Raw genomic sequence first — 72,089 nt, 5'->3', positions numbered from 1 at the left:
TAAAAGCTAGAGCCCTCCAGAAGAACAGTATAGATTTTACGATAACACAAAAAGGGCCACACCACCCACAAGTTTTTAGCGTGAGACTTTTTCGCGTCTCTGTTAAGTCAGGACCGCCCACCAGCCCATGTTAAAAGATAGAGCCCTCCAGAAGAACAGTATAGATCTTACGATAACGCTAAAAGGACCACACCAGCTGCAAATTTTAGCATGAGACTTTTTCGCGTCTCTGTTACGTTGCAAACTTTAAAAACATTGCCCCACCACGAAAAGTATAACGTCTCTCATTGGACAGAGAGAATTTTTGTAGGCGGAACTTAAGGTTAACACTGAGACCCTGATTGGTCAGATGAAAACACAGCCAGATAGTTTTTTTAAACCAACTTCGGTAAATTGTAGTAAGGAGAAGTTAGGAAGGAGTTGCTTCAGAGACGGCGAGCTGTATGGAGCTGCGCCGGCCGCCGCCCCCTGACGAACACCAACAAGGTAATAAATGCACGCGATGCCGCATAACAGCGCATAAAGCTTCACTCAGAACTGCAGAAGTCTCATCTGTTACAACCCCTTTTTGCGTAATACTAGTGTCGATCGTCAATTGAAGGTCATGGTGTTCACATTTGCCACTTGAAGTAAAAATCTGAAACTCGATGATTTTTCTGTTATATAGTTATTGAGAAGCCACATCAGCCACTATAATTTACGACAAGTTAGATAAGTAATTAAAGATAATTGAGGGTCACTGTAGACCATTTTGATAGTTTTCTCTCTTGTGAAACGTAATTGAAACCTAGATTATAGATGTGATATGGCATAGGTCATCCTTCGATCCATTGGAGAACTTGGAAACCCATTCAGGGAATATTCGTTCACATTTTTGTTGAACGCAGTTGGTTTTTATCATCCAGTATTAAAATATTTCCTTTTATCAATAGTACAATTTATAAACAATGTTTTGTCAGTAGAATAAAAATTCCAGTGGTAAACTTAACTGCTTTTTCGAGTGCAGTGGAGCTGACGCTGAAATCATTAAGTATTTGGTTATATCATCGCTAGTCTCACTGAACTCTTCTGAATTCTACATGTCATGTCTGGCGTCTCCTTACTAGCAACAGGTCCCAGGTTCAAACTAGTCAATTCCCTAAAAAACACGCTCAGAGTGTCGTTGCGCGAAAGTAGTAGGGAGACACGATATAGAACAAAAAGACTCCACGCAGAATGTTAGAAACGCACGTCCTCATATTGTTCAACTAACCCGTGAAACCATCGAAAATATGGCTGGGAAGTACTGCCTCATCCCACTTACAGTCCTGACTTAGCATCTAGTGATGTATTTATTTTTTTTTTTTGTTTTTTTTGTGCACTGAAGAAGGCATTACATGGAAAGAGGTTCCAAGACAACGAGGACGTGAAAAAGATTATGCGAAATTGGTTCAAACATCAAGATACGGAGTTCTTTGCAGCCAGAATAAAAAAGTGCATATAGGTTCAAGCGGATTATGTTGAAAAGCAGAATAAGTATTGTTTTGTAAAAATAAACGCTTTTTTCTCCAGACCAATTTGTCTCTTTAATTAATTAATTACCCTCGGACATTATCGGGTTAAACGTGTATACATCTACAACAGATAGTAAATATTAAACATGCGTTTTACAAACAGCCACCGCCAGGGTGGCCGAGTGGTTCTAAACGCTACAGTCTGGAACCGGGCGACCGCTACGGTCGCAGCTTCGAATCCTGCCTCGGGCATGGATGTGTGTGATGTCCTTATGTTAGTTAGGTTTAAGTAGTTCTAAGTTCTAGGGGACAGATGACCTCAGAAGTCCCGTAGTGCTCAGAGGCATTTGAACCATTTTTGAACAAAGAGCCACTTCTAAATACATATTTTTAGCACATCCAACCGTCAACCATTGTCGTACAAGATACTCTTCGAGAGCAGCAGGAGCATCATCATCGCAGAAACCCTAAACACACACCATATCTGCATCTCCTTCATCAATGTAAATGTGCGGCATTTTAGTCAGCGCGTGTATAGACACACTCTCGGTCTGTCGCACTAGTTCACTCGCAACACACCATGGACAACTTCCTGTTCAACGGGCCAGTTTAATGGCGAACAGACATCCCGAGCAAGGAGACTGAATGGAACGTTGGGCTGGAACAGAATGTCAAAGTGGTTGGGTGGCTGAGTCACGTAATTGCGAGCCACTATCCCAAAAACAAATGTACACGAAATGTGCTTCACCTCGGAGACCACTGGCAGCAGGGCATACGTCGTATGGAAGTTGTTTGCTTCAAATGAGCGTCCCCGTCGTACCCCTGAATACTGATCCTTCCTCCTGGACAACCTGTAGTGTGTTTCATGTGTTCTAGTGTGTTCATCCACCTCACACCGACGGACACAACATTTACTCAGCTGTGCTAAAAAGCACTTGCATTTTTTATTTATTTATTTATTTATTTATTTATTTTTTTTTTTTTTTTGGAACACGTGAACTACCGTGGAAGTATACCCAGACGTGTAGAGCGCCATAACGATGATGAAACCTATTCTGACATAATATGTGATGCCTGTGTGATGTAACAAGCGCTTTAACAAATGTAGTTCCACCGAATGAGTTGCTGCAGTGGTAAGATCTGCATTTTGTAATGGGACACCCTCCTTTGACATTACCTTTCCTTATAGAAATGCCAGGGATATTTTCGAATCTCGTATAGGTGAACATTATCTCGGCTGTTTCGCTGAAAGAATTCCATATGATTTTGTATACGATGTGTTGAATTTTACGCTAAAACGAATAAAAAGAAATTAATTTGCCACAACCAGTATTTACTAGCTCTGTTTGTATAGCTAAAATTATCCTTCTTTCAGAAATATTTGAAATTACGAAGTATCTGGCATACTTAAAATTCATGTTATTAAAAGCACAATCCAGCGCTAATTATTAAATTTATTTCGGGATTCATTTATTAAATAACGATATAACTTGGGAATGATTCTTCTTTTGTCAAGATAGTTTGTAAACTCTTTTGTAAACTCTGTGGAATATGTTAGTGCTGCAGAAAGAATTAATAATAGTGGGCATGTCTGTGATGGAAACGGACATGTTTTTAGTTTTGGCAGTAATAATGTAATTTTTGGTATTATGGAAATGGAGACTGTTAAGTCAGTGTGATATAGAAGAATGGGATAAAATATAAAAAAGTCATAGAAATAGGAAGCAGTTTATCAACTATTATGTCAACTGGAACACACATAGTTAAAATTGCAGCCTCAAGAATCTATCACTAGACGTTCTGCAGCCAACAATGAGAAAATGAAGATAAGTAAAAAAAATTTTGTGTATCTTATGCCTCTCGAAGCTTTTGAAACTAATGAAGAGACTGAAAATTACTGCTGATGTGTGGGAGTGTAAGATTACAACTTGCATTCGGACTATCGAGAATCAGGTTTCCCTAAATCTCTCAAGGCTCCTTTGAGAAGGACAAGACCTTACACTCTGTCTCTAACGACCTCATCGTTGATGGATCGCTTAGCCCTAATCTTGTTTCCCGCATTTTTCAGTTTTTGCTGTTTGTAGCATTATCCCTCTCCCCACAAGGTGGGGTGGTAAACCACCCGGCCGCCCTACCTACCTTAGTGTATATGCGTGACGTAGGTCAGGTGTTATCCCCAGCTAGTCCGGCAAGCTCACACTATTAGAGGGGTCACCTTCTCCATTGTACCTACTATCCGAGATTCCACAAAAACTTGTTATGGAGGTCACAGTAGCTTTGCGGATTTCCATCCAACCTTATTAATATTGTGGACTTTTTGTTCTATATTAGGGTATACTTAAATAGCTTACAAAGTTGCGTTCACCAGCTAAGATGCGGTTGTACAGGAGTTAAAAAATGAAAATGGGGATGGATTCTGATGACGAGGATGAAGACAATTTTGACGAATTTTTCTCACAGAAATCGATGGCGTTTTATGTGATGATGAGATCATCGACGATGAATTCGAACAGACGAGGGATTCCTTCAAGAAGAAGGACAGCTACCCGAAGAGAACCATGAATATGCTAGATATTTTACGCTAGGGAAAGTTTTAGGTACAATATGGACCAACACACCTCTAAGGACTAAATATGCCGAAACGCCTAAAAAATATAGTGTTACCTCTCGCCTCACCTGCGAGTATCACTAAAGCTATTTATGTAGTTTGTAAATGCAGTTATTAATATGTCGGGGAAATACACAACTCAGAAAATCGAACTGATTGCTGGACGATTGAATTCTGTCCAACGGTATACCGCACCTAGATGCGAACTTCAGATAAAAGCCCTTTGTGGTTGCCACAGATATCCAGGAGCGGATAGCAGAAGAATTTCCATTTGAATACCGAAGACGTAGTTTCACAAACTGACGGACCAACGATTTTTCGATTTACTGTGTCTGAAAACTGGTTTAAATATCTTACTTGTGCCCTTAGATTCTACAACAAGAACAGACGAAATCAAAAGAAACAGAACGACAAATTTGCGGCCTTTCGAGACTTCCGGGCTCTCTTTATCACTCACTATAAAGGCCATTACACTCCATCCGAATAACTGGTTGTAAATGAAATGTTACTTAGCTTTAGAGGCCGATGTCCTTTCAAAATGTTTATGCCAAAAAAAGACCCGGAAAACATGGCTTGAAAACTTGCAGCATATATGACGCAAAACATTTAATTTTTGGATGGAATTCTTTACGTTGCGAATGAACAAAAGAAAAAAGGCCCAGTAAGCCTTTCCATGCCAGTGAGATATATCCTACAACTTTGTGACTGTGAAAAACACAAACAGAAACATCGCGACAGACATATGTTTATGTTTAGTTTTACACACTGGAACGTGCTTCGTGCATGGTTTTTTCATTGTCGGGCTTTTATGCCTGAGTCTAAATTAATCTACAACTCTTTCGATCACTTTTTCTGTTTCTGGAGTGGCTATTGGTATATTTGGGGAGAGGGGGGGAGGGGTGGCAGCGAGTGGTCATAAACCGATGTCCAGTGTTGTCTTCTGCTGACGAGGAGCTATGCCTCTTTGTTGTGGTTGATACTACTGCCTGTACAGGATGCATCGTGCAAACCCTCATTCGACCGATTCTTGAATATTGTTCCCCAATATGTAAGACAGTATCCAGAGAAGATCGGACTGTGGCGAGAGAGCGTGGGGGGGAGGGGGGGGGACGCCACCTACCAAATGCCGGAGTGCTGGACTTGACTGCACCTACTTGCCTTCCGAGCTGACTGCACTACTGGTCATTAAAACTGCTACACCAAGAAGATGACGTGCTACAGACGGGAAATGCTGTGATATGCAAATGATTAGCTTTTCAGAGCATTCACACAAGGCTGGCGCCGGTGGCGACACCTACAACGTGCTGACACAAGGAACGTTTCCAACCGATTCCTCATATACAAACAGCGGTTGACCGGCGTTGCCTGGTGAAACGTTGTTGGGATGCCTCGTGTAAGGAGGAGAAATGCGTACCATCACGTTACCGACTTTGATAAAGGTCGGATTGTAGCCTGTTGCGATTGCGGTTTATCGTATCGCGACATTGTAGCTCGCGTTGGTCGAGATCCAATGACTGTTAGCAGAATATGGAATCGGTGGGTTCAGGAGGGTAATACGGAACGCCGTGGTGGATCCCAACGGCCTCGTATCACTAGCAGTCGAGATGACACGCATCTTATCCGCATGGCTGTAACGGAACGTGGAGCCACGTCTCGATCCCTGAGTCAACAGATGGGGACGTTTGCAAGACAACAACCATCTGCACGAACAGTTCGACGACGTTTGCAGCAGCACGGACTGTCAGCTCGGAGACCGTGGCTGCGGTTACCCTTAACGCTGCATCACATACACGAGCGCCTGCGATGGTGTACACAACGACGAAACAGGGTGCACGTATGGCAAAACGTCATTTTTTCGGATGCGTCCAGGTTTTGTTTACAGCATCATGATGGTCGTACCCGTGTTTGGCGACATCGCGGTGAACGCACATTGGAGCGTGTATTCGTCGTCGCCATAATGGCGTATCACCCGGCGTGATGGTATTGGGTGCCATTGGTTACACGTCTCGGTCACCTCTTGATCGCATTGACGGCACGTTGAACAGTGGACGTTACATTTCAGATTGTTACGACCCGTGGCTCTACCCCTCATTCGATCCCTGCGAAACCCTACATTTCAGCAGGATAATGCACGACCGCATGTTGCCTTTCTGGATACAGAAAATGTTCTACTGCTGCCCTGACTAGCACATTCTCCAGATCTCTCACCAATTGAAAACGTCTGGTCAATGGTGGCCAAGCAACTGTCTCGTCACAATACGCCAGTCACTACTCTTGATGAACTGTGGTATCGTGTTGATGCTGCATGGGCAGCTGTACCTGTACACACCATGCAAGCTCTGTTTGACTCAATGCCCAGGCGTATCAAGGCCGTTATTGCGGCCAGAGGTGGTTGTTCTGGGTATTGATGTCTCAGGATCTATGCACCCAAATTGCGTGAAAATGTAATAACATGTCAGTTCTAGTATAATATATTTGTCCAATGAATACCCGTTTATCATCTGCATTTCTTCTTGGTGTAGCAATTTTAATGGCCAGTGGTGTATTTGTCTCACCCTGTTTTACTAGTGTTGTTCCCACGGCTGTCCATTCTCTTTTTTCGTCATTTCACATCTACTATTGCTGACTTATTCTCCAACCAACTAGAATTAATTACCTGTTCCGTTACTGCCTTACCTGTGCATCGGTTTGGCGCGTGGTCAGACGTCTGGGAGGTGACGAGCCCTGGAGACCTTTCGTCTGCTCTCTGCCTGCCTCTCGTCAATCTATTTTTCATCCCAGACCCAAATACTGCTGCATTTTCTCACTTCAACACACCATCACAATCCTATCAACTTTCTGACCGATATTATTAGCTCCAGATGGACGAATGACCTCACTTTTAGTACCTGTCTACTCCCCTCCCTCCCCCCCCCCCCCCCCAACCGACCAACCAGATCAAGGGTGCCAACACACTTTCTTCGGGCAAGTTTGACGTTACTTTTACATAAGTCGATGACTCTCCATTCAAGATAACATGCTGCATCTTCCCTATCTTAAATCTTCAACTTAGTCCTAAATTTTATTTGATAGCCTACACAGTCGCATCTTTTTTTAATGAATATTGGCGCCGTACCGAGTCAAAAGCTTTTCAAAGTCAGTAAATACTGAATCCGCCTCAGTATCTTGATCCATGACTTTCAGGAAGACAAATGAGAAAAACGCAAGTTGGATTCGAATGATCCATGTTGTCTGAATCCACACTCGTCTGCAGGTAAGAGGACTGTCTCTAGTTAAGGTACTTCATTTCGCCGATCTCAGAGAATGTTCTGAGAATCTACAAGAGATAGTCGTCGATTATACTGGACATTAATCTTTTCATATTTTTGTGCCACAACCATGTAATAATGTTTGAATTATACTGAATTTGTCTCGAATGAAAAACATCCCACATTTGCAGTTGCATTTGCATATGATAGTCTCGTTTCTGAATCATGCATCAAATTATGATACGACAAACTTGGTTACATGAAATTGTTAATGTTCTTCCACTCTACGAGGTGCATTCAAGTTCTAAGGCCTCCGACGTTTTTTCTAATTAACTACTCACCCGAAATCTATGAAACTGGCGTTACTTCTCGACGTAATCGCCCTGCAGACGTACACATTTTTCACATCGCTGACGCCATGATCCCATGGCAGCGGCGAAGGCTTCTTTAGGAGTCTGTTTTGACCACTGGAAAATCGCTGAGGCAATAGCAGCACGGCTGGTGAATGTGCGGCCACGGAGAGTGTCTTTCATTGTTGGAAAAAGCCAAAAGTCACTAGGAGCCAGGTCAGGTGAGTAGGGAGCATGAGGAATCACTTCAAAGTTGTTATCACGAAGAAACTGTTGCGTAACGTTAGCTCGATGTGCAGGTGCGTTGTCTTGGTGAAACAGCACACGCGCAGCCCTTCCCGGGCGGTTTTGTTGCAGTGCAGGAAGGAATTTGTTCTTCAAAACATTTTCGTAGGATGCACCTGTTACCGTAGTGCCCTTTGGAACGCAATGGGTAAGGATTACGCCCTCGCTGTCCCAGAACATGGATACCATCATTTTTTCAGCACTGGCGGTTACCCGAAATTTTTTTGGTGGCGGTGAATCTGTGTGCTTCCATTGAGCTGACTGGCGCTTTGTTTCTGGATTGAAAAATGGCATCCACGTCTCATCCATTGTCACAACCGACGAAAAGAAAGTCCCATTCATGCTGCCGTTGCGCATCAACATTGCTCGGCAACATGCCACACGGGCAGCCATGTGGTCGTCCGCCAGCATTCGTGGCACCCACCAGGATGACACTTTTCGCATTTTCAGGTCGTCATGCAGGATTGTGTGCACAGAACCCACAGAAATGCCAACTCTGGAGGCGATCTGTTCAACAGTCATTCGGCGATCCCCCAAAACAATTCTCTCCACTTTCTCGATCATGTCGTCAGACCGGCTTGTGCGAGCCCGAGGTTGTTTCAGTTTGTTGTCACACGATGTTCTGCCTTCATTAAACTGTCGCACCCACGAACGCACTTTCGACACATCCATAACACCATCACCACATGTCTCCTTCAACTGTCGATGAATTTCAATTGGTTTCACACCACGCAAATTCAGGAAACGAATGATTGCACGCTGTTCAAGAAAGGAAAACGTCGCCATTTTAAGTATTTAAAACAGTTGTCATTCTCGCCGCTGGCGGTAAAATTCCATCTGCCGTACGGTGCTGCCATCTCTGGGACGTATTGACAATGAACGCGGCCTCATTGTAAAACAATGCGCATGTTTCTATCTCTTTCCAGTACGGAAAAAAAAATCGGAGGCCTTAGAACTTGAATGCACCTCGTATGATCGTATGCAACAGGATTTCATCTGTTGGACATTCGTATTATTAAGTGTATAGTCCTTCATTTTCACATGTAGGCTTGTTATTAATTTACTGCCGTATGTATTGACCAGTTACCTGATGTAGCTCACTGTGGTGAGCGCCACGTGTGGTGCGCGGGGTGCGACACACTTGAGGACCGTGCGCCCAGTAGTGGCGGAGGACATACGGTGCCATGTGTCATTTTACGTGTGTTCGAAACGGGCTTATGTCAGCTGAAGTTATTTTATTGGTCTTGACGCAGCCGCTGGGTTAAGACACTTTTTATTTATTAGTGTGTATGTAAGTAATACGAGGGTAACTCCAAAAGAAATACACACTATTTTTTTTAATCCATCTCTTATTCAACATGTTTGAAAGTTTTACAGTGTGTAGATACAATATTTTCATTTCTCCACGTAATTTCCATCCCTCTCAACTGCCTTACGCCATCTTGGATGGTTCAAATGGTTCAAATGGCTCTGAGCACTATGTGACTCAACTTCTGAGGTCATCAATCGTCTAGAACTTAGAACTAATTAAACCTAACTAACTTAAGGACATCACACACATCCATGCCCGAGGCAGGATTCGAACCTGCGACCGTAGCGGTCACGCGGTTCCAGACTGAAGCGCCTTTAACCGCACGGCCACACCGGCCGGCCGCCATCTTGGAACCAGACCCGCACAGTAAAATTCTGGACCAACCTGTTGGAGTCACTGTTTGGCAGCGTGCACAAGGAAGTCATCATCTTCAAATCTTGTTCCACGAAGAGAGTCTTTCAGTTTCCCAAAGAGATGAGAGTCACATGGAGCCAGGTCAGGACTGTAAGGCGGGTGTTTCAGTGTTGTCCATCCGAGTTTTGTGATCGCTTCCATGGGTTTTTGACTGACATGTGGCCGTGCATTGTCGTGCAACAGCAAAACATCCTGCTTTTGCCGATTTGGTCGAACACGACTCAGTCGAGCTTGAAGTTTCTTCAGTGTCGTCACATATGCATCAGAATTTATGGTGGTTCCACTTGGCATGATGTCCACAAGCAAGAGTCCTTCGGAATCGAAAAACACCGTAGCCATAACTTTTCCAGCAGAAGGTGTGGTTCTGAATTTTTTTTTTTGGGGGGGGGGGGGGATTTGCATGATGCCACTCCATTGATTGCCTCTTCGTCTCTGGTGAAAAATGATGGAGCCGTGTTTCATCACCTGTCACAATTCTTCCAAGAAATTCATCTCCACCTTTCTCGTACTGTTCCAAAAGTTCGCTGCATACCGTTTCTCTTGTTTCCTCGCTGCATACCGCTTTTCTTGTTTCTTTGTGAGCCACTGTCAACTTCCTGGGAACCCACCTGGCACAAACCTTTTTTAACGCCAGCACTTTCAGTATTCTGCAAACACTGCCTTCCCCTATCCCAACGTAGCGTGACAATTCGTTCACTGTGATGCGTCTGTCAGCAGTCACCAATTCGTTGACTCTCTGCACATTGTCTGGAGTGTGTGCAGTACGAGGCCTGTCGCTGCGAGGACAATCCTCAATATTGCCGTGCCCAGTTTCATCACGTAACCTGCTTGCCCACCGACTAACTGTACTGCGATCGACAGCAGCATCTCCATACGCCTTTTTCAACCTCTTGTGGATGTTTCCCACTGTCTCGTTTTCACAGCACAGGAATTCTATGACAGCACGTTGCTTCTGACGAACGTCAAGTGTAGCAGCCATCTTGAAGACATGCTGTGACGGCGCCATTCACCGGAGCAGGTTGAACTAAGTTTGAAAACAAGCGGGAAGGATGTATCTACACACAGCAAAACTTTCACACATGCAGAATGAAAACTGTATTTTTACAAAAATATTATGCATTTCTTTTGGACTGACCCTCGTATGTTACCACTTACGTAATCTTGAAGTTTATGTGTAGATTGTATCACTGGGCTAGATGTCATTTTGATCATTTCTTTGGACTTCTGAAGAAGGCTATATTGTTATAGCAGAAACCATGGTCAAGATTTAAAATAAACTTAATTCAGTGCAACTGTGGGCTGTTTTTCATTCTAGACAATTTCATAACGGTTGCTGTTGTCGCTGCCATGATGAAAATAATGATATATTGAATTTGTTTGTATGGACCTGTTCCTTTTATATTGCTGTCATGATTTCGGCCTTAAACCATTGTCAAGTACAACAATGTCAGGTGTAATTCGACTGTGATAAATGATGTCAGCTTGAGGCTATATTGTACTGGCGTGTAGATAAGCACAAAATCACCGACATGTATAGCAGACAGGTAGCAAACATGTTTTCCAGTCATAGAAGAAGTGAGACGCAGAATGAACACCAACGCAGTAGTTACATGTGCAGAGAATATAGTCTGAACATATGCTAGGAAAGTTACTGGTTGTTAGCAAACCAGTGGACATATTCTGAAAATATGTTGTTGTTGTTGTTGTCTTCAATCCTGAGACTGGTTTGATGCAGCTCTCCATGCTACTCTATCCTGTGCAAGCTTCTTTATCTTCCAGTATCTACTGCAAGCTACATCCTTCTGAATCTGCTTAGTGTATTCATCTCTTGGTCTCCCTCTACGATTTTTACCCACCACGCTGCCCTCCAATGCTAAATTTGTGATCCCTTGATGCCTCAGAATATGTCCTACCAACCGGCCCCTTCTTCTAGTCAAGTTGTGCCACAAACTCCTCTTCTCCCCAATTCTATTCAATACCTCCTCATTAGTTACGTGATCTACCCATCTAATCTTCAGCATTCTTCTGTAGCACCACTTTTCAAAAGCTTCTCTTCTCTTCTTGTCCAAACTACGTATTTATCGTCCACGTTTCATTTCCATACATGGCTACACTCCATACAAATTCTTTCAGAAATGACTTCCTAACACTTAAATCTATACTCGATGTTAACAAATTTCTCTTCTTCAGAAACGCTTTCCTTGCCATTGCCATTCTACACTTTATATCCTCTCCACTTCGACCATCATCAGTTATTTTGCTCCCCAAATAGCAAAACTCCTTTACTACTTTAAGTGTCGCATTTCCTAACCTAATTCCCTCAGTATCACCCGACTTAATTCGACTATATTCCATTATCTTTGTTTTGATTTTGTTGATGTTCATCTTATATCCTCCTTTCAAGACACTGTCCATTCCATTCAATTGTTCTTCCAAGTCCTTTGCTGTCTCTGACAGAGTTACAATGTCATCGGCGAACCTCAAAGTTTTTATTTCTTCTCCATGGATTTTTATACCTACTACGAATTTTTCTTTTGTTTCCTTTACTGCTTGCTCAATATACAGATTGAATGACATCGGGGCAGGCTACAACCCTGTCTCACTCCCTTCCCAACCGCTGCCTCCCTTTCATGCCCCTCAACTCTTATAACTGCCATCTGCTTTCTGTACAAATTGTAAATAGCCTTTCGTTCCCTGTATTTTACATCTGCCATCTTAAAAATTTGAAAGAGAGTATTCCAGTCAACATTGTCAAAAGCTTTCGTTAAGTCTGCAAATGCTAGAAACGTAGGTTTGCCTTTTCTTAATCTAGCTTCTAAAATAAGTCGTAGGGTCAGTATTGCCTCACGTGTCCCCATATTTCTACGGAATCCAAACTGATCTTCCCCAAGGTCGGCTTCTACCAGTTTTTCCATTCGTCTGTAAAGGATTCGCGTTAGTATTTTGCAGCATTGACTTATTAAACTGATAGTTCGGTGATTTTCACATCTGTCAACACCTGCTTTCTTTGGGATAGGAATTATTATATTCTTCTTAAAGTCTGAGGGTATTTCACCTGTCTCATACATCTTGCTCACCAGATGGTAGAGTTTTGTCAGGACTGGCTCTCCCAAGGCCGTCAGTAGTTCCAATGGAATGGTGTCTACTCCCGGGGCCTTGTTTTGACTCAGGTCTTTCAGTGCTCTTCACGCAGTATCGTATCTCTCATTTCATCTTCATCTACATCCTCTTCAATTTCCATAATATTGTCTGAAAATATACTAGAGAAATTATTGGCTGTTGTCAACCAATAACTTCTATAGTATATTTCCATACCACGTTCACTGTACATGAAACTACTGTACTGATGTTAATTCTGTAGCTGAACTGTTATATGGCTAAAAACATGTTTGCTACCCGTCTGCCATATGTGTCGGTGATGTTGCACTTATCCACAGCTGGGACACCCAGTTCTGTAGATCTTGACAATGACTTCATTTAATAAAATCTAATTATACCCAGCATTGCTGTACTTGATAATAGCTTAAGACCAAAATCGTGATAGTAATATAATGTAGAGACGTTTGTAGCCAAATGGGTTATTATGGATTGCCTCTCCCACCTGTCTTGTAGATGAGCGTGTCGTGTGCTTTCTTACAACAACGAGTCACAGTTTTTTGTTCAAGTGATGCGCCGTATACTGTGGTTAAAAGAGGAGGTACCTCAGCTGCAAATTCTGTATGGAATCACTGCTGTGTTACGCGTGGAACTAGGACGAGGAGTTTCTAGTAGCATCGATACCGAGTATTTCCTGTCTGTAGCACGGTAACGATTGCCAACTGCACTGCAGGCGGACTCGGCAACAACTCGCGCAGTTGGCACGCCTGAGCGCGCCGCCGCGGGGCTTCCCCGGCTCCCGAGCGCGCTTGCCCATTGTTACCTGCCACTGTCTCCGCCCGCGCGTCGCGCCATCTGGCCCGGGCACCGCACGCCGTGTGCCCTCGTCCCTCCAGCCGCCTGCTGTCCTTCTTAGCTGCTGCTACCACCCACGTTCCCTTCCCTTCCTCTCTCCCTCTCTCTCTCTCCTCTCCTCCTCCTCTCTTTACAGGCAGCGAACAATAGGCGGGGCGGTCCGCCTACAAATCAACAATATCTCGCAGATAAATCTGAGCGCGGAAGAAAAAGAAAACCCTGAAAGGCTGCTACAAGAGGGTGGGAGCGAGTTAGAGGGACGGAGGGGTGCCGCGGGGAAAGAAATGAAAGGAACTCCTTCGCTAATTTCCTCTCGAGACGGCGGCCGCGGCGGCGAAGCAAGCAGCAGCAGAGAGCGTGTTCTCTTTTTGGAGCGGCAGCCTGCGCGCCGCATTTGTCATCGTCGTGGTTTCTTTGGCCCTCCTCTCGGCAGACCACCGTGTGGTGTAGTGTGTTGTGGTGTGGTGTGCGGTGAGCTCGGGTCCTCCTTTTTTTTCCTGATGGCCGCACGCTGCCTTGTGGCCGCGTATAAATCTATTAGCCGGGCCCTCGCCTCGCCTCGCCTGGCCATGCAAACGAGTCACGTCAGGTAGCTACGTAGCTGTGGACGCGCACACTCGTGACATTACGACGCTCGTGCCGCGCGTGCCTGCGCGCTCACACACACACACACACACACACACACAAGGAGATGCCAAGAATAGAAGGCGCGGCGCCCTTGTCTGCGGCACAACCGCCGCTGCCTGCACTCTCGCTTAGTCCCCCCCAGTCCCCAGCTTCCTTCTCCTCCTCTTTTTCTCCTTTCAACAGTGGAACGCAGTTTATCCGACCCTCATTAATCCCGATCTCACCCTTTGAGTCGCAACAACATGAAAAACTATACTGTTCTCACACTTTTCAAAAAATTAACCGAAATCATCACAGTAAGCAAAGAAAACAAGAAAAAAGTGGCAACAGTAAACTATCAGTATGAAGGGTATAATCCAAAAACTTGCCAACTGCCAGAGAGCTGTTTAGTAGTCATATTAAAAAGATGTACCACAAGAGCCGTCATTTTAAATTCTAGAGTGAAATATAATGTATACTGAATAGAAGGACAATTGTAGATAGATTGTTATATTTGATTCATGATACGATGATACAAGTAGCATGAATTGTTAAAGACAGAAATATTAAACATAGCTAAGTGTCTATACCCTTTTACTCAAAAATCAGTTAAGTGCAAAAAGTAGCTTCCATTTTGGCACCAGTACACTTGAAACGTCTCTGTGAAGTCGTTTCATAAGACGCTTGTCGAATTCGGCACAACTTATTCACTTTACTGCCTGATTTTAGCTCAATTCATGAACTCTTCCAGAATGACTGAGCACCCAAATAAGGCCTATTGAATATTATATGTGTGTTTTAATGTGGGGTTTCGGTTTTGTTTTGTGGGAATCGTTGAATTGGACATCGTCTGCTGGGAGCAGACGATGTTGCTTCTCGTTCAAAGGAGAGCACAGGATGACCAACTTAGGTTTCCAATACCTGAACAGAGAGGTTTACCCATCTTAGTCGAAGGCTGTGTCGAAGGCTGTTTTTGTGTGTGAGGTTGGTGACGGAGGGCTACCCCTCTGGTAGCTTCCGCTCCACGAGGAGCTAGGTAATCTCTAAAGAGAAAGGGGCACTCTTCGGTGAACGCTTGGTGAGTACGGATCGTAGCTCTTAAAGGGGATTTCAGGTGTTAGGAAGCAGGTTGAGTTAGGACTTCGTTATGTTTCAGTGTTGAAATACTTAAGAACTTCAGCTTAACTGAAGCGTGTGAAGCGAGTTTGATTTTTAATCTTACATTTTGTGGAAGTTGCTTTTGTGTTTGTGTGTCGATTTTGTGCCACGTGTTTGGTAATAAATGACCCTTCTGTTCCACCACGGCACCAAAATAGGTTTTATTTTAATAGTTTGATTGCTTAATGAGCTATAATTTCTGCAAGAATATCTGTTCTTTTGTGAGCTTTCTACAAAGCAGCACAAGTTTGATTCGGAATGCACCACGTGCTCTAGTTCGGCCGTTTGCAAGCAGCAGACGCAGTTAGTATGTTGAGTAATTATCGCAGAATCTCGTGCATTGGTTAAACCTCTGTCCAGAATAGTGCGTGCGTAGAATCGTAATGCGAATCTCACTGAGATATTTTTATGGTATGAATGCAAAGGAGATGATAGTATATTTGTCTCCCACCTCCGTTTTTTTGTGTTTCTTCTTGCTGTAGTTAAATTGTGCTCTGTTACATTCTCTCGCAATTCTTACTTAAATATTTCTAGTCAGGCACCAGTTATGTGTAGTTAGGATGTGCAACCAAATACTTAGATACAATAAATAATCTACGTGAAAGATATATTCTATGGTATTGATCTTACCCACTTACTACCATTTCCAATCCGGAATTAATCAAGTTGCTTCACGCACGACATGGAGTGCTAATTATCTCGCTACTTAAAGAAAGTTGCATACTTATAATTAAATTATTGAAGTAATTAAACTAATAATGTTCCAGCTCCGTTTTTTTCTAAATGGTTAGGAAGGGCTTGGACTGGTGGCGACACTGAATTCCTGAATATTTTTATGTTTATTTTTGTGAGAGAAGCAACGAGAAATGCGAGATAAGCTCGATGAGAAACGTCGTAAACACGGTAATACGTTACACACTATTTCAAAGAAGTTCAAAGTACAAATCAGTCCACAAGAGTATTATACAAGAGCTCATAAAATGGCCTGTAATTTCATCCAAATATGGTATCATTGATAACAAGTCATTTTTTTTTAAATTTACTGAGTACTCTTTGCCCTTCAGTTCCGTTGCATATTACATTTCCGATGTCAGAAACCTCGACTACGGTTTCTTTTTTTTCTTTTTTTTTTAATATTAACGTTTTTTCAAGTTTTTGATTCTCTGAAAGCATATATTAGTTATATGAATTCAGGATTCCTTGCAGAGATTACCTTTGAGATCTGCAATTTTTTGTTGTTACCCCGAGAGTCGTCAGCAGAATGACTATTGATGATCTTTTTCTGATAAGTTAACGCCTTCAGATGTTTTACCTTATGTAGCAGATTTTACAGTATCATACAGGTCTTCATGTACATATACCCTGGGCAGCCTCTTCCTCATCTCGAAATCCCTATCGCATGGCAAATAGCTGTGGCCAGATACAAAGAACTCTTGTTCAGTGATGTCAGACTCCCACGTGACACAAGGTAAACAAAAAGGAGGATCAACGTCCCATTTTTATTAAAATCAGCTACTAGCAGAGGTTGAAAATACCGCTTCAGTTGTAAATTACTTTATTTTCACACGACTGGTTTCGGACTGTTATAAGCCCATCCTCAGATGTCGTACTGGAAATAGTAAAAGACGGGAGGTAATTTTCACACACCACAACACACACAAAAAACAGAAAACAAATTTTTTCCAAAAAGTTTTAAAAACTTTAAAAAAACATTTCGAAACCGCTGGTCAGGCTAGGTGCTATGAAACCTATGTCAATGCGCAAGTGGTACCAGACAGTACTACGGACCTAGTCAGACTGACTAGCAGAAACCAAGAATATTATGATACAATTTTTCCAGTGTTTCATTTTGTCGACAGCCTAATTTTGAACTTGTTTGATTTGCTGTGTAGGAAGTTAGGAGAGTTATATTTCAAAGGGACACTCAGTAATGACCTTACTTTACCGTAGGCGACTTTACCTTTCTATATTCTGTAACTTATACTTTTGTTTTAATGACTAGAAACACGTCATTGACAACGGTTCGTTGTGCTCACGATTGCCCCTGTTCCTAATGCCTTGATGTTTGGGTTGTTGGTTTAGTACGCGTACGCTGTGCAAGTACTCTAAAATTTAGCTACTTTACTCCGTATATCAGTTTTAATGACATATTTTGACTTGCTACTTTATGTCATAAGTTTATATATTTGTTCTGTTTTATATATGGATACCTACATGTACTTTTGGTTTCATGCGGCTGCAATGTTTAGCTTACATGTATCATAATTTATTAGGTTTATGTAGCCTTTGTATTTCGTAAATGTGCTTACGTCGGTCACCCGCGCCAAATGGGAATCTCTTGCCACACTCAACGGAATGTTTGCATCTTGATCGGTCACAGCAGTGTTTGTGTGAACAGCAAAGGGACATTGTGCTGCGTACTGCATGCTGCTCTTATTGCGTTTATTTTGTAAAAATGGCCCTATTTTGTACTATAATTGTGCAGTCTGCAGGTGTGTTCAAGCTAACATGCGATAGTCGGTGGAATTTTCTGCCACCTTTCTGTACCTTCTTGATGATATATGCAAGTCTGTATCACTTTCAGGTCATTTTATCTGCTACTCGTGCAGGACAGAACCATGCCCTTCCTCCGTTTGTTACTAATTGACTGGTTCTGTTGTTTTTATAGACAGTCTGATGATGCCCCAAAACAGTGAAATGCGTCATTGACATTAAAGAATTTCGCAACCAAGACTGTTTTTATTTTTCACTATCGTTACTTTGGACGTATTGTAAACTATTCTTCCACTTCTTATATAGTTAATGCACCACTGCCCGTTTTTGTAGTTAACTGTGCACGTTAACATCTGTCGTCATACAGGCAGACGAAAATGCTGTCGTGGATGCAATAACGCCAAACAGTGTCTTCTTGTGTAAAACTAGAACCTAGTCTGCAGTGAAAGTAAATCTGGATAGCTCCACGCGTTCTGTAAGCGATACTGTATTTTCGTGTGTACCTAACTATAGACATTTTCGTGTAAAATAGCATTACTGAGAAATAATTAATTTTTCGACAGCGCTTGAAACTGATTTTATACGCACCACTTTGTGACAAAGGTTACGCTCTGGTTTCAAATACGAGTTCTTCCTCCATGCCGTGAAGGTCTAAGGGCTACCTATTGGCCACCGTGTCACCCTCTGCATTCCGGCGTCGTGCGGACGCATGTGGTCAACACACGAGTCACCCGGCCGTTTTGCAGACGGAGGAGCGGCTAATACCAGGTCAAGTGGCTCTTCAGTTGGCTTCACGGCGCTGAGTGCCCACCGCACCAGTCCTCCCGCCGAGTAGCAAATCCTTGACAGTGCCGGCAGTCGAACCACTGTGTCTTTCGTGCTGAATAACATCTTTCCCTCCGTGGGATGTTCGAGTCCTCCCTGGGCATGTGTGTGTGTGTGTGTGTGTGTGTTGTCTTTAGCGTAAGTTAGTTTAAGTTAGATTAAGTAGTGTGTAAGGCTAGGGACCGACGACCTCAACAGTTTGGTCCCATAGCCAACGCCATGGCGCAGTGATTAGCACTAGACTCACATTCGGGAAGACGACGGTTCGAACCCGCGTCCGTCCATCCTGATTTAGGTTTACCGTGACTTTGCTAAATTGCTTCAGGCAGATGCTGCGATGGTTCATTTGAAAGGCCACGGCCGAATTCCTCTCCCATCCCTCCCTGATCCGATGTGACCCATGATCTCGTTTTTTTGGTTCCCCCGCCCCCCCCCCCCCCCCCACTAAATCAACCAACCAACCAAAAACCAATAATACCTTCGCCATGTTATTATCATCGTAAAATGCGGTACATCGTTGCGAGACGCTAAGTTTTTGTTCATTACAGGACGCGATTTAAGACTCCAGTCCGCAGGGTCGTCGTCCTCTGTTTTCTGTGCCTGCCAGCGCCCCCATCGTAAACTGGGGATGGCTGTTCCGGTTATGTCGGTTCTCTTAAACGCCAGGTTTAACCCGACTGTTAAAACCCTTCTAAATATCCGGTTTCTGAAACAACCGCTTTTCAGTTTTTTATTCTTATTATTTTGCTTCATTGTAGCGCACAAGCGGCTTGTAGTGAAATAATGTGCTTATGGAATATCGTCTTGGTTATTCGTGATTTCCTGTCTCAGAGGTCACAGGTCGTAGTAACTGACGGATAGTCATCGAGTAAAACAGAATTGATTTCTGGCGTTCCCCAAGATAGTCTTATAGGCCCTCTGCTGCTCCTTATCTATATAGACGATTTAGGAGACAATGTGAGCAGTCGTCTTAGGTTGTTTGTAGACGACGCTGTCGGTTATCGTCTTGTAAATTCATCAGAAGATCAAAACAAATGAATCAGAAAAGATATCTGTAAAATGGTTCAAATGACTCTGAGCACTACGGGACTTAACATCTGAGGTCATCAATCCTCTACAACTTAGATCTACTTAAACCTAACTAAGCTAAGGACATCACACACATCCATGCCCGAGGCAGGATTCGAACCTGCGACCGTAGCGGTCGCGCGGTTCCAGACTGAAGCGCCTAGAACCGCTCGGCCACCGCGGCCGGAAAGAGATGTGTATGGTGCGAAAATAGGCAATCGAGCCTAGATAACGAAAAGTGTTAGGTCATTCACATTAGTGCTACAAGGAATCCGTTAAACTTTTGTTACACGATAAATCAACCATAAATTCAACTAAATACCTAAGAATTACAATTACGAACGGTCTAAATTGGAAAGAACATGTAGAAAATCTTGTAGGGAAGGCAAACCAGAGACTGCGATTTATTGGCATAATATTAAAAAAATGCAACAGATCTACTAAGGAGACTGCCTACACTACGCTTGTCCGTCCTCTTTTGGAGTACTGCAGCGCGGTCTGGGATCCTTATCAGATAGGAGTAACGGAGTACATACAGAAAGTTCAACGAAGACCAGCACGTTTTGTATTATCCAGAAATAGGGGAGAGTGTCACTGATACAAGATTTGGGATGGACAGCATTAAAACAAAGGCGTTTTTCGTTGCAGCGGAATCTTCTCACGAAATTCTGATCACCAATTTTTTGCTCCGAATGCGAAAATATTTTGTTGACGCCGACCTACATAGGGAGAAATTAGGGAAATCAGGGTTCTCACGGAAAAATATAGGTGTTCGTTTTTGCTGCACGCAAGTCGATGAATCCTCTCTCACGCACTTTAAGTGCGGTTTGCATAGTATCCAGTTAGATGTAGATGTAGACTTAGTTTGAAGGTACATAGAATAAAAACATTAAATTAAATAGGCAAAAAAAAACCTTAGTTCGTCCACCGTGCACCGCTTTTCTCGAGAAGTGGTAAGTGCTTGACTACCACAAAAAAATCATTTCCTTTAACTTTTAAAGGAAATGATGCATCGTACTTCACTGCTATATCACTTCGTAAAAATATGCGCAGACTAGGGTTGGTGCCATTCTACAATGCAACGGATGTCCGGCGACAACTGAGAAACTGCCGTACAGACCATGCGGGGGGGTGGGGGGGGGAGGGGTGAAACCATGCACACTGCACTTACCCGCGTGCCTTACAGCATGACACACGGCAACAGCACATTATTGTCTCAGCAATGCTGCCCCAATTCTTATGCCACGTATTTGTTGTTTGTTTCTGTTGGCATTGTTACTCGTATTAAAATAGCACTGATCGCTCTTTCCGCTTTCAGCAAATTTTACGAATAAATAATGGTCTTATTTCTTTGTTTAAATTATTCATTTGAAAACATTAAAATTTTTAGCACTTATATATCCGAGACAAGACTAATATCGAAACATACCGCAGAGTAGACAACATTCCATTAGAACTACTGACATCGTTGGGAGACCCAGGCCTAACAAAACTCTACCGTCTGTTGAGCAAGATGGATGAGACAAGCGAAATACCCTCAGACTTCAAGAAGAATATAATAACTCCAATCCCAAAGAAAGCAGGTGCTGACAGATGTGAATACTACCGAAATATCAGTTTAACAAGCCACGGCTGCAAAATACTAACACGAATTCTTTACAGACGAATGGAAAAACTGGTGGAACCGACCTCGGGGAAGATCAGTTTGGATTCCGTAGAAACGTTGGAACACGTGAGGCAATACTGACCCTACGACTTATCTTAGAAAATAGAGTAAGAAAAGGCAAACCTATGTTTCTAGCATTTGTAGACTTAGAGAACGCTTTTGACAATGTTGACTGGAATACTCTCTTTCAAATTCTGAAGGTGGCAAGGGTAATATGCAGGGAGCGAAAGGCTATTTAGAATTTGTACAGAAACCAGATAGCAGTTATAAGAGTCGAGGGACATGAAAGGGAAGCAGTGGTTGGGAAGGGAGTGAGACAGGGTTGTAGCCTCTCCCCGTTGCTATTCAATCTGTACATTGAGCAAGCACTAAAGGAAACAAAAGAAAAATTAGGAGTAGGTATTAAAATCCATGGAGAAGAAATAAAAATGTTGAGGTTCGCCGATGACATTGTAATTCTGTCAGAGACAGCAAAGGACTTGGAAGAGCAATTGAATGAATGGACACTGTCTTGAAAGGAGGATGTAAGATGAACATCAACAAAAGCCAAACGAGGATAATGGAATGTTGTCGAATTAAATCGGGTGATGTTGAGGGCATTAGATTAGGAAATGAGACACTTAAAGTAGTAAAGGAGTTTTGCTATTTGGGGAACAAAATAACTTATGATGGTCGAAGTAGAAAGGATATAAAATGTAGAACGGCAATGGCAAGGAAAGCCTTTCTGAAGATGAGAAATTTGTTACCATCGAGTATAGATTTAAGTGTGAGGAAGTCGTTTCTGAAAGTATTTGTATGGAGTGTAGCCATGTATGGAAGTGAAACGTGGACGATAAATAGTTTGGACAAGAAGAGAATAGAAGCTTTCGAAATGTGGTGCTACAGAAGAATGCTGACGATTAGATGGGTAGATCGCGTAACTAATAAGGAAGTATTGAATAGAATTGGGGAGAAGAGAAGTTTGTGGCCCAACTTTACTAGAGGAAATCGGTTCCAAGATCCTACTCCAGGCGGGTATAAGATGAATGTGCACAGCGGAAAATAATAAACCCTAAAATTAAGATTTAGCCCTGTCTGACTACCCTTCGAAGCGTCTCTTAATTCTATAAATTACAATTGAACATAAATGAATGATGAAGGCAACTAATCCTACTAAATGATCAACGTTGTTCCTACTTATACACGTTGTTACAAAAAGGTACGGCCAAACTTTCAGAAAACATTCCTCACATTCAAAGAAAGAAAATATGTTATGTGGACATGTGTCCGGAAACGCTTACTTTCCATGTTAGAGCTCATTTTATTACTTCTCTTCAAATCACATTAATCATGGAATGGAAACACACAGCAACAGAACGTACCAGCGTGGCTTCAAACACTTTGTTACAGGAAATGTTCAAAATGTCCTCCGTTGGCGAGGATACATGCATCCACCCTCCGTCGCATGGAATCCCTGATGCGCTGATGCAGTCCTGGAGAATGGCGTATTGTATCACAGCCGTCCACAATACGAGCACGAAGCGTTTCTACATTTGGTACCGGGGTTACGTAGACAAGAGCTTTCAAATGCCCCTATAAATGAAAGTCAAGAGGGTTGAGGTCAGGAGAGCGTGGAGGCCATGAAATTGGTCCGCCTCTACCAATCCTTCGGTCACCGAATCTGTTGTTGAGAAGCGTACGAACACTTCGACTGAAATGTGCAGGAGCTCCATCGTGCATGAACCACATGTTGTGTCGTACTTGTAAAAGCACATGTTCTAGCAGCACAGGTAGGGTATCCCGTATGAAATCATGATAACGTACTCCATTGAGCGTAGGTGGAAGAACATGGAGCCCAATCGAGACATCACCAACAATGCCTGCCCAAACGTTCACAGAAAATCTGTGTTGATGACGTGATTGCACAATTGCGTGCGGATTCTGGTCAGCCCACTCATGTTGATTGTGAAAATTTACAATTTGATCACGTTGGAATGAAGCCTCATCCGTAAAGAGAACATTTGCACTAAAATGAGGATTGACACATTGTTGGATGAACCGTTCGCAGAAGTGTACCCGTGGAGGCCAATCAGCTGCTGATAGTGCCTGCACACGCTGTACATGGTACGGAAACAGCTGGTTCTCCCGTTGCACTCTCCATACAGTGACATGGTCAACGTTACCTTGTACAGCAGCAACTTCTCTGACGCTGACATTAGGGTTATCGTCAACTGCACGAAGAATTGCCTCGTCCATTGCAGGTGTCCTCGTCGTTCTACGTCTTAACCAGTCGCGAGTCATAGGCTGGAATGTTCCGTGCTCCCGAAGACGCCGATCAATTGCTTCGAACGTCTTCCTGTCGGGACACCTTCGTTCTGGAAATCTGTCTCGATACAAACGTACCACGCCACGGCTATTGCCCCGTGCTAATCCATACATCAAATGGGCATCTTCCAACTCCGCATTTGTAAACATTGCACTGACTGCAAAACCACGTTCGTAATGAACACTAACCTGTTGATGCTACGTACTGATGTGCTTGATGGTAGTACTGTAGAGCAATGAGTCGCATGTCAACACAAGCACCGATGTCAACATTACCTTCCTTCAATTGGGCCAACTGGCGGTGAATCGAGGAAGTACAGTACATACTGACGAAACTAAAATGAGCTCTAACATGGAAATTAAGCGTTTCCGGACACATGTCCACACAACATCTTTTCTTTATTTGTGTGTGAGGAATGTTTCCTGAAAGTTTGGCCGTACCTTTTTGTAACACCCTGTATATTTATTGTAGATTAAAAAAAGAAACCTTTATATTACAAATTTTATATTTCCTAAGTAACTATTACTACTCAATTGCCCAGTTCCGCCCCTTATTATGTCTGCGCAATCTAAGTTCAATAACGCGAATTGACTGACACCATCTACGTACCAAACACTAGAAGACACTGTTTTCAAAGATGATCTACGGTGGTGTGGAATCTCAGTGGAAATAAACTGACGTGACCACAGCTGTTTAGCTTTTATAGCCCTAATAAGCCGAAGCAATTTGCGATATCACCGTATGTACTGCGTCCAGTGCGTCGAAGTGATGGTTCTCGTACTCGTCTGCGACGATGGAAGAACTCCAGCCACAAATAAACTCTTCCAGACACTAGGACGGCAGAAGGCGGTCCTCTGACTAATATACTCTAATACTGTCTCCTTCTCTCTGTGATCTACAGACAAGAAACCCGAACTCCCAGCCACAAGGACGGAGTTCTGATGTCTCAATGTAAGTATAGGCAGAAGAAGTGCTCTCAATTACTGAATGCTGCGTACTCAACGACGACTTCCAACCGGGAGGTGAAGTCCAGAATCGTATATGTTCACAACAGTACAGTTCCTAACTGTTCTAACTATAAACTCTACTGAGAGCAAGGAGAGCAATTCCGTCTGTCCCAACAAAAGCTGATATCGAGCGACCGTCACACACGGGCGCTCACAACGGAAGACCCCGTCTCTCCAGCGCTGGCTTCCCAGCAAGGCTCAACTCCCCACCATCGTAATTCCAAAAACGAATCATATTACCGAAACCACGCAATATTCTCCCTCTCTACAGATTCTTCCGAACGCCGACCAACCATATTTTAGTCTATTGTCGTCCAGCGCGGAATGTTTGCGAGGAAAAACCTATACTCGTACAATGGTACGCTTCTGAGTAAAAATCCTTGGAAATAACCCAGCCTGCATGGTTTCCCAGGTGCCGCTTCTTTGTTCCTCTCACGTGCGCCCAAGATTTGCAGAGTTCGGAAGTATTATCCGGTTATCCTTCCGGCAGTACTACAATAGCGGCCGGCTGTCACCCTATTGTGCTCCAGAGCTCAGGCGCCACGACGTCCGTATAACTACTTCCTGTGCTTAATCAGGACCAACACCTATGTGGGCCTTCCACCCTGGGCCTGAGTTCCGATTGCCGTTTCATCTCCACTGTCGCTCCAACATCTACTAGTATGATAATAAAGACACTCCGTCACCTTTCATGCAATAAAAGGGAAAGGCGTTCGTGACAATGTCAGTCTCCTTTACAGATCATGACGAAGTATATGGATGGGTGCTTGTAAGGTGCGAAATTATAGCCACCTTACACGGTTGGTAGGATACATTCTGAGGCATCAAGGGATCACCAATTTAGCGTGGAGGGTAAAAATCGTAGAGAGAGGCCAAGAGATGAATACAGTAATCAGATTCAGAAGGATGTAGGTTGCCGTAGTTACTCGGGGATGTAGAGGCTTGCACGGGTTAGAGTAGCAAGGAGAGCTGCATCAAACCAGTCTCTGGACCGAAGACCACAACAACAAATGACTGACAGTCCTCTGACTGTCGTTCAACGTCCGTTCCAGAAGTTGTCCACAGAAGTTAAAACTCTTGACCATTGGCGCACTTTGTGGAGTTGGCTTTAGGGTAGTACTTGTAAAATTGCTAAAATTGTTGCATCCTGTGTGTTAAGACTCTCACGACCATCACAAAATGTTATTAGTTTTTTTTAAATTTTGGATTTCCAGGATGCAGGTTTGCAGATGTCCATACGTCTGGGAGGGATCACCCATTCATATGGTCCGATTTGGGATCTAGTACACAGAAACATTTTAAGGACAGCAGTTTACGGCAGAGGGAAAAAACTGCAACGGTAAGCGATGGGAAGAAAACCTCTACGGCAGTCTGGATGGCTTCTGCCACTTCACGCTGCGAGAAGATACAGTTGTCGGTGGTGCAGAAGTTGCCGCTGCTATTGCGCATCGAGGGCGCCTCCTAGACCAGCCATTGCGGTCTCTGGCCTGCGACCCGCCAACGTTTTCGTCATAGACATCAATCTGATTACAAAACTGGTTACTCAGTATAAACTATCGCGTGGTTTGTGCGTGAGCTGCTTGTTGTCAGATTGCTTGTTGGACCGTATCACTGCAGCTAGAGGAGCCAGTCAGTGTTCCTGGGAGGCAGGGCCTTGCTGACGTCATGTTGCCTGCATTCTGGTATTGTACAGCAGCTGTAATGTTTCGAAGCAAAGTGGTATTGGCAGTTGACGCAGGATTGTTTGGGATGAGGTTCCGATACACCAGAAGAAATCCACTGAAACGTCCTACACAACAATTCGACATTATCGGCTGTATTGTTTTCTTCTCTGGAAACTTCCATCAAGTCTTACCAGTAATCGCAACAGGGACGAGATCAGACCAAGTCAACGTAATCTGCAATTCTCAGTCAGCTTATGTTAATATAACTCCAAAAATAATAAAATAAGTGAAAAACTACAATAACGAATGCGGAATTATACAAAAGATTTAAACTTAAAATTAAGACATCTTCGAAAGCCTTGGAATTTCTGGGACCGATACATTGTCAATATCGATATCTATAACAGGCAAAAATCGTCGATATACTCGGTTCCCCAGGACGGATGAACTGTCTGTGTACAGTAATTGAGTTTGTACGGTACACTCGGTGTGCGAATCCTGCTCGCACTTACCAGTGTTTTTTGTGTTTCTAAATGCTTTTCTTGAAAAAGAGTAGCATCGGGAAATTTATTGATTAGTGCGGCATCGAGTTCAGTAATGAAATTTACAATACCCAAAAAAATTTGAAGATTTGAGAAATCATTTGCTCCATCTCAGCCACGAACTGGTAGCTCAAAAGCTCTGCGTAATTTAATGATATCCACTGTTTTGAAAAAGATATAAATATGTTTCAGATCTGGTCAGAATACCGTACAAACGATATTGACCACCCATTTCTCTAAATTTCTGTGATTATTGCCTAAGATCCCCAACGTTTGTTATTGACAAATACAATTTATACCTAATTCGTTCTTCAGCTTAAAGATAGGGAAGCAGTAAAACTTACAATTGATACTACAACACCTGTTTTCCAACATACATCCTTTCCGACAGTTGCAACAAGTATATCCGTGGTAGTGACAAGAATCCGTGATTCTACAATTACGGTTAAGTTTTGCTAATACCAGTCATAAAATTGTAGTTGAAGCAGACAGTGATAAAAACTAACTCTCAGAATTTCCTTACTTTTATTTTTAAGTAGCTTGTCTTCAGTCAAAACAGGAAACGAATAAGTTGCCCTAAGCCATGGAGCTGAATTTCCACAATATTTTCGCCACCTTCTGGACGTTGCATATCTGAGGACACTTGTGGTCAAACTTAAAATTTAAAACTGAATTCTTCCGTGTGACGCATATTACAAAGAAAGAAAGGTTGTCGTAGTATCGGTTTGTAACAGATAACGACTTTCTATTTCGGCTTCAGAAATACATGTAATTGCGTGTAGGAAACATCCAGTAATTTTTATTAAGAACAGCCTTCCATGATAGTTCTTCCTGTACTTACCACTTCCTTCGTTCCAGGGTAGCAACTATCTTTACACCCAACTACGTTGATTATTCGTTGTATGTCTTCCAATCTCTGTCTTCCCCAAACGTTTTTCCCCTCCGATTCCATTCTTCCAGTTACTGTGTCGCACGTAGCCCTCTCTTCATTGCTTATACAGACTAGGGATACTGCCTTAGGAAAACACACTGGATGCTTCCAAATTCTTTTTGATAATGTATTTCAGTCCCAATCTTCGACTTATTACCAGATCATCATCACGTGATGTTTCGACTTATTATTACGTCGTCATCAATTGATGATTCGAGTTATTACCAAGTCATCATCAAATGATGTTTCAAACTATGGCCAAGTTATTATCAGATGATGTTTCGACTTGTTACAAAGTCATCATCAACGACGCTTCGACTTATTATCAAATCATCATCAGGTGGTGTTTCAACATATTACCAAGTCATCATCAGGCGATCGTCTGCTAAATCGTACGAACTGGTGGTGATACCATTTGTGTGACTTGAAGCTGATATATACAATTTAAAAAATTCCATTTCTTATCTGTCCGCGTAATTTTTAGCATCCTTCTGCAAAGCAACATTTCAAACGTTTAGATTATCTTCTTTTGCGTTTTTCTCACAGTAGAAGGTTCAGTTCCATACAATGCTGTGTATCAGGCATACATTCTCGGATGTTTATTCTAGAAGGTAAGGGCTTCTTTCGCTTAGAAGTGCTTTCTTTGCTTGCTCTGCTCCGTTTCTTCCGTCGTGCATTACTTTATTTCTGTGCATTAAAAAGTATGCTTTGTGATAACGAAACGAGAATACATTGGAATTGAGACAGTCGGAGGATTGTGAACATCGTGAAAATTAACAGTTGAGCCCTAAACTTTTTGTACTCATATAATTATAAGTTTCACAAACACATGTACCACGGAGTTCGTAAGTAGTATGATTTATAAAGAGCCTGGCATTAGCGGTCAGCAACTGAAGGCGCACATCAATCGAACATGCAATTGTTCACTGACCACCTCGTGCATATTAGATAGAGCTGAGGGCTTGTAGACATTTATTCCAGAAATGAATGAGGCAAGAAACATAGTAAAAGCCCTTACATAAGGTGCGCTATAAATCCTTTCAGGAGGGATACTGAGGGAGTCATTTTGACTTTAACAGAAGATCTTAGCACAGTGGCCGTCATGTGCATTCCTGAGTGATTCCACAACTCATAATGTCTCTGTAAACACAAAATAGTGGGAAAAGTAAAGCTGCAGTAAGGGATGCGCTACGCAGTGATATTTGGAAAAACGTTGGCTTTGAAGAAAGAGCCAGTTCCAATCAAAACACCTGAAACCACCACGTGCACATGTTAAATTTATACGGAATGTGTTGCCGTATTGCACTGTACATTTGGTTGTGGTGCTTTGGTTTGTGGTTTTATGCACGTAGCTGCGTTCGATATGGAATGTTCGGAAGTGTCGTAGGTGGCGGCATAGTCTGTACATCAGTGGGGGCTTCTTCGACTCACAGTGCTGCGCCTCTCGTTAAATAACTTGCAAGCGCTTCTGTCGCTTAGTTTCGATTGTACATCACGAAGTCTCTTCAAAAGAGCAACGGATTTTGCCTAATGTCTATTAATTTCACTCCTCCTTTTTCATACGTCGTTTTTAGAATTTTAAGCAGTCTTTCATTATTTCCGTTTTTTGCACAATCCGCAGTGCAGGCATTTATTGAACACCTGACCTTGTAGCATTTGTATACGTGGGCCAAGTATCATTTCCTTAGGAGGGCTGTGTTAGGTACCCACTCTACTCTCTGCAGCACATTCGGTCCTGCCTGTGAGTATTTTTGTAGCCTTCTCTCACTGCTGCTAAATCTGTTATACAGCTTAAGGCAGAGGCGTCATATAAGGTCTGTAGGAATACATTTCCTAATGCTACGCACCGAGACACACGTAAGTAGTTGTAGTAGATAGTAAAACGATTCTTATCCCACTGTAGCAAGTGACAGGACCGTTTGGACAACGTAAGATGATAAATCCTCTCTGGAGATCAGCTAAGTGGCAGCATCGTCTTGTAGCAATGTTTCAACTAGTCTCCTAGTGGTCATCTTCAAAGTGCCAGGTTCCTGTGCTGTGCAATCCTTTGCAGCTTAGGCTATAAAAGGCGGACCGGTCATATGCCCAAATGGGGAGGGGTGGGGGAGGCGGTAGGGGGGGACGCGTCGTAGTGTCTGTCCATTTTATCCACCGCTTTCAGAATGGCGCGTTCTCGACGAATTTTCGCTATCGCGAAATACTACGAAGAGCTTAGTTGAAATTGTAAGATTCTCATTTACTCATATTTCCAACACCTCTTTGAAGACAAGAGTCACGAACCATTCGTCGAAAAACAGTACTTCCCTCTGCTCAAAGCCGAACATTGTTATTCATATTATGTAAATTGATGTTGGAGCGGAGAGAGAAAAGAGAAGAAAGGGAAGGAACTAATGATATCAGCTGCATCGGGAGTTTCTGCGGAATCAGCGGTGACGAGTGAAAATGTGTACCGAATTGAGACTCGAACCTGGGATCTCCTGCTTATCACGCAGGTGTGTTAGCCGCTGCGCCATCCCGACAAAATGTTTACTGCAGATGCGCACACTACCTCGACAAGCCCCCCGCCGCGCGGGATTAGTCGAGCGGTCTTAGGCGTTGCAGTCATGGACTGTGCGGCTGATCCCGGCGGAGGTTCCAGTCCTCCCTCGGGCATGGGTGTGTGTGTTTGTCCTTAGGATAATTCAGGTTAAGTAGTGTGTAAGCTTAGGGACTGATGACCTTAGCAGTTAGGTCCCATAACATTTCACACACATTTGAACATATCTGACAAGCCCCCGATCGACTCACGTTGCCACGTAGTGCCATCTGTCTGCAGTCCCTGTCCACGTCCGCCATGCTCGCTAACTTTAGATTCACGCCGGAGATCGAACGTAAATGTGCATCTGCGCTGAAGACTGTGGATTCATTGACCATCAAGGAGAATCACTTACACATATGTAATCTGTCTGTTCTTTCGGACATGAAGACACCATTCATTCGTATAACATTTGATGTCATTGAGAGCTTGTCTGTTTAGCAAAGGCGGACGCTCTTAATATACTCTGTGTAGCACTGCGAGACGCAATGCTGTCTGTGCCTGGCCGATGTACTGCATGCCTTGCCACACTTCCATCTGATCTGTAAATGACTTTGACTGAGACAAGTGTAACGTATTACTGTGTTTACGACGTTGCTCGTCGAACAAATACGTTATCTCGCATTTCTAGCTGCTTCTCTCACATAAATAAAGATAAAATTCAGAAAGTCAGGGTCGCCACCAGCCCAAGCCCTTCCTAACCAATTAGAAAAAACGCAGCTGGAAATTATTAGTTTATTACTTTAATAATTTAATTAAATATGCGCAAATTTCTTTAAGCAGCCAGATAAATAGCCCTCCATGTCGTGCATGAAGCAACTTGATTAATTCAGGAATGGAAATCAGAGTAAGGGGGTAAGATCGATACCAAAGAATTTATCTTTCACGTAAATTATTTATTGTAACTAAATATTTGGTTGTACATCCTAACTACACATAACTGGTGCCTGTCTCTAAATATTTAAGTAAGAATTACGTGAGAATGAAACAGAGCACAATTTAACTACAGCAAGAAGAAACACAGAAGACGGGGGTGGGAGACAATTATACTATCATCTCCTTTGCTTTAATACCATAAAAATATCTAAGTGAGATTTGCATTACGATTCTACGCATGCACTATTCTGGACAGAGGTTTAACCAATGCACGAGGCTATGCGATAATTATTTAACATACTAACTGCGTCTGCTGCTCGCAAACGGCCGAACTAGAGCACGTGGTGCATTCCGAATCAAACTGTTGTACTGCGTTGTAGAAAGCGCACGAAATAACAGATATTCTTGCAGGAATTATAGCTCATGAAACAATCAAACTGTTAACATAAAGCCTATTGCGGTGCCGTGGTGGACCAGAAGGGTCATTGATTACCACACACGTGGCACAAAATCGACACACAAGACAAAAGCAACGTCCACAAAATATAAGATTAAAAATCATACTCGCTTCACACGCTTCATTTAAGTTGAAGTTCTTAAGTATTTCAACACTTAAACATAACGAAGTCCTAACTCAACCTGCTTCCTATCACCTGAAACCCACCCCCCCTCAAGAGCTACGATCCGTACTCACCAAGCGTTCACCTAAGAGTAACCCTATCTCTTTCCAGATTACCTAGCTCCTCGTGCAGCGGAAGCTACCAGAGGAGAAGCCCTCCGTCACCAAACTCACACACAAAAACAGCCTTCGGCACAACCCTCGACTAAGATGGGTAAACCTCTCTGTTCGGTTATTGGAAACCTAAGTTGGTCATCCTGTGCTCTCCTTCGAACGAGAAGCAACATCGTCTGCTCCCAGCAGACGATGACCATTTCAGCGATTCCCACAAAACAAAACCGAAACCCACATTAAAACACACATATAATAATCAATAGGCCTTATTTGAGTGCTCAGTCTTTCTGGAAGAGTTCATGAATTGAGCTAAAGTCAGGTAGTAAAATGAACAGGTTGTACCGAATTCGACAAGCGTCTTATAAAACGACTTCACAGAGACGTTTCAGAAGGATGCGCACGATTATGCATTTTCGGTGGACAATGTTTCTTTTTTATTCAGGTTTCTCCACCATCCTGGCAGTCGTGGAAGTGGGAGACGTTTGGTAGACGTTCCCTTTCTTCTTACAGCTTGTCTTCTTTCTTCTTGTTCGGCTGGAGAGGCCGTTTCATTCGGATTTCAGCGTAGGAATTCTTCTAGGCAGACCCTTCTTGTAGCATGTGGCTCTGGGTGACACGATGATAAACATAGTATTCCACTGCGCTAGATGATGGCAGCTTTTAGAGTTAAGGTATGTATTTCAAGCGAAGCAAAGCGAAAGAGAGAGAGAGAGAGAGCAACTAATAATGGACTGGAAGCCCCTAGACACTAACTTGTGGTATGAGCATGAATATCTTAGTAGTCCTCCAAAGCACAAAGAAGCCACAGGGTGAAGAATGTTTAGTTATCCAGAGTGAGGGACGAGCGCATGCTGTCACAACAGGTGCAGTCGCTTTGTAGAGCCGTGGCGTGTGCCAAATGTCGGCCGAGAACAATGGAGCGCCCCAGTTAATAAAGGTAGCGGATAGGGTGGGTGGTGGGGTTGAGGGCTCACCCTCTTAAATTAACCTGCCCAGACGGCGAGGGCGGCGCGGAAAATTAGGAAATTGCCGCGCGTCACTTCTGCGTGACGGCGCGCCGCGGCCCGTCTCATTAAAAACGCGTTTGGACGTGTGCCGCGCGTATTTATCACCGGCTGGCGTGCACGCGGATGCTGCCGCGTCCTGGCACGGTCGCCAGCTGCGGGTCGGGAGGTCGCTGCCTGCTGCCTGCCGCCTGTGACTCATCGGGTCAGCCGCCCGCGGCGCCGAACAGCGAGGAGGGTTGCCTAAGCGCCAGGCTGCTCTGCTCTGCTCCGTAGTGGAGACGCTAAGGGGAAGGCAGTGTTGCGCTCTACCAAGAATACTTTCCGTTAGTTTTGGTACACTAACTAAACGACGAGGTAAATAGTAGGGTTACCGGTAGTACTGGTATAATTTGTAGAATTTTTCTTAGACATAATTAGAACCGCACACGATTCAGCATTAGTGTATTCTGCGTTTTATGTTGATCGCGTAATTTCTGCGCTTTTATGCAAATGAAGCAATTACTTTTTATGTAGTGTTGTTTGCATGTACAAACATCAAAAAATATATAAATGTCGTTATTTTGTACTCAATGGAACGTTCTTCGTCAGGTTCATGGACAAGTGTTTCCTGTTATTATTGCCAAATGCGAAACTTGAATTACAGAAATAAGTCCGACGGGCTATTGAACCGGTATTTCAGATATTTTTGTTTTGTGTGTGTGTTTTTTATTTTAACTCTTTGTTGAGAAAATTGCGTTTTCTACTTATTTATTTATTTATTTAACCTGATCAGATTAGGGCCATCAGACCCTCTCTTACATCGGACCAGTGTTCCACACATGCAGCATTTTACACGTCCTAGTTACATCATGACAGTAGTTTGAATAAGAAAAATAGATTAATCTAGTGACAATATGAATAAAGAGTAATGACTAAGCCCTAATAAAGTAAATAATGGCAGTATTTTTACAACAGCTGCTATACATAAAAATTATGGTAAGAGCAATAATAATAATATATTGGTGTATAATGTAGATGTATCCAGGTATAGCGAATTTTGGAGAAGAGAGATTTAAGGAGGCGTCATCAGTGAAAAATAACTGGGAACTGAGGAAAATCTAATAGGAAATAAGGAAGTAATGGGGAGAATATTCATGTACAGAGGAAGGCATTACTGTTGCTCAGGTAGATACGTCATTAACTGTCTTTTGAAGCCGGACATACTTTTAATTTCTCTAATATAACGAGGGAGGTTATTCCAGAGTCGGGTTCCTGCTACTGTAAGGGACTTCGAGAAGGTGACTGAGCGATGTAGTGGAACAGAGAGGATTGTGTTACGACGGGAACGTGCGTATCTGTCACGTTGTTCAGACATGAGCTTTAAGAACGAGGAGAGATATGAGGGACAGCGTACATTTATAAGGCAGTGGATGAGACAGAGTGCATGGAAGTCTCTGCGTTTGTCTGCACGAGACCAGAACAGTTGTGCATATGCTGGCGAAATGTGACCAAAAAAGTGGAACGTCACTATCATGACCAGTTCCAGACGTCGCGAATTTGCCTGAAAGAGACTTTGTAGGATAATACTGCTGTAGTCAATGTTTGGGAGTAGAAGTGTTTGTACTAATTTCTTCTTCAGATCGAAAGGGAAGAGTTTTTCATAGTTTTGTAGGGCATGAAGGGATGCTGATGCTTTTTTGTACGTTGCATTTACATGCTCTGTCCAATTTACGTTTTAATCTACACTCCTGGAAATTGAAATAAGAACACCGTGAATTCATTGTCCCAGGAAGGGGAAACTTTATTGACACATTCCTGGGGTCAGATACATCACATGATCACACTGACAGAACCACAGGCACATAGACACAGGCAACAGAGCATGCACAATGTCAGCACTAGTACAGTGTATATCCACCTTTCGCAGCAATGCAGGCTGCTATTCTCCCATGGAGACGATCGTAGAGATGCTGGATGTAGTCCTGTGGAACAACTTGCCATGCCATTTCCACTTGGTGCCTCAGTTGGACCAGCGTTCGTGCTGGACGTGCAGACCGCGTGAGACGACGCTTCATCCAGTCCCAAACATGCTCAATGGGGGACAGATCCGGAGATCTTGCTGGCCAGGGTAGTTGACTTACACCTTCTAGAGCACGTTGGGTGGCACGGGACACATGCGGACGTGCATTGTCCTGTTGGAACAGCAAGTTCCCTTGCCGGTCTAGGAATGGTAGAACGATGGGTTCGATGACGGTTTGGATGTACTGTGTACTATTCAGTGTCCCCTCGACGACCACCAGTGGTGTACGGCCAGTGTAGGAGATCGCTCCCCACACCATGATGCCGGGTGTTGGCCCTGTGTGCCTCGGTCGTATGCAGTCCTGATTGTGGCGCTCACCTGCACGGCGCCAAACACGCATACGACCATCATTGGCACCAAGGCAGAAGCGACTCTCATCGCTGAAGACGACACGTCTCCATTCGTCCCTCCATTCACGAAATGTCGCGACACCACTGGAGGCGGGCTGCACAATGTTGGGGCGTGAGCGGAAGACGGCCTAACGGTGTGCGGGACCGTAGCCCAGCTTAATGGAGACGGTTGCGAATGGTCCTCGCCGATACCCCAGGAGCAACAGTGTCCCTAATTTGCTGGGAAGTGGCGGTGCGGTCCCCTACGGCACTGCGTAGGATCCTACGGTCTTGGCGTGCATCCGTGCGTCGCTGCGGTCCGGTCCCAGGTCGACGGGCACGTGCACCTTCCGCCGACCACTGGCGACAACATCGATGTACTGTGGAGACCTCACGCCCCACGTGTTGAGCAATTCGGTGGTACGTCCACCCGGCCTCCCGCATGCCCACTATACGCCCTTGCTCAAAGTCCGTCAACTGCACATACAGTTCACGTCCACGCTGTCGCGGCATGCTACCAGTGTTAAAGACTGCAATGGAACTCCGTATGCCACGGCAAACTGGCTGACACTGACGGCGGCAGTGCACAAATGCTGCGCAGCTAGCGCCATTCGACGGCCAACACCGCGGTTCCTGGTGTGTCCGCTGTGCCGTGCGTGTGATCATTGCTTGTACAGCCCTCTCGCAGTGTCCGGAGCAAGTATGGTGGGTCTGACACACCGGTGTCAATGTGTTCTTTTTTCCATTTCCAGGAGTGTATTATTACTCCCAAACTCTTTGCTGAGGCAGAGAAGTTGATATTTGTTCCATTTAGGATTAGAGATGGTACGGATTCCCGATGTTTTGGGCTAATGAGCTTAGAGTGACCAACAAGTACCGCTTGGGTTTTAGATGGGTTGAGTTTTAGTGCTATGTTCTGTGGCCATTTTGATAGTGCATCGAGCTCAGTACTAAAATTTTCAATAGCTTTCTTAAGATTGATTGGTTTTGCACTTAGATACAACTGAAGGCATCAGCATACATGTGATATTTGCAATAGGCCAGAACCGATGACACATCATTGACATACAGAGAGAAGAGTATAGGACCTAATACTGAGTCTTGGGGAACGCCTGACACTACCTGCCGCCATTCTCATTTTATATTCCCGGACAGGAAGCATTGCTGACGAGACGTCATGTATGAGAGAAACCACTGCACTGCACTTGTTCCGAAATTTAGACTGCTGAGTTTGGCAAGTGAGATGTCGAAGTCGACAGCATCAAATGCTTTGCTGAAATCTAAGAAGCAAATGATAATCGCTTCTTGTCTATCCATGGCAAGTTTCAGGTCATCTGTCACCTTTATCAATGCGGATGTTGTGCATCGATGTTTACGGAAACCTGATTGGTATTCGTCTAGTAGGTTGTTAGTAGTTAGGTAGTTGGTGAGCTGGTCATGGACTAAATGTTCTAAGGCTTTTGATAGTGCGGGAAGAATGCAGATAGGCCGGTAGTCAGAGGGTGCTGTGGCAATGCCCTTTTTAGGCAGTGGCTTAATTTGCCTCAGTTTTCAGGCCTCAGGGAAAACACTTGTAATTAAGGAGTCGTTGAAAATGTCTGTTATAGAGGACAGTAGTGGATCAATATTAAGTTTTACCATCTGCATAGTGATGCCATCATGTCTAGTAGATGCTGACCTAACCCGCATGATGGCTTTCTTGACATTATTGCAAGTGACGTGCTGGTAGATAGAATTTTTCTTTGCTACAGTCGCTCATCCCCATGAAGTAATCAATGATTATCTGTTTTTTGCGGTTCAATTGTGGTTGCAGGTAATGTGAATACTCGGTTTAGTTCTTCAGCTGGGACCATGGGATTTTCTGCAACTTTTATTTTGCCTAATCCGAGACTGCGGAGATTTTTATTGTCAGTTAACTTACGGGCGTGCCTGAACTTAGCGTTTCTCACCGCTTGACTGACTATGTTTCGTTTCTGCTCGTATACAGTATGATTTTCAGGTGTAGGGTGTATCTTGTATGCTCGATGTGCAGCGTCTCTGAGATTCATGAGCTGTTTTAGTTCATCAGTCAGCTAAGGTGCAGGTTGCCTTTTTACTTTTCTGGTCTTTATTAGAGCATGTTCGTCATATAGTTGAGTAATTTTGTTAGTGAAATCCTGAGGTTTTTCGTTTATGTCCATGAGGGGAGTAGAGGTCATCCCCCAAACTATTTCTTGTGCCTCAGTTTCGAGTTCAGGCAAATTTATGCGTTTGAATTCTCGGCATATAGACAGCTTTCGTTTCTTTATAGGAGATTCTAGTGAATAGACCATGAAAATAATGTCATGGGCAGATAGCCAGGCGCAGGTATTTGAGAAATGCGGATTACTCTGTTTGGAGATTTCGTTGCGAATATATCTATGAAAGTGTGACTGGTGGTCGTGTGATGAGTAGGTGCCAGCTGAAGTGGCGTCGTATTTGAGGAAGAAAGCATCCTCTTAAATTTCCCACTGGAAGGACTATTGCGCAGAAAATTGTTAGTGTCTCCTGCTATAATTACATGTTCACACGACAATTCGAAACTTGAGAGCGCAGTTTCGAAGCAGGCGAACCCACCTACTTTAGGAGGTTTGTAAAGGACACATATTAAGCACTTTCTGTTATGGGATTTGATCTCTATGAACATATATTCCTGTTGTATCTACATTATTGTCGGATGTATGTAGCATGGTAGGTGAAAAGTCGGAGCGTATGTACGCCACTAATCCACATCATCGTTTGTTGCGTCTGTCGTGCCTGAGAAAGACATAGCCGTCTAGGTTTACGGTAGTTGTGGGAATACTTAGTTTGAGCGAAGTCTCTGACAGAAGTATTACCTGTATATCAGTAGTTTGAAATATATATTTGAACTCGTCGAAGTGAGCTGGCACAGACTGGACATTAGCATGTGCAATATGCAGGTTGGTGCGTTCGGGTGTTGATTGCCCGAGGAGGCTGCCGAAGGACGGTTGCGGGTCGTGGTTATGGCTTACAAGAGGGTCTCGCATGTGGAATGCGGAAGACGTGAGGAGGAGGAGGGGGAGGGAGTGTCTTCCCGGTTCTCTGCAGGGGGGAGGGGGGGTAGGTCCTGGGGGAGGCGACGGGACCTGTGGCCAAGGTCAGCGAGGTTTGCAACGGTCTGACAGTAGCCTTGTGCTAGCAAGGGAAAGAATCTCGCTAGACACAACGGGAGTAATGTGCACGTAACGGCTTTCAAGACGAGAACAGAGTGTGATATTAATGGCACTTATGAGGACAACAACTGAAATATGAGTTGCTAATTAAAAATGGAAGTAAGACTAACTTATGTAATAATTAACAAAGTTACATGAGAAAACAACTAGAGATAAAAATAGTTATGTGGAGAAACGAAAAGTTGATAATACAAATAATAACGAAATTACATGAGAAAACAATTAGGGATAAAAATAGTTATGCGGAGAAACGAAAAAGTTGATAACACATTAGTTAAGTTATGGTTGACAATGTAAACAATATAAACTTACAGGTTAGTGGCAGCAAGAATTGACATGATTTAGCTTCTAAATCACAGCCTTTCGAGTTCACATTGCAAAGAAAATACAAAGCATCCTGTTGGAAGTAGTGCAAGCTCTGTTATACACAAATGAAAAAGCCATTTATTTACTGCAGTACTACTGTTACAGTTTCTGTACTTATGTTGAAAGATCTCACTGGGCCCCGGCTAAACATAAACATTGGCTTTGATCTGAATCGGATGAACCCCGCCCTCCTATAACTTAGGTTTATTTAATAAACTGCGTGCGAAGAAAATGGAAAGAGAAGGGGTTTGCCCTTGACAAGTGAGGAGTGGGTATCGTTCATGTTGAAGTTAATAGCTATGACAGGGATGAAGGGTTCATCTCTAAACACTGAATTTAAAGCAATAAGTTAAACCACCGTTTATTAGGAAATATTGCACAGTGAGAGGCACCCACATGCCTTGCTCATACTGCGGCATCAAGCAGTCAGGCCTACAAGATGAGTGGTCTGCCAAGCTAGTGGAGTCATTCTTATTTATCGAGTAACATGAGCTCTCGTACTCACAATTAAGTCACAAATTAACCTCCTATATGAGTAATACGCAACGGAAACTCATATCTGACTATCAGTGATTTACAGAACTCTGACTGTTCACTACGCACTGGCAATACCACATTTTCTTTTCGTCTTTTATTTAACGGCTTTTATCAACACGTGGCCACCGCACTGAATATGAATGGCGCACACATTATAAATTCGGGACATCATGACAACATACAATTCGAAGGAAAAGTCCACCAATCTTTTTCTTTTCACTATCTTATTTATTCCCATAAATTCTATAACCTAAACACACAAATTCTATAACCTACAACAATAAAAAATGAGAAATTCCGCCCAGTGGGCATGGCTTTACATTGGTGAATCTCTATATTATGGTCTCGTAATTATTTAACGATACAGTGCACTTTCTGGATAGGATGGTGGATCTTTCATTATTTCTCACACTTCGACTCTCACAATCATCATCACGACAGTTTCCTCCAGACCGAGCAGTACAAAAGGAACACGCATAACCCACTAATCTTTGAAACTACCTCGCTACTCTCCCATGCAAACCACACATACCCAAATTACATGACATACACCACACTACAATATGAAATACTACACAGGGAATAGTCACAACATTATCACTTTCAGCTTTCCCACTTTAATTAATATTTATCCCAGTTTCACACGACACTGCCCCACTTCGTAATTCTACTTTCCTACTATGAACTCTGGAGATATATGCACGTCTTCCTGTGCAATGCAAGCCAAGTGGCGTTGCTGGATAGACGGCCGACTCACCTTGCTTCTCTCTCAGAGTTTGAATCTAGCGTCACACGCAATCATATCACGCAAAGTAATATTAAGAACGTATTCTTCACACACGCGAGTCCTCAACTGATACCGTGGACGAGTACTTCTCTTTATCTTTTGTCTCATACACAGTTTGAGACTCACACAGTACTCACCACGTGGAAGTACTCGTCTCTAATTTCAAACCCTGCACACGCCATTTCTTAAATATTTCAACTTATGGTACACACGCTATTTCTTAAATATTTCAACTTATAGTACACATGCCAGTAATTCAGCTTAACTTTAGCACTCGGAAGTATTTCAACTTATTGCTACAGGTGGTTTCATTGTGACCGTTGGTCACTTCCGAAGATTACTACGATCCCATTAATATTACCTGCCTGACATTTAATTCTCCCCACAAAAGTTCCTGAAATAGAGAAATTATTATTTCAAACAACTCTTAAATATTCCACATGCATACCATGTCTCCACTCTTTTGTCTTTACGGAGCACAACTAAAACAGGTCTTAACAGCACAAGATCCAGCGGCAGAGTCTCGAAAAATGGCCGTTCTTTAGGTCCTCTCGCACCTCTGCTGAAGTGGAGGAGCACCTTGCTACCGTATTGGTCAGCCACATCTTACGCGCTCAAAGCTCAGGTAAATTTCATCTCTTTGGTCCCACCAAAGGTGGCCAAAGGATCGTCTCAAAGATGATCATATATTCACACTCACTATCGGCGGTTAGCAGACGACCATACATTCATTCATTTCACAGATCTCACCAAACTGGATGTAGGGATTTACTTTGTGGGAGTGCACATGTGATCAATTAAATAAATAAATTGTCATTCTTTCCTACACTGGTATTCGGCTTCGCTGTATTAATTGAAATTGAGTTATTTTACAAAAAAAATGTGTTGTTCAGACAAAAATAATGAAGTATGTTGTACCTATTTTAAATGTCGGGCGGTACTGTACCCTTTCAACAGAATGAACAGCATGTGATATACAAACGTAATAGTCAACACTCTCACACTTTGGAGATGAGTAGAAATCGTGACATGATATGCGTATAATGAAACTGTTGACTGGGCGACAAAGTTTGTAGGGAAACGAAAGAAAATTGCATGGTTACTAACTGACCATGTCATTCAAGTAAATTAAGAACACGGCTTCGCTTCGGATGTGATGATTGCGTCGTTCTGGCGCGCTAGGAAAATACGTGGGGGAGACTAAATAGCTCATTCAGGCTAAGCCATCGACTACCAGAGCGTGAGTCAAAACGAGGTCGCCGCGCGGAGTGGCCGCGCGGTCAGAGGCGCCATGTCACTGACTGCGCGGCCCCTCCCGCTGGAGGTTCGAATCCTCCCTCTGTGTTGTTCTTAGTCTAAGTTAGTTTAAGTAGTGTGTAAGTCTAGGGACCGATGGCCTCAGCAGTTTGGTCCCCTAGAAATTCACAAAAAACACGAAACGAGATCCCCTGTGCTTTCACCGAAAACGTGCGTACTCTTGTATCATCACTAAAAAACATCTTGCTTCGCTGCCACAACTTTCCAAGGTTAGTACGAATTCCGATGTGAGTAGCTCCAGAACGCATCTAAACTGTAGGTACTACGGTGGTCCACACAGAGGTTTAATTTCTCGTCTCGGTCCCATCCAGCCAACTTGAACTCCTGTGACTTGGTTCTGACGAAGAGTACCGTTCTTCTTGGCATTTTAACTGACCGAGAACACTTTACAAAGGACGCTCTCTGCAGAAAGACCGACAAAAATTACTGGTTGTACAATAAGGCAGAATTTTACAAATCCCATCAATGGGAGTCCACATAGCAAACATTTCCCGCTCTCTTCGCAAACATTTGCTATTACTTGAGCCAGTGTCTCAGTTTTTAGCTTAAACCAATTTACAACAATTTTGTTCTAGACACCTGCCCGGAAAAATTGTGAATGACCTGGCCAGTGCGAAATAATTCTACCTTCCGCAGCTTCGAAAGTCTCCGCCAGTTTTCCCACTCATACTAATTTTAAGACGTTGTCCAATCAGTGAGTGCGCTGTTTCCTGCTTTAAGAGCTTGTGGCAGTAATCTCCGAGTATCGGCACGCTTCTACGTCTAGATACGACTCTGACAGGTGACACGTACGTAAGCATCCTGTCTGAGCACCTGATCCATTCATGTCCATTGTGAACTCCGACGGACTTGGGCAATTCCAGCAGGACAGTGCGACACCCTACATGTCCAGAATTGCTACAGAGAGGCTCGAGGAAACACTCCTATGAGTTCAAAATACTTCCGCCGGCCATCAAACTCCCCACACATGAACATTATTGAGCATACCTTGGATGCCTTGCAAGGTGCTGCTCAGCAGAGACCTCCACTCCACGGATTTACGGACCGCCCTGCAGGATTCATGGTGTCAATTCCCTCCAGCACTACTTCAGACATTAGTCGAGTCCATGCCACGCCGTGTGGTGGCATTTATACGTGCTGGCGGCGGCCAAACACGATATTAGACTGTTGTACGAGTCCCTTTGGCTCTTTAGTGTAACCATTCCTTCCACCCCAAAACAATTTTAGTGCTACTTGAGGTTATGGTGCGTTCAGCAGCTTTTTCTGTGCCTTTTTCCGGTCGATAAATGCATTCCGCTAACTTCAAGAAGGCGTGCGTCTGTAAGATGAAATTCACCACCAGGTGAGTGGAACTTAGCAAAACAAGTTGAGTCGCCGCAGTCTGCTGAACGTGAAATACCTGTAGCGGGACCGGACTCCCCGACTCTCTCAGTTCCACCTGCACGTCAGCTTCTGCGTCCCGCGGCAGGCCGGCTGCGGTCCTGGCGGCACCTCTGCAGGGCTGGAGAGGACGGTTCGGCAGGACGCACAGCCCGGCTAGGTAGGCCCTCGCCGCCACCTCACGCCACGCCACGCCACGCCATCCTCTCGCAAATGGACTATTAAGCGGCGGCCCACCACCGCCCTCATTTGGCCGCCACGCCTCGGCCTTTAGGGCGGTCATTAACGCGCCCCTCCACCTCGGCCGTTGCCCTCTAAACGGCCAATACCGAGACAGACGCGAATTTAATTACCTTACTCCTTTCGCGGCCGCACACACCCCTCCCGTCGGCCACTTGCTCCAGTGGCCGAAAGCGCGTCGGGGAATTTCACTCCGCGCCGGGCACCGGTCCAACTACTGTTTATTCCGGCGTCAGTCACCTCTGCTGCTGCTGCACGCCCATAATGTGGTGCCCCTGACAGCTGAATCTACTGTCGCGGCGTCAGCCTCTTACCTGCCACTGCTTCTGCAGCTGTACTTCGAAACTATAGAAACGAGGAAAAGCGATCATGATGTCTTTGTAGGAACTATGATTACGTAAGTCGATAAATCAGTCAGGTAGACTAGGAGAATGTTTCTGCTAGATAGAGCACATAAGCAGTTATTAACAACTCACTTAGACAATGAACTGGCATCACTTGGATCCAGTATGACGGATGTTGTGGAATTATAGGCAAAATTTAAGCAGATTGTAAACCGTAATCTGGAGAGTTACGTGCTCAGTAACCATATAAAGGATGGAAAAACCTACCATCTTTTAATAACGAAATTCGGCGGACGCTGAGGAAGCAGAGGCTCTTGCACTGTAGGTTCAAAAGGGGACGCACAAATGACGACAAGTGCAGGTAAGCAGAGATTCGTGCGTCTGTGAAAAGATCTATGCGTCACACCGTAGCGAAAGGTCTGGCAGAGAAACCGAGAAAATTCTGATCGTATGTAAAATCGCTAAGCTGGTCTAAGGCTTCCATTCAGTCCCTCGTTGACAGGTTTGGTGTGTCAGTTTAAGATTGCAAAACGAAAGACAAAGTTTTAAATTTCACGTTCAAGAAATAGTTCACGCAGGAGAACCGTACGAACATACCGTCATTTGACCATCGGACAGACTCCCGTATGGACGACATAGAAATAAGCATACCTGGCGTAGAGAAACAACTGAAGGGCTTGAAAACAAATAAACCACCATGTCGGGATGGAATCCCAATTCGATTTTACAAAGGGTACTCTACGACATTGGCCACTTACCTAGCTTCTATAGAATTACAGACCAATATCCCTAACTTCTGTTTCCTACAGAATCCTTGAACATATTCTCAGTTCGAAAATAATAAACTTTCTTGAGGCTAAAAAGCTTATGTCCACAAATTAGCATGGGTTTAGAAAGCAACACTCGTGCGAAACTCAGGTTGTCCTTTTGTCACACTGGGCAACAGACAGTTTCCATATTTGTAGATTTCCAGACACCATTTGACTCGAGGCCCCATTGCAGGGTGTTAACGAAGGTACGAGCATAAGCAGTACGGTAACAGATATGTGAGTGGCTCGGAGACTTCTAAGACTTCGTAAATAGTAGTAGCCAGTATGTTTTCCTCGACGGCGAGTGTTCATCAGAGACAAGGGTATCGTCAGGAGTGCGCCAGGGAAGTCCGCTGTTGTTCTCTAGTGTAAGTAGCCTGTTTATATGTTTGTATGTTGGCAGCGCTATGGACTGTAATTAATATCGTTGACAGCGCCCTGCACCGTCGGTAAGAGACTCTTTGGTTGGACGGACTAGCAGTTAACAGTTAGCGAGCGGACGTCTTGGACATGGGTCCTTCGTGGAGACGCAGTGTTGGTAGAACATGCATGGTAAAATGATGGACGTAGTTGGTAATGTTTGGATAGTGCAATTATTGACGACTGTATAATTTTTGGAACTGGATGTCACATGAATAAAGTAAAATCTCCTAAACACATTGTTTGCTCTTCAACAAAATCTTTCTTTTGCTAACCATATCCCTCCTAGTAGTTAGAGCCTATAGTAGTTAGAATCTTGTTATTTATCTGGCTGTATTTGCTGCTTGCTGTAATTGCTGTAGTTCGTGTCATGTAGATTATCTGTGAGGTAAGTGACTTTTGAAAAGTATCGGTTATTGTTTCGATTTCTTCCAATTCAGGGCTATTCTTTCGTGTTAATCATTTGAAGTCATGTGGTCATTTTAGAGCAGGCAGATTGCGTTGGGCTTGTATATTGCGAGTAATAAATGAATAGGTTAAGTTTGAGACGTCATTGTCAGGGAAAATTCCGTAGGTCAGTGTTAAAATGATAGAAATAAGTAACGACAAAGTAGGTTCAGTTTCACTCAGCAGTTTAAGTAAACGCTAAGAAGTTTCACCTACTCAGTTATTCCAGTGGACAGACACAAAGAAGTTTCACTATATATACAGAAATGATTTGGCGGACAGGGTGGGCAGCAATCTGCAGATGCCGTCGTGTACCCTAAGGTGTCGAGGTTGAGTAGCTGTAGGAAGATACAAGACGACTTACACAAAATTTCCAGTTGGTGTGATGAATGGCAGTTAGCCCTAAATGTGAAAAAAGGAAGTTAGTGCGGATGAGTAGAAAGAACAAACCTGTAACGTTCGGATACAGTGTTACTAGAGTCCTGCTTGACACAGTTAAGTCATTTAAATATCTTGGCGTAACGCTGCAAAGCGATATGAGGTGGAACGAGCTTGTAGAAACCGTAGAAGGGAAAGCAAATGGACTTCGGTTTACTGGCAGAATTTTAGGAGAGTGTAGTTCATCTGTAAAGGAGACCGCATACAGATTGCTGGTGCGACCTATTCTTGAGTACTGTTCCAGTGTTTGGGATTCGTACCAGGTCAGACTGAAGGAAGACATTGAAGCAATTCAGAGAAGGGCTGCTAAATTTGTTTACAATAGATTCGAACTACGCGTCAGTGTTACGGAGATGCTTCGGGGACTCAAATGGGAATCCCTGGAGGGAAGGAGACAGTTTTTTCGAGAAACACTACAGAGAAAATTTAGAGAACCGGCATTCGAAGTTGACTGCAGAACGATTCTACTGCCCCCAACATACATCGCGCGCAAGGACCACGAAGAAAAGGTACGAGAAATTGGGGCTCATACGGAGGCGTAAAGACAGTCGATGTTCCCTCGCTGTATCTGCGAGTGGAACAGGAGGGAAAGTGACAAGTAGTGGTGCAGAGTACCCTCCGCCACGCACCGTACGGTGGCTTTCGGAGTATCTATGTAGAAGTAGAAAATTAACAGTGGACCTTTTCTTCAACCTTCTACAGCGCGTTTAAAAAATAATTAAATTTATTTGAAATTCGTATTGATTTTTCCACACCCAGTTTTCTTCCACTCATTTAACATATCGACAGTGGTCTGGGATGTGATATATTTCCACTTTTGGTTTGCTTATAGTAACGAAAACAGTTCATTACGAAACATACATAGCAGCGGTCAAAAGCATTTTATGGGCGTGGTGTTATGTTGTCAATATACTGTTTGCATCCAGGCGCAACAGAGCAATGCATTTAACTGTATTATGGAAAATCAGTACTTCAGCCGCCTACAGCCACTGAAATAGATCAATGGTGATCGAACGGCGGGGAAGGCGCAGATGATCATCGGAACGGGACAACTGGCGGAAGAGGCAGGCTCTTATATAAAAGCACACGACTGTAGCGTCCGTTCCCACAGTGAGCGGCTACAAAACGCGTCTGTTCCACATGTTAGTGGCGGCCTCATTTATAATTCTGAGCTAAATGCTTGAATTCTAGTCATGGAAAGTTTCAACTATCTTTCTCCGAACTAAATTTTAACCTAAGGCATGATAGAAAATTTCAAAAGGAAAACTACTCCCGGAAGTAACCATTCTTCCATCGCTAATCATGGCGGTGCAGTTAAGCCTTTGGATTCTGGAGAGCCTGGAACATCGTTTAAGGGAGGGTCGGAGTATCCTAGAACTTCTTCAAAGATAAGTCCCAAGGTAAAACACCTAATGGGCCCCACGAACATCAACACACGTATGAAAGTTGGAAAACTAATATACCTAACTGACACTCTCAATAAACGCAACATACATGAGCACTTCAAGAAACAAGGTATCTTGATGAAAATGCAATTGATTCAGATGAATAAAAAAGTTACAAAGGATAATCAGCCATTAGAGATTCCAGTAATTGTTAGGGACAGGATTTATGGTAAAACACCAACTTACTGAATCAATAACTAATTTATCTTCCCATCAAGACGAATTTTATTTATGACTTTAAAGTCAGGTAATAAACGTTACACCATTATAAATGCACGTGAATCTACCAACAAACATAATGGAAAAACGTTCAAAAGTGGAAGATTTTTGGGAAATGCTAGAATACGAAACATGCAAACTACCAAAAGAACATTTCGGTATTTTGGTAGGAGGCATTAATGCACAAGTTGGTAAAGGAAGAAAATTTAAATCAGCAGTTGCAGACTATCGAGCACACGAAAGAATAAACAGAAATGGAGAAAGGCTCATACACTTTTATAAAAAATTTAACGTAAAACTAATGACAAATTTTTTCAGAAGATCTTCAAGAAAGAAAAAAAAACATGGATATCACCTATCCCAAATCAAGTTGGCAATAACTACTGGTAACCACAAAGAAATCTTGGATGTCAGAGTGAGGAAGGGCCTAAACATAAACAATTATCTAAAAGAAATAAAGACCAAGTTTCAACCGAACAAACTGAAACGGAAACGAAAATGATTTCCAAGAGTAATCACTCAATTTCTCGCACAAAATCGGGATAAATTCCAATATATTAAATAATTAAAGAAACAATAATAGAGTCAGTTAAAGAAATGGGACAACCATGAAGAATACCAAGACACAGATGGTGGAATGAGTTATGTCATGAAGCAATTGCCAATCGACTAAGGGCATAGAAAAAATGTAACAGTAATAAGAAACGTGAATATTGGGAAGAGTTTAAAGAAGAAAGGAAAACAACAGCAAAAATCATCTGATCAGTGAAAAGAAAATGTGACGAAGACATACTGGAAGAAATGGACTCAGACTTCAAAAGGAACAACACTAGAGACTTCCACGAGACTTACAAAACAATTTTAACAGGGTTCCACTCATCATTTTAAAAACAAAAATGGAAACATTTTTTAAGCAATAAAATCTGCCAACGTTTAGCTGAATACATTGAAAATCTATTAAATTGTCAAGAGCCTATTGACAGATTACAATTTCAAAAACCACAAAATGAAAATCCACAATCGGAACCACCTAAAGTAGAAGAAATAGAAAAGATAATTAAGTGTTGAAAAATAACAAGGCAACAGGAGAGGATGGGATAGTAGCAGAACAGTGGAGACTAGGGGGCTCATCCGCATGGCAGTTGGATAAAAGAAATCATACCCAGCGACTGGAAACAAGCACTGATCCATCCTCTCCACAAAAAAGGAGAAAAAACAGACACCAACAACTACAGGAGTATCTTCTTGTTATCTGTAACATACGAAATGTAGTATCTAAAGCACTTCTAAATAGAATAGAGGAACAAGTACGATCTGATATAGGAGAGTACCAAGCAGGATTTACGAAAGGCAGATCATGTACAGAACAGATTCTTAATTTAAAAACCATTTTGAGAGTGAGAGCTATACAAAATAAAAACAATAGTTATTTTCGTAGACTTCAAGAGGATTACGACTCAGTTGGCAGACAAACGCTATTTCAGATACTTTACAAATCAGGGATGGATGAAAACAACAGAAGACTTGTTGAACAAACGCTCACGGATACAACATCAAGGGTTAACTTTCAAGGCGAAATTTCTGAACCGTTCAAAATCAAAACTGGTGTTCGACAAGGAGACGGACTGTCCACGATTCTATTTAATCTGGTTTTAGGTAAAACAGTAAAAACATGGGAAAACACATTAGAAAACAAAGGCATAAATGGTATAAACACAAGACAAGGAAAGACCAAATTTGAAGTAAAATGTTTAGCCTTTGCTGATGATATAGCATTAATAACTGAAAATCGAACAGACGCAACTGTTATGCTCGATCTATTGCACGAGACTGCTGAAAAGACTAGGCTAAAAATTTTGTTTGATAAACCGAGCATATAGAATACAAATACAATAGAGAAAAATGTATGAAAACAAAGTATGGAAAAATTAAAAGAACTGACAAATTTAAATACCTCGGGGAATTGATCGAAGCCAACGGACTGGATAACATAACAAATAAAGACAGTGTAAAGAAGTTAGAGTTTGCATACGAATTAACACAACATATCCACAATAAGATACCTATATCCATCCAAGCGAAGGTTAGACATTACAATTCAGTTATTAGGACATAAGCAACATATGGATCAGAATGCCTGACATTGGATAAGAAAAGCGAACTAAGACAACTAGAAAAAGAGAGAGTAAAATACTAATAAAAATTCTAGCTCCTGAGGAAAACAATGAAAATACAGTATATGGATTATAAGGAGAAATGAATATTTATATAAAAATACAGAAAGAATCACAGACACAATGAGGAAGAGTTCGCTAAAATTGTATGGACATTTGAAAAGAATGGAAGAAACACGGATTACGAAGAAAATTTTTAATTACGTTAATAAACTGAAGAGGACTGTGGGATGGGTCGAAGCAGTGAAGAAAGCTGCAAACGAAACAGGTGTTACAGAACATATAATACGTGACAGGAAACGCTTCAGGCTACTGGCGTAAGCCAAAGCCTCGACCAAAGAGAGCGTGGACATATGGACAAATGATCAGAGACGAGCGGCTGAAGATAAAATGAAGAAGTACTGTGAAGAAAGGAAGAAAACGCTGTATGTTGCCTATAACTTGCGAAATTCATGTATGTGTGTGTGTGTGTGTGTGTGTGTGTGTGTGTGTGTGTGTGTGTGAGTGAGGCCAGCTCTAAATACTTTCGGTGCAAAAGCACCACCCCTGCGGGTCTTACAAGGGGAGGCAGCCAATTGTGAAATTCAGATTCGATTCATATTGCGCATAATAAAAGCTCATGGCCAGAGATGTAGTGTGGCAAAGCACCAAGATGCACTTCTCAGATGTTGTCGAGAAAATCGACAGTTAAAAGAAACCATTGTGGTGAAATACTCTCGACGATTAATAATTTTCTACAGCGTCGTGGCGCAGCGGTAAGCGCTCGGGTTCGTAATCCGAAGGTCGCCGGATCGAATCCCTCGCTATGTAACCTTTTTTTTTAGTATTTGTTTTTTATAATTCAAATATATATATATATATATATATATATATATATATATATATATATATAATTCCCGGCAATCAGTTGCAACAATTATGCATATAATAAGTTGTTGAAAGTCGTTTGTCGTGGAAAAACTGGTGACTTCGAACATCATTGTGTTTTCCGCAAACAAATTTGTATTTCACAAATGCTATTAATTGTCTTCATAATGTTAACCACGTATAGTTAACGGAAGACGTAGAAACGATATTCCGAAACGAATACGTATAGCGTAAGTCAAACGTTCGAATTAGAATAGAGACCCCACGAACACAAATTTGCTGTGGCAGATATGAAATATAAACTCCGTTACTCGCTCGTTACACTTGAATGACAGATGTTGAATGGGCCGAAACGAGCCGCCGCATAGCAGCGTAGTTGCCTGCTAACTTCGAAAGAAGGTAGATGCGGTCCCCAGCGCAACTTATAACATTGTCGCAAATCAGTGCGGACGGGAGAGCTTTGGTACAACCTGTTAAAAAAAAACGGAAAAATCGAGGCGGTACAATTGGAGAGCGATCCGCCTTCGCCAACATGCATAAGCAATTCATTAATACTTTATATATATATATATATATATATATATATATATATATATATATATTTGAATTACAAAAAACTAATAATAAAAAAATTGCATGGCGCAAGATTCGATTCGGCGACCTTCGGATTACGAACCCGAGCGCTTATCGCTGCGCCACGACGCTGTAGAAAATTATTAATCGTCGAGAGTATTTCACCGCAACGGTTTCTTTTAACTGTCGATTTTCTCGACAACGGCTGAGAAGTGCATCTTGGTGCTTTGCCACATTACACGTCTGGCCATGAGCTTTTATTATGCGCAGTATGAATCGAATCTGAATTTCACAATTGGCGGCCTCCCCTTGTTAGTGAAAGAGCTATGAGCAGTGGAGCCCACGGAGGGCGCTACTTGCACGTCGCCGGTTGAGAATTAGGGCTGAACAGAAAGCGTGTCAGGAGGGCGTTAAGGCAAACATTCTAGAGAAGTGAGACGTATGGGTTCGCGTCCCAATCCGCACAAATTTTTAACCTTGATCACTGATTTATGTCAGTGCCTATAGGCGGCTGAATTCCTGATTTCTCGGAATATAGTTCTTTCACAGCCTTTGTACCAGCAGGGTATTCGTTCCGTCCGACATGTCTGACGGAACAGACGCTACATATCAGTGCATATAACTCAATGCATATAACTGTGACACTCCATCAAGAGCATCATGCTGCCGTGGTTATACGTCTAATAGACAAGGTCTTACAATAACAATGCAAGTATATATTCCTTTATCGCAAAAGTATTATGTATTTTGCATTGAGGGAACAGTATTCATTGACTACTGTTACTTAGCACATTCACTCAGTATCTGCTTATTTGTAGAGACAGCTTGAAGCATACCTAAACACAAAGAATACTCGACTGATGTAACAGAAACTGTTTTGCATGCCCTGAAGAAGAGAAAAGCGCAGTATAGGGTTGCAAGAAACTGTGACATATCACAACAATTTGTGTGTGGAGTTGGCGGATAAAACTGGGAGGTACATAAGTCCATAAGCCTGGCTCAGGTCGTCCTCGAATAACAAGAAGCTGGGAGGACAGAATGATGTCTAAGCAGTCGACTGGTGATCCAAGAAAATCGGCTCGACAAGTTAGTGACGATCTGGAGCAGCATCATGGACTGAACCTGCGTGCCTCTACTGTAAAACGTCGCCCAGTAGCAGTCCGCAGCTCGTGGTCTCGCTTCCCGAGCACGGGGTCCCGGGTTCGATTCGCGGTGGGGTCAGGGATTTTCATTTGCCTCGAGATGACTGGGTGGTTGTGTTGTCCTCATCATTTCATCATCATTAATGAAAGTGGCGAGACTGGACTGAGCAAAGGTTGAAAATGTGTACGAGCTCTGATAACCAAACATCATCATCATCATCATCGCCTTGTAGCAGATGATTTAAATCGCAGATTACCATCACCTAAGACACTCATTTTTTTTTTAAACAAAAGGACGCCACGACTGAGTTTACAAAGAGACATCAAACTAGAATGCGACGGTGTGGTCTAAGGTTTTATGGAGCGATGAAAGTAAATTTAATATATTTTCTTTTGATGGCGTGCAGCCTATACGTAGACCAAAAATGCAACGCAACAACGAAACTTACCAGGTACCGACTATTAAATGCGATGGTGGCAGCATCATGGTGTGGAATGTTTTTCTAAATGTAGGGTTTGTCCTCTAATCCAAATAGAAGACTAAATGGATCGTATCCTGTAGAGCGACATTTTAGAAAAGACAATAGTTTTACATGGGACTAAGAATATGCCACGTAAGTGGATATTTCAGCAAGTCAATGATTCAGTAAACACCCCCGGCCATATAAAAAGATTCTTTTCAGATAAAAAAAAAAACAACTTTTGGAGTGTCCAAGCCAGAGCGCGGATCTAAATCCAACTAAACACCTCCCTGCGTTCATCGTAAAAGCTGCTCAAACATGGACCAATTTGCTACTCTCTTATTAGACAAATGCTCAAAACTAACACTTGAACTATTACAAAAACTTGTGGATTCAATGCCAAATAGACGTGCAGCTGTGATCAGAGCCCATGGATATGCAACGAAATACTGATTCGCTCTTTATTTTCCAAAATAGTTTTGTTTTATTCTTACATACTTAGACCAACAAATTACTTTGAGCCAGAAGAATTATTATTTCTGTTTTGATTTAAGATAACTTTGTTTAAACTAAACATTGTTCTATACTAAATGGATTACATAATTTTCAGTTATCCGCTGGCAGTTGTTCTATTACCCACCTGTCTTTATGCAATTGTACCTAACACTTTCTGCAAAATAATTTTCTCCCTACTATAGGTAGGGAGAAAATTGAGGCGTTACTTTCGTTTTGCCTCAGGTTACAGTAGGAAGTAATTATGTTTTCTATATCGAGATATAAGTTTTTCTTTGATTGCTAGCAGCTTCAATACTTCGCTGGGTGAAAGGAATATTTGACGCATTTGTTTATTTTTCATCATTTCACAAAGAGGTCACATGCCGTTTATATGTAGCTCCTTGTTCCATCCTGTATGAGTGTGCTTGGGTATGAATGGAAGTCAAATGTAGCGGGAGCATGGACCAAAGGGAACAGTTTAAAGGAATAGCAGTCATTGCCAACATTACAAGAATAACGGCATGTAGGCCAGAGCAGCAAGCAAAGATGAAAACAGGCACGAGGGTAGGTTACAAAGTTGGTGCGGGGGTGAGGTGAGTCTCCCCACCACCGCGTTTGAATAGGAACGTTGGTCGGATTTTGCAGCGTGGAGGGCACTGTGGGGCCAGCCATGAGACGGACCGGACGTGGGAGCACAGCAGCTCGCAGCTTTGGTGAGATAGAAATGAGGGAATATGGCTAAAAATTCACGACAGGGTATGCTCATAGCACGCATTCAACATATCTTCATCGGAACAGGTTACAGTTTTAATTTATTTGCAATAGTTTTCTCTGAAATGTGTTTGTGCAATTTTGCTTTGTGGTAGTGAGTGTGCAACAGGAACCATCAGTTCATGTAGCTATTTCCCGAGTTATAAGCTTCACTTTTAGCTCAATGAGTGCCGATTGCGTATCGGATGGTAGATCGAGAAATTTCTGTCGCCAAATTTAATATTTTTGGTACTTTCTTTGTGAGCTCAGTTCGCGATTTATTTTGGCGCCAATAGTACATCATTTTTGCCCAGAATCTTTTCTCTGATAGATGTTATCTACCTTGAGCAGTGGCCTACCTTAAATTTCTAGTGGTGTAATTCATACATGACGATAAGTGAGTCTTAAAGAATGAATGAAGAGTTTCCCGCTAAAGACGGTGTGGCCCACTTATGTATTTTCTTTGTTATTATGAAATTATGTGTCATATATTTTTTGTGTTATTATGAAATTATGTGTCATATATGAAATTATTCGTGTAGTGTTTTCGTTTTGTCATTGTCCTACCCATGAGAGGTAACGCTGATTCAGACATAAGTTTTGTAACTAAAGAAAAATTGTAATGTGTCGGCTTCTAAAGTTTTCATCAAAGTAGAAAAAAAATCTATTAAATGAGAGTCAGCATTTCGGTTAAGAAATATTCCCCCAATCACCTGACACATGAAATGGGTAGGATGTATCTTATTCAGTTCGATTTTCTAAAGTTAATGAAAGACAGAAATAATCTGCAATGTGAATTTAGATAGGCTACCAGCTGCTGTAGGACGGCTTTGAGTTCAACCACCCCAGAACGTGTGAACTTAGAGAAACTCGCACCAGTTTCCGTTGCGCATATTTCAAAAATAATTAATTTGTTTATCAAGTTAATCAAATAAGTGTCACAATATAGACCACCACTTCTTATGGGCCTGGTATATTAGTAGCCAGACGCAAAGTCGAGAAAATTCTCTAAGGTAACGCGAGGAGATGGTCACACAGGTTCAAAATAAATTAAAAATATATAAAGAACCAGCATACAGCCAACGAGCAGTCATATAGCAAAATATAAAAATGCAGTAAATGAAGCAGGCAAAAAGAAATACAAACGTCTCAAAAATGATATCGAAAGGAAGTGCAAAATGGCTAAGCAGGGATGACTAGAGGACAAATGTAAGGATGTAGAGGGAGACCAATAGATGAATACACTAAGCAGATTCAGAAGGATGTAGGCTGCAGTAGGTACTGGGAGATGAAGAAGCTTGCACAGGATAAAGTAGCATGGAGAGCTGCATCATACCAGTCTCAGGACTGAAGACCACAATGACAACAATTGTAGGCATGTCATTTTTACTTACAGTATTTCTATCTAATTTCCACTTACATCTGATCGTGTAGTCTCCTTTTACATGTTCCAAACATGTCTTCTCTTGGTACTTACGTTTGAGAGCTGCCTTTCAGTTTTTGCCCATGACGCATTTGCTTTTCTTAAATCGCGAGTTTCCCTTTGCAGTGCTTTGTATCTTTGCTCTATAATCAGCTTCGATTAGCCGAAACTAGTTCTTTGATCGATCTCTGTGAGTCTGCACACATGCATTTCTTATCTTTGGGGGCGTCTTTAGCCATTAGGCTACGGGAAAAGTTCGCGGGTGTCGAGCCACAAGGCGATATACTTTCGAATGAGTTTTCACCGTTCTGTGTCTGGATTTTGTTCCTAGTATTCAGTTTGAGTGGCAGCCTGGTCCATTTGCTTCTTCTTTTGTCTGTCGTTGATGTGAGGTGACTCGGAGTTTTTCCAGTGATAAAGACTGTGGGCAAGATATTTCCAGTTACTCACGTGGTGTCTAGTATGCGAATTATAGGTTATTTGAGTCGCGCGTTCTAAATATTTTTACACTTATCGTGCGATGATTCCACGTACAGAACTTGCAGTGGTGTTCTTCCATGTGGAAAAATGAAGATTCGTACTTCGCTCACTTTTCGTGAAAGAAGACTATAAGATCGAGTCGTATTTTTTCAGTCCGTCGTGTTGTAGACTCAAACTTATCATCCTCTCCCGCATTACCAAAGAATATGTCATTTCCTCACTCTGTTCGAGAATTTACACTGTCTCAGCTACACGTGAATCCATGGTGCTTAATGAATCATCTGCACTGTTCTGGGACAATACTTACATACATACGGGAAAAGATGGCAACATCAAAAAATAATTGATCGAGAGTTATGAAATTTCGAGGATACCTTTGTCTAGGTAACATGTTTAAGGGATTAACATTACAATACCACAAGTTAATGTATGCTCGGTATAAGGCATTGCCAGTGTGAAATGCTGGTACATTAATAACCAGTGTAACACCTAGAACGTTGAATAAAAGCATTCAAACGCGCATGCACTGTGTTGTACAGATGTGGAGAGCAGTTCCATGCCTGTTGCACTTGGTAGGTCATTGCAGGGACGGTTAATGTTGTTTGTGAATCATGGTGGAATTGTCCGATGATGTCCCATACTCGCTCAATTGGAGACAGGTGTGGTGACCGAGCGGTCCAAGGAAACACGTCGGCGCTCTGTGGGGCATGTTCGGTTACAACAGCGGTATGTGGGCGAACGTTATCTTGTTGAAAAACACCCCCTGGAATTCTGTTCATGAGTGGCGCGAGACAGGTCGAATCACCAGACTTATGTACAAACTCGCAGTCAGGGTGAGTGGTGTGACCACGTGGGTGGCGTCATACGTAGTCGCACGCCGGGCCATGACTTCGTGCGTAGGTCCAGTGTGCCTACCACATAGACAGGTGGGTTGCAGTCTCCCAGCTGGCCTCCTTCGAACCAACAGACGGCCATAACTGACACTGAGGCAGAACCAGCTTTCATCGGACAACACGACAGACCTGCCCTCCAATGAGCTATCGCTTGACACCACTCAAGTCACAAACGGCGGTGGTTTGGGGTCAGTGGGATGCACGCTGCAGGGCGTCTGGATCGGAGCTGTCCTTGGAGTAACCGATTTGTCACAGTTCATTGTCCATTTTGGTGCCAAGTACTGCTCAAATTACTGATGCACCACAGCCATATGCCGAATACGGTGGTCTTCCCTCTCGCTAATGCCACGTGGCTGTGTGGAGCCCGGTCTCCTTGCGACCGTACATTCTCGTGATCACCGCTGCCAGTAATCACGCACAGTGGCTACATTCCTGCCAAGTCTTTCTGCAGCACCGCAGAAGAAACATATAGCTTCTCGTAACATGATGACACGACCCAGTTCAAACTCCGTTAGGTGCTGATCATGGCGTCTTTGTCGCCTTAAGAGCATTCTTTGTAAGGTGCCAGGACATGGGCACTTGCACGTTAGCTTACCAACATCAGTATTAATAATAAAGGGACTGGCAAGGCAAGGGCATCAGATCATGACTCTATTGAATTATGACAAATATGAGGCACTCTCGAGCAGTATTCCCTGCATGTCTGCATGATTGAGCCACAAAGTTAAAGCGTTGGTGAAAAGTGTCGGAAGTTGAGAATTGTGGAATGTAAAGTCTGCAGCTGGCCGTAGCTCGCCGGGCCGCCGTCACTGGAAACGCGGGACAATACGGCGCTTTTGCGGGTAGTCCGGCAGCCGGAGCCACCTGTGCTGGGCAAGACGTGGCCAAGACGGGAATTTCGTTTGCCTAGGAGCGTTATGACCTACTCGATCATTGGCTAGATCTCAGTGGAGGGATTTCGGCGATGATAGAGCGTTCGACATTGGCCGAAACTGAGTATTCTTCCGCCGCGTTTTCGTACGCGTGGGAGACGAGAGAATTGTGGAGTGAGTGGACTTCGCCTTCAGCCATCGACTGGTACGACCTTGTAGACGGCGTCTTGGCCGTCGTCTTCGAAGGGAGATATACGGTCTGTATCGCAGCACTGCACCAACGCGCGTTCCGTGCAGAGTTCTGCGGCTAGAGCTCTTTGTGTGCTCAGAAGCGAGATTTTCACCAACGCTTAACCACTTCCAAAAACTTTCCTAATATTCTTGATCTGGTAGTTATCCTTTTGAAGTAGTGAGTATTTATCAACGCAGCTGCCGGCAATAAGGGCGCGTAATTGCAAATTGTTAATGTGCCATTCTCAGGAGTGTGTGGGTGGACAAAGAATTCACACTTTTTTTTCAGTTTTGTCAGTTGTGGGGGGTATCAAATTAAAATGCCAATATTACAATCCAATTATCGACTTCATTGTAGCTGACATTTACCCTGTCGCAGTAAGCTTTACATGTACTCTAGTCACTGCACAGCTTGCCCAGACTGGAAGGAAAGAAGGTTTGCGGTCTTCTACGTCAGCGACGGACCAATAAGCTTACATCTTCACTGACAGCAACTTACCGCGTCCTATATCAAATGTATCTAACGTTCATAACCGTTACAACACGTAATTAAAGCTAATCTGATTTTGGTCCTCATAGTACCGCCGCTGGCGCCACTCTTAAGGGACTGGCGCGAAATTTAAATAGATATCATCTTTCAGATGTAGAAACAAGCGTACCAACTGTCGTTTATGTCGCACAACTCTTTCTCGGTGCTGCATTTTTTCTGTCAGTGTATATTTCGTAAATATGTGTACTACACTCGTGACGACAGTACAGGAACTACCTGATTGAGAGGCAGCGGCTCTGAGGTCGAAACGTCGACAACAGCCGGCTGTGCGGTGTGCTGACCTCATGCCCCTCCATACCGCATCCGATGTTGAATGATGAGGACGACACGGCGTTCGGTCGACTATCGCATGGTCTTCAGGGCCTGATCGCGGGGTTTCCTTTCCTTTCTGAATCATTGCGTTCAACCCCAGTCGTTTCATTTATTATCTTTTGTAATATACCTACAAGCTACCGTGCCGCTGTCTTGTGACCACACAACAAACATGTTGTTGACACTTGTTGCTGCAGGTTTCGTCATATCTGTCCTCGAGTATGACTGCAAATCATTGGCAATAAACATTCTCTTCTTTGCACTGATTAAGATTGCGGTTGCAGAGCAGTAAGTCATCGGATGCTATTCTAAAAGATTGATGATTTCTGAGTACATTTCACAGTATTCCAGTATATTAGTGAAATGTTCTGTGGAACACGTAATAGCAATGAGATCTCTATTTGCAACAGTATGTGGCTATTTCACTCTTAAGCTGTGTTCTGTTCCACGTGAGCTAATGAAGTATTTGGATAGATATTAATTTAAAGTCTACATCCGTTGATTATAGATATGAGTGATCATCCTCAATGCACAACTTTCGACTATTAGCTGAAGGCATACACACTACATAGATTTTGGACATGTTGTTGGTGAATATTGATGTTGAGACATCCAGTTACGCAGAATTCATTTCCATTGCTTCTATGTTAAGTAAGTGTGTGTGTCTATAACTATTTAGTTAAACAGCAGTTCCAATTTGTTTTCTGGGGCGTCAATATCCACATCCTACAGCTTTACTCAATTGCTCATGGTATTAGTTCATTTTTGTTGCACAACACACACCTCATATGTTTTAATTTAATTTAACCGCACCTTACAGCATTACACATTCCTTGTCGTAAAGCACGACAAAGTATTTAATCAATAGCGTAATTTGCGTTCCCATCTCTGTGATTTGTGTGTAGCGTTGTCAACTTACCTGCTAATCCTGGCTTTCATTTTATGTTAAAAATGTTATTTTTATCTGTGCTCTAGAATGTGTGTACTAGGTTTTTTATTTATGTCCATACGTATTTATTTAAAAACATAAGCGGGATGGAGGAGTGGTGCGAGGGAATAGGTGCCGAGGGAGGGGAAAGGGCAAAGAGGAGAATGAAGCAGTGCTTAGTGAACGCAAAGTAGGAGAACGGAGAGAGGATTTGTAGAGAGATGGAGTGGGAAATGGACGAAAAGGAAGATAGAGTGCCTACATTTCACCAAAATTCAGTCTTTTCCCTTCGCCACTCTGAAGGGCTATGTCTCAGCAGTGCAATGTCACAGTCGAAACTCGGGTTTTCATAAACTTTTTCCTGATTTCTAGCCTGTGCCCTCTAGATATTCAATCTACACTGTATTTAAGATAATCTATTTCCAACATCTCCTTAGTTCAGTTAATTTCTGGTAATTTCAAATTTTTTTTGTGCATACATAAATGAGTCAATTCGTTCAGCTGCCTGATTACTAATTGTGCTCGGACACTGCCTTTACCTCCGTGTAATAATCCTTTCGTGTTAACAATGCCTTTGTTCATTTTATGTAGCAACGAAATTGGAAATTTGTCGTAAGGACTATGGGACCAAACTGCTGAGGTCATCCGTCCCTAGGCTTACGCACTACTTAATCTAACTTAAACTAACTTATGCTAAGGACAACACACACAGCCGTGCCTGAGGAAGGACTCGAACCTCCGACAGGGGGAGCCGCGCGAATCGTGGCAAGGCGCCTCAGACCGCACGGCTACCCCGCGCGCGCACGTAGCAAGGCTTCATGACTTTGAGAACTGGAAAAATCAGCAGTTTCCAAGCACAGACTCACAAACATACACAAAATATTGTTTGACGAAACAAAAGTTCTGTCCCAGGCGCCTACGCAATGGTATTCTGTAATTAAAGACGCTCTAGCAATAAGAACGTGCGAAAAGAATTTCAACCTTGACAGCGGATGTAGTCTTTGCGGCGCACAGAAGCGAGCTTCAGTTGCAGAGCAGAGGCAGAGATACTCGACGCAATGTCCGCCACCAGCGGACAAGTTGATACCATCTGTAACAGTTCAAAAAATGGTCCAAATGACACTGAGCACTATGGGACTTAACTGCTGAGGTCATCAGTCCCCTAGAACTTAGACCTACTTAAACCTAACTAACCTAAGGACATCACACACATCCACGCCCGAGGCAGGATTCGAACCTGCGGCCGTAGCGGTCGCGCGGTTCTAGACTGAAGCGCCTACAACCGCTCGGCCACACCGGCCGGCTCTGTAACAGTATTACGTAATTAACGACTAATCAGATGCCGTCTCTAGCCTGTATAAGTCCACCACAGCAGCAGTTTTGACAGTCAGTTGCTCCTGACGAATTCAATGGAGGTAGTCGTCGAAAGCTCGAGGTTTTACCCTGGACTGACAATGCAAGAAGTCGGAGAACGTTTTATGCTTCAATACCGTCTTCACATCCGGGGAAAAAGGTATCATGCAAACCTATCTGTAAGCTCTTACTTGACGAGTACAAAGTTCACTAAATTTATATTTTCCAATATTCTGCAGAAAATTTTGCCACTTCCATGCGGTAAAATCAAGCCGAGTTCACTACCAGTTTCGTGTAATGTTCCAGAGACTGGATTTTTCCACAGTCGTACTTGTCATCCTCTGTGTTACCACACTCCATTATTTTGCACCTGCGCAGCCTGTTGAGTATTCTCAAAGAAGTCTACGTATCGATTTAAGGGTCTTCTGAAGATGATTCTTAGCAAAGTTGAACACGTCTAGCCTCCAAAGGAAAATACAGTGGTGTGGAAGAAGTTCTTCCTTCGTTTGAACTTTGGAGCTGTAATAGGGTGTTTACTCTTGGGGATCCCAGCGTAGGACATCTCTACATTCCTCTCATGTTCTCTAGTTCTTCTTACATCTGGAGGAGCAAAGCCAGTAAGATGGTACTGTTGGACTACAGAGTATGATTTTAAACTGTCAGTCACAAACCTTGCTCTTTCATTAAGTGCCATATTGAGTGCATCGCTTCATTTGCCGCGAAGTTTTGGCCCTTGGACGTCTGAACTGGTACCTCATTGAGTCCCGGTCAACCTTTTGTGCATCCCACTCCTCATGCTGGTCTACCCCTTCACGTCCAGCAGTCTGAAAGATTTTACCTTTGGATTTCGGTTGTGCTTTAGGAAGTAAGTAAGGAAGAATAGCATCGGCGTGCAGTCGACAATGAGGTCATTATAGACGGATCACAGGGTTTGATTGGAGAACCACGCAGAAACCTTCATTTCAAAGGAAACTGTTACGTGACCGTTTTTCTCCAAACTTCCATGTATTACAGCCAAAGTCCATTTCATAAACCCATCTAACCTGAATTAATTTCCAGCTGAAAATGACAGTACGGCTATGGTCAAAGTTAACTCACTGACTAACTACTAAAAATTCACGCTAATTTCTTCTTCGCGAGGATTGTTTAAACGTGTAGTGGGGAATCCTTCTCATTACATCTCGAGCAGAGGCCAACAGAACAGGAGACAGAGAGCCAATGTCCGGTCATAGGGGGAGGGAGGGGGGGGGGGGGAAGGGGTTGCAGAGATCAAATTTGCAAAGTGGACTAAGAGGAGAGAACATCTGGCTCTTTTGTGCTAAGAGCACAGCACCTACAACCACTAGGTTGATGCCAAGCAAACTGAATCGTTGTTGCTCCTACTAAGAAACAGTAAGAGCTGCTAGCATTAGATAATAAAAAGAAATTCCGCCGCTTGTGTGTACGTGGAGAATTGGTTCTAGCTGAATCCCGAGAGAAAATGGGAGTGAGAAGTTGCCTGCTTCTGAGCTTATGTTAAAACTGAGTGTGGAAGGCAGACTGCTGCCCTGTTAGGACGGACCAGATTGGCCAGCACTCGGAGGAATCACTGTCACTGGTGATCAAAATCTTGCACGAGGTTCGCAGTCAAAAAGATGGAGTAAAAATTCAGCATCTTGCTGGGAAAGCTCTGTAGAACTTAATTCCATCCTCGCCAGGGGACACTTCATTCGAAAGAGGGACTCCGGTTCCGGGCTCTGAACAGCACGTTGCAAAGCGTCCCATATACGCTCAAAAATGTTCACGTCTGCGGGATTTGGTGGCCAGCGGAAGTGTGTTTCTGGAACCACTCTGTAGCAGTTCTGGACGTGTGGGGTCTCGCATTGTAGTGCTGGAATTTTCTGTTAGCTTACTGAGATCATAATACCTCCCGACGACATCTTTGCCCCACGGGGACGGTGCGAATATTTATTTGTATGTGTAGGTCATTTAAATAATCTACACAGGGGTTTGATACTGATGTTCTAACTCCATTACAGTCTCTGTTAATACTTAATTAAGGTAACATTTCGTGTCTTTCGGCACTTGTGTTTAACTCGAATTCTACAGGGAACTGTAATAAAAAGGGTTTTATAGTGACCCTTGTTTCGTTCAGTGGTTTGGTCAACACTATATTTTTATCGTCTTGTGAGTTACAGTATCCATATTTAAGATATGATACGGTCATCCCTGCTTAATAAATTAAATTCAGTAAGTTATCCGCCCTGTCACATCTGTAACTTAATTCACGCGTTGGCATGTGGAACGATCTATTTATAGGTAAGGTGATCCGGTACAGGTACTTGCGCGCGTCCACAGAGGTATGGTGACGGTTGAGGTGTAGCCTCAAAAAAGTTCCAAAATTGCATTGAGTGATCTGAGGAAGCCGCTGAAGAGTTAAATCTGGATGTCTGGAAGAGGATTTTGAACCGCCGACTTCCCAAACACGAGCTCACGCCTTAGCATTGCGCCACTTAACTCGGTTTGTACTTCAGATTAACACCTCTACTGGTTATTCCAAGATCCTTGTTATCCTCTTTGCTGTGTAACGGAGACGGCTGACTTGACTGTTGCTGTCATTTACCTTGATGTGTTTCTCCTGTTAGCATACAGCGAACAACTCCGAGGGAACGACACAGCTGTAGCTGAAGTGTCTGCGAAGAATTATCACCACCTGCAAAATTAGATGCAGTACGACGATTTCTGAAGACAGAACACTTCTTCGCTTAAAGAGAGAAATGAGCAAAATAGAAAACATGTCGCAAGACAGATTATCGAGGAATGAAAATGCCAGTCTGAACAGGTAGGAGTACAACAAGAGAAGCGTTAGATACATTAACGGCAATTTACGAGAAGTTGAGAGTACTGGAAGGAAAAACAAGGTCGACCGGGTAATCACGTCCCGAATGCTCGACTACAACGCGAGTTGTGTTTTCCATCAGCGCGATAGCGATCGCTGCAAGTTGCGGAACGGGTATCGGCGGTATAAAACTCCTTCAGTGGCACGCAACAATTGCTCCCACGCGTGACCGGTCGGGGCGGTAAATCTGCGAACGAGGTGTTGAGACGTCAGAGGAGCTGAGCGGTAATGAGGGGGCTTTCATCACGCGCCGCGCCGCACAAAGCAGCCGCGCCTGCGACGGCCGCCCACCAGGCTATTGTCCTGCGCAGCGCGTAGGAAGCGCACGGCGCGCGCTGCGAAGAAACGTACAGTGCGCTGGTGGCTTAATACCGCGGGAAGCCTGCCAGGGCGTAGCGAGCGAAGGTGAGGTCGCGGTCGTCACTTGGGATGAGCTGGGAGACCGCTCTGCCATCACAGCCCACGAACTATACCCATCACTTCTGTTCGCTGCACAAGCCTTGGACACATTCTCATTTCGAATACAGTACTGGCCGTTAAAATTGCTACACCAAGAACAAATGAAGATGATAAACGGGTATTCATTGGACGAATATATTATACTAGAACTGACATGTGATTACATTTTCACGCAATTTCGGTGCATAGTTCCTGAGAAATCAGCACCCAGAACAACCACCTCTGGCCGTAATAACGGCCTTGATACGCCTGGGCATTGAGTCAAACAGGGCTTGGATGGCGTGTACAGGTACAGCTGCCCACGCAGCTTCAACACGATACCACAGTTCATCAAGAATAGTGACAGGCGTATTGTGACGAGCCTGTTGCTCGGCCACCATTGACGAGACGTTTTCAGTTCGTGAGAGATCTGGAGAATGTGCTGGCCAGGGCAGTAGTCGAACATTTTCTGTATCCAGAAAGGCCCGTACAGGACCTGCAACAAGCGGTCGTGCAGTATCCTGCTGAAATGTAGGGTTTCGCAGGGATCGAATGAAGCGTAGAGCCACGGGTCGTAACACATCTGAAATGTAACGTCCACTGTTCAAAGTGCCGTCAATGCGAACAAGAGGTCACCGAGACGTGTAACCAGTGGCACTCCATGCCATCACGAAGGGTGATACGCCAGTATGTGCGTTCACCGCGATGTCGCCAAACACGGATGTGACCGTCATGATGCTGTAAACAGAACCTGATTTCATCCGAAAAAATGACGTTGTGCCATTCGTGCACCCAGGTTCGTCGATGAGTACACCATCGCAGGCGCTCCTGTCTGTGACGCAGCGTCAAGGGTAACCGCAGCCATGGGCTCCGAGCTGATAGTCCATGCTGCTGCAAACGTCGTCGAAATGTTCGTGCAGATGGTTGTTGTCTTGCAAACGTCACCATCTGTTGAGTCAGGGATCGAGACGTGGCTGCACGATCCGTTACAGCCATGCGGATAAGATGCCTGTCATCTCGACTGCTAGTGATACGAGGCCGTTGGGATCCAGCACGGCGTCCCGTATTACCCTCCTGAACCCACCGGTTCCATATTCTGCTAACAGTCATTGGATCTCGACCAATGCGAGCAGCAATGTCGTGATACGATAAACCGCAATCGCGATAGGCTACAATCCGACCTTTATCAAAGTCGGAAACGTGATGGTACGCATTTATCCTCCTTACACGAGGCATCTCAACAACGTTTCACCAGGCAACGCCGGTCAACTGCTGTTTGTGTATGAGAGATCGGTTGGAAACTTTCCTCATGTCAGCACGTTGTAGGTGTCGCCACCGGCGCCAACTTTGTGTGAATGCTCCGAAAAGCTAATCATTTACATATCACAGCATCTTCTTCCTGTCGATTAAATTTCGCGTCTGTAGCACATCTTCGTGGTGTAGCAATTTTAATCGCCAGTAGCGTATAATAAACTTCCTGAGAGAAGTTTATGTTCAGGAATGAGCATGGCTTTAGAATGCATTGCTCGTGTGCAATTCAGCTTCCCCTTTTCTCACATGACATGCTGCGAACAAGACACTGATGGTCTGCTGAAACGTCTGAGTTCAGCTACGTATGCTATTAGGGTTATTGCAAATTTTGGTGATAAGAATCTCAGTAAATTAGCTTACTATGCCTACTTTCATTCACTGCTTTCGTATGGCATCATATTCTGGGGTAATTCATCGTTGAGTAGAAAAGTATTCACTGCTCAAAATGTGTAATCAGAATAATTCCTGGAGCCCACCCACGGTCATCCTGCAGACATCTATTTAAGGATCTAGGGATCCTCACAGTATATATATTCAGTTATGAAATTTGTTGTTAATAGTCCAACCCAGTTCAAAAGTAATAGCAGTGTGCACAGCTATAACACCAGGAGAAAGGATGATCTATGCAGGGTTAAATCTGACTTTGGCACAGAAAGGGGTAAATTATGCTGCCACAATAGTCTTTGGTCACCTACCAAACAGCATCAAAAGCCTGACAGATAGCCAACTAACATTTAAAAATAAATTGAAAGAATTTCTAGATGACAACTCCTTCTACTCACTGGCTGAATTTTTAGATATAAATTAAGGGGAAAAAAAGAAACAACAACAACTTAAACATTAGTGTCATGCAATATTTTGTGTAATGTAATATTTTGTACAGACATCTTTTATTAACCTGACACGTTCCATCATTACGAAGTGTCGTATTCATGATCTATGGAACAAGTATTAATCTAATCTAATCAACGGATGAAGGGCAACTGGCAGAGTCCATATTTCTATACTTCCGGAAAGCATTTGACACGGTGCTCCACTGCAGGCTGTTAACGATGGTACGAGTGCTCATCAGAAACACGAGAATCGTCAGGAGTGCCCCAGGGAATTGTAATAGGATCGCTGTATGCATAAATATGCATAAATAGTTTGGCTGACAGGGAGGGCAGCAATTTGCGGTTGTTTATTGATGATTCTGTCACGTGAGGTAAAATGTAGAAGGTGAGTGAGTGAAGGAAGATAGAAGAGGACTTGGACAAAATTTGCAGGCGGTTCGATGAATGGCAGCTAGCCCTAAATATCGAAAAATTTAAGTGATGCGGATGAGTAGGAGCATCAAATCGGTAGTGTTAGGATACAATATTACTAGTGTCCTGCTTGACACACTCAAGTCGTTTCAATATCTGGGAGTAACGCTGCAAAGCGATATGAGGAGGAGCGAGCTTGTAGAAACTGTGGCAGGGAAGGATAATGGTCGACTTCGGTTTACTGGGAGAATTTTAGGAAAGAGTGGTTCACCCGTAGAGGAGACCACATGTACGACGCTGGGGCGACATATTCTCGACTACTGTTCGAGTGTTTGGGATAAGTACCATGTCGAATTGAAGGAAGACATCGAAGTAATTCAGAGCCGGGCTGCTGGATTGGTCACTGGTAAGTTCAAACAGCACATAGGTGTTACAGAGACGCTTCGAAAACTCAAATGGGAATCCTTGGAGGGAAGGCGAAGTTCTTTTCGAGAAAGAGTATCGACAAAAGTTAGAGAACCGGCATTTGAAGCTGATTCCCGTATAATTCTACTGCCGCTAACTTACGCTGCGTGTAAGGAGCACGGAGACAAGATACGAGAAATCACGGCTCATATGGATGCATATACAAACAGTCGTTTCTCCCCCGCTCTATTTGCCCGTGGAACGGGAAAGGAAATCACTTACAGTAGTGCTGCGCGGAGTATCTATGTATATGTAGATGTAGAGCAGTAAAGTCATGTAGAGAGTTATCTACGACCTGTGCAGAAACCAGACGGCAGTTACGAGAGTCGAAGGAAACGAAACGGAGGCAGTAAAAGAGAAGTTAGTGAAACAATATTGCAAGTGGAGATATCCACAGTTGTAATTACTTTTTGGGTGATATCTGTCTGCAGGTATCCACAACAATACACAACCGGAAAAAAATTAGTACATCTTTCCAGAAATTTGCCTGGTTGCCTGGTCGGACGAGTGTCGTTTCAAATTGTGTCAAGCAGTACGTGTAAGGGTGTATGTCAGTGGGGACTGTTCAAGCGAGTAGAGGCTCTGTAATGGTGGGAGACATGTGCAGTTGGGGTGATATGGGTCCCCTGATGCGTCTAAATACGAGGGGTTCCAGAAACACACTTCCGCTGGCCACCAAATCCCCCAGACATGAACATTATTGAGCGTATCTGGGATGCTTTGCAACGTGCTGTTCAGAAAAGATCTCCACCCCCTCAAACTCTTAAGCCCGTCTCACACGGAGCAAGGCTCGCGTAGTTTGCGAGATGGCGTGCATGCCTTCCGGCTTGCAGGGAAAGGAGCCGGCTGTCTTCCATGCCGAAGCTCTCCCACGGTGCAAGATCGGCAGCTAGCTGTGTTGTGATCGGCTGCATGTTGTATCGAACGAAGATGGCTGCTTCGGATACATATGTTCAGAGCAAACTGGCGTTATTAGCTGTTTTGGTGCTAAACGATGCAGAAAGGCATGCTAATGAGAGAAGAAGGAAGAAAGAATGGACGAAAAACTGGATTAAGAGGAGAAACGGTGGAAAAGGTGTGATCTCCATGCTTCATAAAGAGTTGAGGTTAGTTCGCATAACACCTACTTTTGTTTGAAAAGTATCACAATTTCATTACTGTTTGACTTTATAAATATACCAATAATGACTGTTATATACGACTTTATTTTATAGGATAGAAGATCGTACATCCTTTGCAACTCTTTCGAGTGCTTCTGCCCGCAAGTGTTTGTTATAATAGTTCGCGCTTTTCACGACGTACAGACGCTGTTCTTCCCTATAAGTACATATCAATGCTTCAATCGCTTCCTTGGACCTCTGCGGTGCCATTATTTAATAATTATAAGAACTTCCTACCGCACCTCGCAACAGCAGAAAAGCGACTATCAACAAAGGCTTCCCGTCCAAGCTTTCCTCGTCTGACGTCACAAACGAAACGTCTCATGCTTGGCCAACGCAGGTAGCACTCAGGGAACCTTACAAGAAAAACAGAACCGGACCTATCCTGGAAATCTTGCAAGGTTCCCAGCAAGGTAGCCCGCTAGCAGACGACGGAGCCCGCAAGGTAGCCGTCGCGCGATCCAGCAAGGAACTTACGGCGAATCTTGCTCCGTGTGAGACGGGCTTTACGGATATGGACAGCTCTGCAAGATTCACGGTGTCAGTTCCCTCCAGCACTACTTCAGACATTAGTCGAGTCCATGCCACGTCGTGTTGCGGCACTTCATGCTCCCGGGGCCCTACACGATATTAGGCAGATGTACCAGTTTCTATTGATGGTTGACAAGTCGCATGAGTCACTTCTCGTCCCATCATATCCCACACGAGCTCGATACGTCCAGAGATCTTGCTGTCCAGGGAAGTTGCTGCACGTCTTGCAGAACACGTGGAGTTTCACGGGCTGTGCCTGGACGTGCATTATCTGGTTGGAGCAACACGTCGCTTTCTGTTGTTAGGACGGCAAAAGAACAGGTCTGAACATTCTGCATGTCGCGAGCCCTGGTTAGCGTTCCCACCAGAAACGTCAACAGCATGGGGAGGGGGTCAGTGTGTCTTCGATGAATACGTTCTACAAGACACCGTTAACCAGGTTTGCATCGCATGAGCAAACGACCACCACTTGCATGCAGGCAGAATCTGCTTCGGTCACTGAGGACCAAGGCGCTCCTTTCCACCTTCCAAGTGATCCTCTGAGGGCATCAGTCGAAGGGTGCACGTCAGTGCTGTGGCGTGAGTGGAAGGCGGCCTAGAGGTGTGCGTGCCACAGTAGTCCCACTGCTGATAACCGGTTCACATGAGTTCGCGTCGACACATCTGGTGTCACAAGCCCCCTTATCTTTGCTGTGGTAGCCGTACAATCTGCCACTGCTGCCCTTACAATACGACGATCCTGGCGCGCGTCTGTGTTACGTGGACGTCCAGAAACTCGTCTTCGGGCGTGAGTATGTTTATGTGACCACTGATAGCAGCATCGTTGCACAGTTGACACAGAACGTCCAATTTGTGTATCAATTCTCCGAAAGAACTATTCCTCCACAGTTTGACCCCTTTTAAACTCGCTCATTTGGCTGTGTCTCCTTTGCGTGGTTGCCTTCTTGCTTCATACGCTTGCAACACATTGAGCCTTCTTTCTTTGAGGATTCCCTGTTAAAGGGTAGACACAGGTCGCGCTCTGATAGCTGTACCACCACGCTATCTGTTGGCGGACGACGTTGAAACCATTGTCAGTACATCTACTATCCCCCTGGTAGCATATACCATCAGTTAAAAATAACATCCTCTTTCCAGGTGTACAATTCTATTTTCTTCCGGCAATATAATTACAGTATGGTCGTAAGTTAGTTTCTGTATTACAGTTATGTCTGTCTGCGTTACATATGACTGATAGTAACGTTTCTACCACTTACCCATTTAGGACAGAGTGCCTGTACGTCGGCTCTGACGCATAGTCTCCCGCAGGAGACAGATCCGTTGTTGATATCTGCCCTTCATCCTGGGAATTCTGATTCACTTTGTTTACCCGCATCTGGGCTGTATGCTCAAAAGTATCCGGATGATCTGAGTCATTTACAAAAAATATATATCACACACCTCCCTCTTCTCTCCTCCCAAAATCAGAGCCTAGTATTACTATCCCAATGTAGCTCCATCTGGGCTGTCCCCAAAAGTCCCCAATATATTTTTTATCAAAAAAATTGTTTAAGTATCTGAATTGCCTAAAATACCGAAAATGTTGTCAACTAGGTTTGACTTCCGGAAAATCGTTTATGTGTTGATTCGCCAGTCCGTGGGTAATTTTATTTTTTATTGTTATTTCAGCCCTCTACCCAATATGGGTGGAGGGTTCTCAATAGTACAGTATTATGCTCTTCAGCCAAGAGAACTTGTAAAAACATAACCAACCTGAGAAAAAAAACGTTAGCACTGTTTTACTTTTTTAAATTAGAAATCTAAGATTGCTAAAAAGCTATATATTTTAAAAACACATCTGAAAATGGTGAAGTTCTTCATAGAAAAAGTAGTTAAGCATTGCAGTTTCACTCAAAATCTGAAGGACCTGCGTTTGGAGACAATTATTTTGGGTGGAGAGGATACCTTTCTTGGGCTTTAGGGGTGTGGGTAGAAAGGGTAGGACTGTGTTGGGAAGGAGAACGATGGACATGAGGTTAGGTGTTGGGGTGGGTAGTTGGAAGACAGACAATGGCAAGGGCAGAGAGTGAGGAGGAGTTTGGTGTGCAGGTAGGGTAGTGGTAACAGAAAAAAAGGGATGAGGTTAGATGGAGAAGGGAAAGTGGGAGAGGAGCCCTGACATGGAGGAGGATAGGTCAAGAAGAGAAAAAGTTGGAAGGAAGGTTAAATACGCAGGCAGATTTTATTGCCTGCGAGAGGGTGTTTGTCGAAGTTGTGTTGGGGGAGGATCAGTAGTGTGTGGACATGTAGGGACAGCGGAACTTGTTTCTGAAAGTGCAGCAGCATACCAGCGGTGGTGGCTAGAGAGGAGACAATGGGGTTATGGGAGACTAGTTTGCATATTGTATAGCATATGCAGATGTGTTCGATGTGGGTGAGGAGGGCTGGAAATTTAATGAGAAGGTAGAACATACATGTGGGGAAACCAACACAGAGAGCACAGCAGTCGAGTATTTGGAGGGCCCTATAAAATTTTTGTGGGTCAGAGATCTATGCAGCATTTGCATAGCAAAGGGTGGGTCAGATCAGGGTTTTGTTGGAGTATAATAACAAAGTTCAGCTGTTTAATAGTTTTAGTCTATTTTTGGCTTTTTGTTGGATGATTAGTAGGTGAGGTTTCCACATTAGTTACTGGTCGAAGGTTAGTCCAAGATATTTTAGTGTTATCACATTGGTAAATTTCATTCGAAGCTATATATCATTCGTTATGCAATAGTTCAGTGAATCTACAACATATTTCTCTATAAATATCTAAAAACCAACATTTTCTTAGAAAGAATTACGAATAAATAATTTTTGAACATGGGTTTATCTTAAATTCTATTTAAAACGCGAATCGCAATCACCTCCTGTTTCACAACCCAGCTGCTCACTGTCACAATCAAATAGTTTCACTTTCAAAAAGTGAGTTGTTCTCACTGTCATCATCAGATGCCGCCACTGGGAAAAACGTTCATAACTCGATACATAAACCATACTTGGTTTAAGACAGCACAGACCCTTAAATTAATTATTTTCAACATCCATGAAGTGACACTAATCTAAAATGTCCG

The sequence above is a fragment of the Schistocerca serialis genome, chromosome 7, assembly GCF_023864345.2.
Source record: "Schistocerca serialis cubense isolate TAMUIC-IGC-003099 chromosome 7, iqSchSeri2.2, whole genome shotgun sequence".
Classification (NCBI taxonomy): domain Eukaryota; kingdom Metazoa; phylum Arthropoda; class Insecta; order Orthoptera; family Acrididae; genus Schistocerca; species Schistocerca serialis.
Note: the sequence above shows the minus strand (reverse complement) of the source record.